Raw genomic sequence first — 72,089 nt, 5'->3', positions numbered from 1 at the left:
CGGGAGATCCAAGATGATTTTATGCACTTCCTTGCGTGTGTGCGGGCTTCGCAGTTCTGTCAGCAGCGTGGGATGCCGCAAGGCAGTCTGGGGGTTGTAGTCCTCTCTACCCCTCCAAGCAAGGCAATGGGCGTGGATTCTATAATTCTTCCCTCTGTTATGCTTTGTATATGCCATGAGCCAAAGTTCATGTGCTACTAATGCTATTGCCTCCCTGCTGACATTTCATCCTCCTCCTGTACAAAATGTCGCACTCAAACACGCAGATATTCATTCCTTATAATAAACATACAATATCCCAACTAGTATTATTAAAAAGACAAATAGACTAGATATGCAAAAAGCATTATGAGAACAGAAATAAGGAGACTCAATAAGTTTTTCAAATATGCTCATGGCATCATGTATTTGATAGAAGTAGTTAGGGAATTTACAGTGGTAGCAGCACTGTAGGTAGACAAATAACAACACAACCCAAATTGTACCTGGTGCTCAAGGTGTGCAAGTGATATACAGGGTGGCGACGCAAGAGACAATTGTGATCAGCATAGTGCTGGAATATATACAGTGAGAAAAGGGAAAACAATGTGGCTCAAACTGAATCGTTAAGCTTGAGTTCTGAGTTAAGTTGACTGTAGTTAGGATCAACCACTTTGTGGGCTGCGCCTCTTATTGCGCTGAGCAGTCGACGAAGTTTCAATCCTCATTATTTGGGATCATCTTCAGGACTGGGTTGTAAGGGGCAATGGTGCTGTACAAGGAAGGAGAAAGAAGGTGAGGGGTGGAGGAAGGAGAGGGAAAACGCTCGCGCTCAGGAGAAAGGACGGGGGCCAAGGTCACGTGGCGGACCGGGGAAAAAAGAGAGCGGCTCTAATGTATGCAGGTCAGATGATGGTTAGTGTGGAACCTGTCAAGGGGTCTGTTAAGTAGCCAATGGGGTTCATGGCGTCCATACAGCTGGTATGGTGTAGTGACAGATAGAGGGCAATTACATACAATACGTCACACGATGAGTGTGGAGCCTGTCAGGGGTTATGTTAAGTAACCAGACAGATGGTAAGGTGTTCTAGAGAAAGTCAATGCTACCATCTAAACCTTCAATACCTTTGAATTGAGCAAAAAAGTTACTAAAATTCAAAAGGTCATCAAATACTACAAGGTTGAACATACCTATCCATACCTCTGTGACGATTTCTATAACACCACATACATCCCACCCAGAGCAAGGAATTGTGGTAGATACCGTAACAACCAGAGAATCACCTTCTCGGACTCTTCAAATACATCAGTTGAGGACACCGATCCCGGTGAATGGGCAAGTACATCACGAACCACAAAATGACCACAACCATTACTACCACAAGGTTTTTTAGGACGAGGCCATGGACGCGGCCAATAACAAACACGACCAATAAGAAATCGCCAATACCAACCGCAATTTGCGGACGAGAGACAAATGCAAAACAGATTCTATCAATGGAGCCCACAGCAATAAGCATTGGAGACTGCAATTCCATCTACCCCACCAAACCGACTTCACCTGCTCTTGATGCCAAATCAATACCTATCTTCAACCTCTCTGATCACACCTTGACCCATGATGAAACACTAATCTTATCACATGGACTCAGTTTTGTCCCCATGGAACGAACCAACTTCCTGGAACTGCAATCTAGTTTAATAAGGTTCTTCCGTCGAATATGACTCAAACAATTCTTTATCAATGAACCAGAACCAATTGAACTAGATACACAACGATTCCAGTTAGCTTCCACCTTCAATCCTCCTTCGGCTACCATGCCCCCAGAAATCTTGGCCTTCAAACGTTTGGTCATGCAGGACATTGCAGACCTCAAAAGACAATTCCAAAGCATACCCTACAATATCCCTCGTGTAGGGCAACAAGCTTTGCTAACTCTAAAAAAGAATCCCGACATCATAATAAAACCTGCTGACAAGAGTGGTGGCAAAGTGGTCATGGGAATCGACAAATATGACCAGGTGATCAAACGCCAGCTTAACAACTCTAACCATTACCGCCCCCTTACCAAAGACCCTCTTCAGGACATTAGGAATAAGATACAATATGTCACTGGACAAGCCAAAGCCATCAACATCATATCACAAAAGGAATATAATTTCCTCAACAATTCACTCCCTCGGACACCAGAATTGTACATACTCCCGAAGATCCACAAGGACAACATCAATCCCGCCAGGCAGCCCCATAGTTTCCGGTTATGAGTCCATTCTGGAACCTCTTGGGAAATATATCGATGCCATCATCAAGGAGTTTGTTTCCATTACAGAGACATTCATCCGGGATACCATGGATCTGATCAACACCATCGAGGACAGACCATTTAACACAGAGACAGACCTGATGGTTGGACTGGACATAGAATCATTATACACTAACATTCCACATCACAAAGGCCTTGAGGTGATCAAATCCCTTCTTTTAACCAGACCTAGACCCACCCTCATGCCCGCAGACTCCATCATGGATCTTCTACGGATCACTCTTGAGAATAACTACTTTCTGTACTGGGATACATTCGACCTACAAGTCAAAGGGCTCTCGATGGGCGCTTGTTTTGCCCCGAATTTCGCCATTCTTTTTGTACATAATATGGAGAAAACACACATCCTTAACACCAACAACCCCTTCTTGAACAACATCAATCTCTGGCATTGCTATATCGACGACATTCTTCTCCTCTGGAATGGAACAAGAGAAACTCTGAAACCCTTCATTAATTGGCTAAATCAATCTCAAAACCATCTAAAACTCACCAGCGACTGCAAAAGCAACGATCTCCCCTTCCTGGATGTAACCATACACGCAGAAGATGGAAATTTAGACACATGCCTATTTCGCAAACCTATGGAGAGAAACACCCTCCTACAATACTCTAGCTACCACCCACAAGGATTGAGAGACGGCCTTCCCTATGGCCAATTTTTACGGATCAGAAGAAATTTTACATGGCGCAAAGATTATTTTTGAGAATCCGATATTATCATCAACAAACTAATCACCAGAGGATATTCGAAATGCCTAGTCTCGAGAGCTCGCAAAAGGGCTTGATATTGCCACAGAGAACATCTCCTGACTTCCCAGCCTAAAAACACCATGAAAAGAATTCCGTTTGTATCCAAGTTCAGCCCATGCAGTAATCAAGTATCCATGATCATAAAGAAAAAACTGGACAATACTACGCCCTTTCAAGCCTTTCAAGGAACAACCACTCTTCTCATACCAATGGGGATTCAACCTAGCTTCACACTTGGTGCACACCATCACATGGCCGGAGAAATCAATGGATAAACACACCATCACTGCTTCCTGGGATCTCCCGTCAGTGATTGGACATTACAAATGCCAAAACAGCAGTGTTTGTGACCTCACTACAAACACCAAAGAATTTAATTTCAACAACAGAACATACAAACTGAGAAACCACGCGAACTGTAGATTACAAAACGTTATCTACGCAATCCAATGTCCCTGCAATTGGATCTATGTAGGTCAAACTACCCAGATGGTCAAGAACAGAATTCTCCAGCACAAGAGCTGCATCAATTGCAAAGTCGTCACTGCCCCACTAGTCTCACACTACCTGGAGAAGAACCATCAAGACACAGACATCAGCTGGCAGGTGATAAAACAACCCACACTACCAACAAGAGGCGGAGACATCAAAACCCTCCTAAACAAATGCAAGTGTAAATGGATTACATTATGTGACTCAGTGAATCGGAGCCTCAACACCATAGATAAAGAACAGCACCATTTCCATCTAACCTGATTAAGATCTCTTAGACATTTTCCACCTTAGATGATTGTTTCCCCTCCTGACTACCATATATGCACGACGACTCTAACTGTGCCTTTCCTAACTATACATGTCTGCATCTTTCTCCCTTTATATACATGCCTCTTGACTACGTTTCCATCTATTCTATTGCATTGACGTACCGTACATGCCTGTTACTGTCCGTATGTCGGTGTGTATATATACATGCCTTTTGTCCCTCCAGTCTTCTTGATTTGCTTAAAACCTCATTCCTCTTAGATACAGACTCGACATGCCCAAACGGTTCTTTACTATACACACATGTCTGGGGTTTTCTGTTATCCACGGTAATCTGTTTTTTATGCTCTCTGTACAATTGAATTTACATGCCCTTTCACATGTTTATGACCTTGATCACTATGTGGTAATGCCATCATAAATGCCCTTGGCTCTTGTTTCTAATCTACTAGTGATAATGATACATCATATTGTCCTGATGTACTTCACACAATCATATATAATTGCCGTTTGGATTTGGATGCCACTTGTCACTCTATTGATTGTGAATTACCGACACTATGTTTTACTTCCTTCATTTTCCGAACACCTTGGGCTGCCTCCCTTACATCAATAATACCGATGTCTCGCTAGGTTGGATGGCCTTTTTTCATTTTGCCTCATACACGTTGTGGTCCTTCGCTCATCATACAGCAGATATCGACGCTGTGCCATGCCATGCTCATTGCCCCACCCTTCCCTGTATCCTATCCTATCTGACATTCCTGGCATACGAAGCCCGTCCCCTTCCGCCACACACGTGATGCGGTTACTCCCCTTCCGGAAGTTTTTTACTTCCTGATTCCTAGTTGTTGCCTTGACTACGCACGTACCTGATTGTACCCGTCCTCGCTGCTTCATTCAGCTAGAGGTAAGCATTTGTCCCCCTCTCCCTACGCTGATACCATGCCAGCTTTTCCATCACCGTATGTGACCCCTTTTTCCATCAATCCAGATTTATTCTCCTGACTCCGATCACTCCCTGAATCGGTCAAGCATTCGCAGCCTAGGGATCAATGGCCACGGCCCCTACGACTCCGCATCCAGGTCCGTTTCTGCCGAGTTGCGTTCATGCCCCGCTCCCATCCTGTTACCTACTGTCACCAACCACCCAGTTTTTCTCCCCTTGCAGGCCAGCACAGATCGCCCTGATGGTGTCGTTCTCCCCTCGAACACTACGGACCGATTCAAGTATCCTAGAGGTACTCCTTCCCTACACACAGTCCTTGTCCAGCATTCTCCTCCGCCCATCCCCCCTATTTTTGTGTTCTTTCCGCGTGCCTCGCCCTGCACACACATAGCGCCCTCCCTCCCCAGTGCCCCTGACCATACCCAAGCAAACTTCCAATTTCCTCTGCACACCACCCCCCCTCCTCGGCCACATAGATTACTTTCATACGCTCTCCGACTCGCTTAGCCATTCTCACCTCCAAAGCTTTTGCCTCCACATGACTTATAATCAGTCTTAAGCGCTCCAATTTTCCAATTGTCTGCAGTTGCCCATTATCCGTCTCTACACTTTACCATCTGTCTGGCTACTTAACAGAACCCTTTACAGGCTCCACACTCTCCTTCTGACGTACGTGGACTTATGCTCAGTCTTTAGCGCTCCAATTTTCCAATTGTCTGTAATTGCATCTGTCACTACATCATTCCAGCTGTATGGACGCCATGCGCCCCATGAGTTTCTTAACACCTTACAATCTGTTTGGTTACTTAACATAACCCCTGACAGGCTCCATACTCACCGTCTGACGTACGTGGACTTATGCCCAGCCTTTAGCGCTCCAATTTTCCAATTGTATGTAATTGCCCTTTTTCTGTCATTACATCATACCAGCTGTATGGATGACATGCGCCATGGGCTACTTAACAGACCCCCTGACAGGCTCCACACTAACCACCATCTGACCTGCATACATCAGAGCCACTCCCTTTTTTCCTCGGTCAGCCACGTGACCTTGGCCCCGTCCCTTCTCCTGAGCGCGAGCGCTTTCCCTCTCCTTCCTCCACCCCTCACCTTCTTTCTTCTTCCTTGTACAGCACCGTTGCCCCTTACAACCCAGTCCTGAAGATGATCCCAAATAATGAGGATCGAAACATTGTCGACAATGTGGTTCATCCTAACTACAGTCAACTCAACTCAGAACTCAAGCTCTACGATTCAGTTGAAGCCACATTGTTTTCCATTTTATCACTGTATATATTCCAGCACCATTCACTATGCGCCGTTTATGCTGATCACAATTGTCCCTTGCGTCGCCACCCTGTATATTACTTGCACACCTTGAGCACCAAGTACAATTTGGGTTGTGTTGTTAATTGTCTACCTACAGTGCTGCTTCAACTGTAAAGTCCCTAACTACTTCTATCTAATCCATGATGCCATGAGCACATTTTAAAAACGTATTGAGTCTCCTTATTTCTGTTCTCATAATGCTTTTTGCATATCTAGTCTATTTGTCTTTTTAATAATACCAGTTGGGATATTGTATGTTTATTCTGATTATCTACCCCAACCCCAACGCGGTTGACGGGGCTTTGCTCCTGCAGTATTTTACACAATATTCTTTCCTTAGCACAACTTGAGCCATATTGTTGGGATCCAGCAGTATCCCTAATTTCTTCTAATCATATCAACCCAGTAAATATGCATCATCTTTGGCTACATACACCACACCGCTTGTGATACCGGTTTGAAACTTGAATTCTTCTTCAAATTCTCCTACAATGTCTATAGACTTGCCTCCATAACCAACTGTATGAATTCTAGAATTCCTCAATTTTATTCCATCAAATCTCCTTTCCAAACCTTTTCACTTAACATCGTGAATGGGGATCCAGAATCCACTGTCAGCTTTACTTTCACACCATTGATGTTCAGAATGAAGAAGGGTCTTTTTAACATGTTCACAGGAACCCCCCCACACAATCTCATTATTTTCATCCATGACCACATTAATACCTCTCCTTTATCACTTGTGTAAACCTCATCCTCACAAAAAATGCTAGCTCCCACAACAATTTTACTTTGTTGCACTCTGCCAGAGGATCTACAAACCCTGGCAAAATGCCCCTTCCACATGTACTTAGCACAGAACCACTCCTTGGCAGGGCACACTTTAGCATTGCCCAAATAAGATGTACTGCTACATCTAATACTCTGTAAGAGTTTGACTGATAGTTTTTTGTAGGCCTTGCCAGATGTTTTACCCATCTCTTCCTTGACTTTCCCTTTCTTGTATTTAATCTTCACAGCTGAAACATCCTGAGGTTAGACTTCACATTAGACACAGTCATTTGATCCCTAAACAATATCATACTTTCTATCCTAGCTGCTATCGACTGCCTTTTCTAATGTTAGATTGAGTTTCAAAAACCAGGTTTCTCAAACCTTTTCATTGTTAGTTTTCTCAACCTGTTGATCCCTGATCATTTCTTCCTCAAAATTCATGTATTCACATGGGACCACCAGGATTCTCAGAACTCTACCATAACTAGCAGTCAATTCTCCTGAGATTTGATCCTTTCTGTAAAATGTATGGCTCTCCATGATGACATTTTTCTGTGCTTTAAATCTTACATTTAGGGATTTTATGGCAGTTCATATTCATCAGTGACACCATAAACCTCGCCCTCAACATCAATAGTCATGACTACCACATTGGGAATATGTTTTAATATCTTCCAACCTAAACATTGACAAAGGATGGAAAATTTATTTTTATTGGTGAATGAGTCACCTTTGAAACAATGAAAGTACTCCTCAAAGTTTTCCTTCCATTGTTCCCAATCCAACTCAGGGGACGCTGGGCTGAGAGAAAAACCACATTGGGAATATGTTTTAATATCTTCCAACCTAAACATTGACAAAGGATGGAAATTTTATTTTTATTGGTGAATGAGTCACCTTTGAAACAATGAAAGTACTCCTCAAAGTTTTCCTTCCATTGTTCCCAATCCAACTCAGGGGACGCTGGGCTGAGAGAAAAACCTGGAGGAGCAACTATGAAATGAAATGAAATGATAGAAAGATAACTCTCAATACCCTGGCAGTGCTGTCAAGAAGTATTCATTGTCAAAATTACACAAATAAGTAGTAAAATATAACTCAAAGCAGTACAGTGCGAATTTTCTTAAAAAACAGAGAAAACAACATGTGTCTTTACTGTGAATACAGACTTTGTTGACATAGCTTGCACACAAATGAACATCACAGATGAAGTCTGTTACTGTAGGTGCACTTAAAAATGTGCAATGAACCTTATGAGTATGGGATGCCTGTCACGGTAGAGGCAGTCTTTATATATACAGACAATGAAGAAACTAGAGCGAAAGGACTTGTGGTGAGCGTTGAATTTGAAGACTCAATTCACATTGTAAGTGTGCGTGTCACTGACACGTAAACAGAATCTGGTGAGATACATAAGTGTGCACATCACTAAATGCACATTAAAAGAGAAGTACTCCCCAGATGGCTGCAACAGATGAGACATTCAGAATTATTTCATTCTGTATCGATGTTGACTTCAGTGAATGCATGGCAAGTGAAAACTGAGCTGACTGCGTTCCTCCAGCGGACGTCACAGCAAGGACCCCCCCCCCACCCCTTTGTGGCTCAGATGCAGCGCCAATGCTAACATAAAATTATGGTGCACGGGGAGATGAATGCTTTAACGTTGATACAAATAACATGATTTAGAAAAGGGGGTGGTGATGAACAGAGTGTCTGAGTTAAACAGACCACTCTTACCCAGTCCAAAGATCAGGGCTTGATCCATCACCGTTATTTATCTCACTGCCCCATCCCAGCTCAGAACCTGGCTATATGCAAATCAGTCTGTCCCTGGCCCAGTGCATCATGGGAACAGGGCAGACTAAACTACCAAGCCAATTCTTCACCAGAAAGGAAACAAGCTACCGGGGACCGGTTTCTGGCATTTCAGCCTTCTTCGGCCCGGCTCGCTTGAATCCTGATGGAGCAGTGAGAAAGGGACTCATGTCTGAGTATACCCTGCCACACCTATAGTGGCCAAAAACGATTTAGAAAAGGGGGTGGTGATGAACAGAGTGTCTGAGTTAAACAGACCACTCTTACCCAGTCCAAAGATCAGGGCTTGATCCATCACCGTTATTTATCTCACTGCCCCATCCCAGCTCAGAACCTGGCTATATGCAAATCAGTCTGTCCCTGGCCCAGTGCATCATGGGAACAGGGCAGACTAAACTACCAAGCCAATTCTTCACCAGAAAGGAAACAAGCTACCGGGGACCGGTTTCTGGCATTTCAGCCTTCTTCGGCCCGGCTTGCTTGAATCCTGATGGAGCAGTGAGAAAGGGACTCATGTCTGAGTATACCCTGCCACACCTATAGTGGCCAAAAACGATTTAGAAAAGGGGGTGGTGATGAACAGAGTGTCTGAGTTAAACAGACCACTCTTACCCAGTCCAAAGATCAGGGCTTGATCCATCACCGTTATTTATCTCACTGCCCCATCCCAGCTCAGAACCTGGCTATATGCAAATCAGTCTGTCCCTGGCCCAGTGCATCATGGGAACAGGGCAGACTAAACTACCAAGCCAATTCTTCACCAGAAAGGAAACAAGCTACCGGGGACCGGTTTCTGGCATTTCAGCCTTCTTCGGCCCGGCTTGCTTGAATCCTGATGGAGCAGTGAGAAAGGGACTCATGTCTGAGTATACCCTGCCACACCTATAGTGGCCAAAAACGATTTAGAAAAGGGGGTGGTGATGAACAGAGTGTCTGAGTTAAACAGACCACTCTTACCCAGTCCAAAGATCAGGGCTTGATCCATCACCGTTATTTATCTCACTGCCCCATCCCAGCTCAGAACCTGGCTATATGCAAATCAGTCTGTCCCTGGCCCAGTGCATCATGGGAACAGGGCAGACTAAACTACCAAGCCAATTCTTCACCAGAAAGGAAACAAGCTACCGGGGACCGGTTTCTGGCATTTCAGCCTTCTTCGGCCCGGCTTGCTTGAATCCTGATGGAGCAGTGAGAAAGGGACTCATGTCTGAGTATACCCTGCCACACCTATAGTGGCCAAAAACGATTTAGAAAAGGGGGTGGTGATGAACAGAGTGTCTGAGTTAAACAGACCACTCTTACCCAGTCCAAAGATCAGGGTGTTGGATATAGCCCTGATCTCTTGACTGGGTGAGAGCTTTCTGCTTAATTCAGAGACTCTGTCCCTCACCACCCCTTGTTGTAAATATTTTTGTCCACCCTAAGCGTGGAAGGGTATTCTCAGATGTGAGACCCTTGCTCATTGCACCATCAGGATTCAAGCAAACCGGGCCGAAGACGGCTGTAATGCCAGAAACCGGTCCCCGGGAGCTTGTTTCCTTCCCAGTGTAAGAATTGGCTTTTGTAGTTTGGTTTGCCCTGTTCCCATCATGCACTGGGACAGGAACAGACTAATTTGCATACAGCCAGGTTCTGAAACTGGGATGGTGCAGTGAGCTAAAAAACGGTGTTGGATCTAGCCCTGATCTCTTGACTGGATGAGAGCTTTCTGCTTAATTCAGCGACTCTGTCCCTCACCACCCCTTGTTGTAAATATTTTTGTCCACCCTAAGCGTGGAAGGGTATTCTCAGATGTGAGACCCTTGCTCATTGCACCATCAGGATTCAAGCAAATCGGGCCGAAGACGGCTGTAATGCCAGAAACCGGTCCCCGGGAGCTTGTTTCCTTCCCAGTGTAAGAATTGGCTTTTGTAGTTTGGTTTGCCCTGTTACCATCATGCACTGGGACAGGAACAGACTAATTTGCATACAGCCAGGTTCTGAAACTGGGATGGTGCAGTGAGCTAAAAAACGGTGTTGGATCTAGCCCTGATCTCTTGACTGGGTGAGAGCTTTCTGCTTAATTCAGAGACTCTGTCCCTCACCACCCCTTGTTGTAAATATTTTTGTCCACCCTAAGCGTGGAAGGGTATTCTCAGATGTGAGACCCTTGCTCATTGCACCATCAGGATTCAAGCAAACCGGGCCGAAGACGGCTGTAATGCCAGAAACCGGTCCCCGGGAGCTTGTTTCCTTCCCAGTGTAAGAATTGGCTTTTGTAGTTTGGTTTGCCCTGTTCCCATCATGCACTGGGACAGGAACAGACTAATTTGCATACAGCCAGGTTCTGAAACTGGGATGGTGCAGTGAGCTAAAAAAACGGTGTTGGATCTAGCCCTGATCTCTTGACTGGGTGAGAGCTTTCTGCTTAATTCAGAGACTCTGTCCCTCACCTCCCCTTGTTGTAAATATTTTTGTCCACCCTAAGCGTGGAAGGGTATTCTCAGATGTGAGACCCTTGCTCATTGCACCATCAGGATTCAAGCAAACCGGGCCGAAGACGGCTGTAATGCCAGAAACCGGTCCCCGGGAGCTTGTTTCCTTCCCAGTGTAAGAATTGGCTTTTGTAGTTTGGTTTGCCCTGTTCCCATCATGCACTGGGACAGGAACAGACTAATTTGCATACAGCCAGGTTCTGAAACTGGGATGGTGCAGTGAGCTAAAAAACGGTGTTGGATCTAGCCCTAATCTCTTGACTGGGTGAGAGCTTTCTGCTTAATTCAGAGACTCTGTCCCTCACCACCCCTTGTTGTAAATATTTTTGTCCACCCTAAGCGTGGAAGGGTATTCTCAGATGTGAGACCCTTGCTCATTGCACCATCAGGATTCAAGCAAACCGGGCCGAAGACGGCTGTAATGCCAGAAACCGGTCCCCGGGAGCTTGTTTCCTTCCCAGTGTAAGAATTGGCTTTTGTAGTTTGGTTTGCCCTGTTCCCATCATGCACTGGGACAGGAACAGACTAATTTGCATACAGCCAGGTTCTGAAACTGGGATGGTGCAGTGAGCTAAAAAACGGTGTTGGATCTAGCCCTGATCTCTTGACTGGGTGAGAGCTTTCTGCTTAATTCAGAGACTCTGTCCCTCACCACCCCTTGTTGTAAATATTTTTGTCCACCCTAAGCGTGGAAGGGTATTCTCAGATGTGAGACCCTTGCTCATTGCACCATCAGGATTCAAGCAAACCGGGCCGAAGACGGCTGTACTGCCAGAAACCGGTCCCCGGGAGCTTGTTTCCTTCCCAGTGTAAGAATTGGCTTTTGTAGTTTGGTTTGCCCTGTTCCCATCATGCACTGGGACAGGAACAGACTAATTTGCATACAGCCAGGTTCTGAAACTGGGATGGTGCAGTGAGCTAAAAAACGGTGTTGGATCTAGCCCTGATCTCTTGACTGGGTGAGAGCTTTCTGCTTAATTCAGAGACTCTGTCCCTCACCACCCCTTGTTGTAAATATTTTTGTCCACCCTAAGCGTGGAAGGGTATTCTCAGATGTGAGACCCTTGCTCATTGCACCATCAGGATTCAAGCAAACCGGGCCGAAGACGGCTGTAATGCCAGAAACCGGTCCCCGGGAGCTTGTTTCCTTCCCAGTGTAAGAATTGGCTTTTGTAGTTTGGTTTGCCCTGTTCCCATCATGCACTGGGACAGGAACAGACTAATTTGCATACAGCCAGGTTCTGAAACTGGGATGGTGCAGTGAGCTAAAAAACGGTGTTGGATCTAGCCCTGATCTCTTGACTAGGTGAGAGCTTTCTGCTTAATTCAGAGACTATGTCCCTCACCACCCCTTGTTGTAAATATTTTTGTCCACCCTAAGCGTGGAAGGGTATTCTCAGATGTGAGACCCTTGCTCATTGCACCATCAGGATTCAAGCAAACCGGGCCGAAGACGGCTGTAATGCCAGAAACCGGTCCCCGGGAGCTTGTTTCCTTCCCAGTGTAAGAATTGGCTTTTGTAGTTTGGTTTGCCCTGTTCCCATCATGCACTGGGACAGGAACAGACTAATTTGCATACAGCCAGGTTCTGAAACTGGGATGGTGCAGTGAGCTAAAAAACGGTGTTGGATCTAGCCCTGATCTCTTGACTGGGTGAGAGCTTTCTGCTTAATTCAGAGACTCTGTCCCTCACCACCCCTTGTTGTAAATATTTTTGTCCACCCTAAGCGTGGAAGGGTATTCTCAGTTGTGAGACCCTTGCTCATTGCACCATCAGGATTCAAGCAAACCGGGCCGAAGACGGCTGTAATGCCAGAAACCGGTCCCCGGGAGCTTGTTTCCTTCCCAGTGTAAGAATTGGCTTTTGTAGTTTGGTTTGCCCTGTTCCCATCATGCACTGGGACAGGAACAGACTAATTTGCATACAGCCAGGTTCTGAAACTGGGATGGTGCAGTGAGCTAAAAAACGGTGTTGGATCTAGCCCTGATCTCTTGACTGGGTGAGAGCTTTCTGCTTAATTCAGAGACTCTGTCCCTCACCACCCCTTGTTGTAAATATTTTTGTCCACCCTAAGCGTGGAAGGGTATTCGCGGATGTGAGACCCTTGCTCATTGCACCATCAGGATTCAAGCAAACCGGGCCGAAGACGGCTGTAATGCCAGAAACCGGTGCCCGGGAGCTTGTTTCCTTCCCAGTGTAAGAATTGGCTTTTGTAGTTTGGTTTGCCCTGTTCCCATCATGCACTGGGACAGGAACAGACTAATTTGCATACAGCCAGGTTCTGAAACTGGGATGGTGCAGTGAGCTAAAAAACGGTGTTGGATCTAGCCCTGATCTCTTGACTGGGTGAGAGCTTTCTGCTTAATTCAGAGACTCTGTCCCTCACCACCCCTTGTTGTAAATATTTTTGTCCACCCTAAGCGTGGAAGGGTATTCTCAGATGTGAGACCCTTGCTCATTGCACCATCAGGATTCAAGCAAACCGGGCCGAAGACGGCTGTAATGCCAGAAACCGGTCCCAGGGAGCTTGTTTCCTTCCCAGTGTAAGAATTGGCTTTTGTAGTTTGGTTTGCCCTGTTCCCATCATGCACTGGGACAGGAACAGACTAATTTGCATACAGCCAGGTTCTGAAACTGGGATGGTGCAGTGAGCTAAAAAACGGTGTTGGATCTAGCCCTGATCTCTTGACTGGGTGAGAGCTTTCTGCTTAATTCAGAGACTCTGTCCCTCACCACCCCTTGTTGTAAATATGATACAAATAACATGGCAGTACCTTAACCCCTTGGGCGCGGCCGCAATTCTGCGCCTGTGCGGCCGTTTTTAAGAGTGGGCGGGTTCATGACGCCCCCTAGCCGTCATCAGCACACGAGCACCGTGATGCATGACGGCTGGGGGCCGTCATCAGCGTGGAAGGGGTTAATATAGCGCAGTATGCTATATATTTTACACAATTGCGTCATGGAAATGCTGGCAAAATTGATGGCCCCGCAACGGCTCTCGCAGAAAGAAACTGACATGAGATGAAATCTTGATGAGTGATTACCTGTCATTCTGCTGAGGGACTTCAACTCATTGCTACTACAGAGAAGCAGGTCCGGCAGCAAACAATCTTTATTTTAGACAAATGTGACAGCAGAACAAATGCACTGCTTTAACCTGCAATGCCCCTCTGCCAACTGTCCAGCCCTTCTGTTCAAAATTCATTCAAAATGGATAATAACACATTTCACATACTAGAATGTAAAAGCTCAAAACCTTCCTGTGATTCTTCAACAAGTTCGCAGTACAGGACAGTTTCTTGATAATTGATTGGTATTATTCCCAATATTATTATTATCATACTAGAGCACACAAATAATCCATATCCCCATTACGCTATTGCTTGTAGGCTAAACCAGCCCACCTTTTCTTATGAAGCTTGTTCCTCTGTACCTCCATGTCCTTCTTTAGGTAAGTGTTATCTCCTGGCTTACCACTCCAGATATTCAATTGCCTTTTGCCACCTTAGTTTTGAGGTCTCGCAGACCTAGCGTTTACTGTCATTGATACGCTTTGAAAAAGGGTCTTGAAGCCCTGCCCCGTCTTTCCCATTGGCTGGTGTCCTTATTTATGCTAAACGCTGGCCTCCGATTGAAAATGAGGCATTTTTGTTACCGCTATGTCTCCTTTTTAAACAGCCCATCGGACTAGATGTTTCACATGCAACAATATACATTCTCCTTTAACTAGTTGCCTTTGGCAAGGGCGGACGCTTGTTTTATATTTGCATCGCGCTTTCACTTAAAGTGAAATTGCGCTGCAAATATAAACAAGCGGCTATTTGCCTTATGGCGACAGTTTGTTTAGACTTGAGCACTACTTTGTTGTTCCTTCTCGCCCCCTTGTTCTCCTAATCCCCGAGCATGTGTGAGTGTGTGGATACGTGCATATGTGTGTGCGAGCGTGCCGGTGTGTCACCGAGGCTGCAGGTGTGGACGGATGGCAGATTTCACACATGCCTGGGAGCCCAGGATGTTTTCCTTTTCTGCTGCCTCCTCCGCTTCTGAAACTGGGCTTCAATTATTGAACAACTTTAATCTGGTTTTGACCCTTGGCACAGTCTACCAACCCGAACTCAGTTGGCGGGGGTGTTGGCAAAAATACTTGCATGCGGTGAAATATTTCCCTCCTTGCCCTTTTAGGAACATTTATTTACAGTTTTGAAAGCTTTTATTAAAAGATGCGAGAATGCTTGAAGCATTATATTGTCTCCCTCAATTACTGGATGAGCACTTTTTTTTTTCATTTGCGCACTTATTCACCGAATAAAGGACTTGAGCTGAGCAGTCCAGATCCCTGTGAAGCCAATATATTTTATGAGGTGTGTGTTTCTGCGCATCTGGCTGCAGCGTCTCAGTGATGAGATTGTTATCATGCAGTATTGATACTTCGTAGCTTCTGCGGTCGGAAGCGGTTCACACAGTGTATCAGTTTCTAATGGAGCTTTGTCTTCAGATAAAACTTTAAACTGCCCATCCTAATCACCCCTCTTCCCCCTCCCACTCATCTGTACATCACCTCTGATTTGCAGAGTTTGCACCTGCATTGGCATGCTGAAGGCTGCGTAATGGTGACAATTGAGCAATGGTGCTGACCAAAAAACCCCTCCCAAAGGGAACCTTTGTCTTTCCCTGATCCCTGATCCTCTCCACGATGAAATTTCCCTCGGGATGATATGGGGAGGAGTACCACAATGCTACACCCAAGCTTCCCATGGCTTCTTTTTAAGCCTGTGAGCTAAATGCAGGGCCACGGTCAGAATGGAATGTGCCACTTGCGTATATCCCTTTGAAGAATCGCAAATCCTTTATAACAGCTCAAGTGTCATCTGAGCGCTGAGGCCACACACCACAGTAATCTAAATTATAAATCCACTGCCACCAAGATGTACTTGTAAGCCCTGTTAATTGTAGGGTTCCGCTATAGTCTAGGTAGACCCATGCGAGCGGTCTGTCTGATATTAGCAGTGGTGTTTGAGGTGGGCGTGCTACAGTGGAACCTTTCATCTGCTTACAGATAGCATACTTAAGGACAAAACCCTTGGTCTGTTTAGCAAGACCTGGCCACCAATGACGCTGCTTTAGTAGTGAAACAGTAGCAGCGATACCTGCGTGTGCTGATCCTAGAACTTAATGTGCAGCTAGATATAATCCTAATCTGTGATCTTTGTTTGGTATTACTCTATCACCCACTTTTAGAATTTGAGCATAAGGAATGTTTTGCGAAATAAAAGCAGTGTCGGAGATTCATAGCAGGTGCCCCCAAAAGCAATTGGATGCTGATCTTTAGGTGAGCAAGTGAACGAGCGCGGGACGACAGTCTCAGCAATAGAGGCAGCAGAGAATCGCTGAGAACCGCTGAAAACCGGAGAACCGGAGAACCACAGCAACCCGGACCCACGGGTCCAACGGAGAACAGCGGAACAGCGGAGCAGCGGAACGGAGGCAGCCCGGACCTGGGACATCAGGTATCGGGGTTTCGTGGTGATTAACCCGCAGCACACAGCCCTTAGCCAGCGAGCCTGTGCTGGTGTCTCGTTGGGGGCCGCGGGCCACACAGAACTGAGAACTGAGCGAGTCTGTGTTTGGCTGACGGGTGCTGACGGGTGCTGCAGAGGGAGAGGGAGTGCGAGAGCTGGGCCATAGCTTTGCATCACGAACCAGGAGGCGTGGAGACGGTTTGGCGTGCGCCGACCGGTACTGTGCTCACCTCCGCGGGAGTGGGTAGAGCCTTACAGCCAACCTGGAGATCGGGCCAGGGGGGGACACTAAAGTCTTCTTGTCTCTCCCGTCTGCTTGCTTGCCCGTCCGCCTTCCTGCCTGCCTGCCGCCATCTGCACTCGCCTCCACTAGCCACATTTACTAGCTACACGCAAGGACGGGAGAAAGCAGGAGAAAGCAGGTGTAGCCCGAGGTGCGGTGGCGGTGGCAGAAGTTAACAAAGGTGCCTGATCGCGCTAGCCCCTTTACATCCCCCTCTCAGAGCAGTGAGAGAGGGGGCTGGTTCTGGGGGGCTCACCAGCATTAACAATAGTAACAGCAGAAGACCGCAGACAGGCGCCTCAAGAACTACCTAAGAGCTACCTATGAGGACGGTCGCGATTCCTGCCCCCTTCAACTCAAGAGAGATCTTTTCACTACAACAGTCATATTGAACAACGCCTCCCTCCTATCCCCGCTCCCTCCCTGACGGCAGCTGTCCTTTACCAAGAGGCAGATAGGCTTGGGAGGGTTAGGTTTAACGTGAGGGTTAGGCTTTGGGTAGAAGCCTGAGGGTGTGAATACTACACATTTAGCCGCTATAGTTTCTCTACGTCTCATCTGAATTGGGAACACAGCCTGCGACAGATTTGCCGCATGTGAGATCGAGTCAGAAGCCTGAGAACCCTGGAGCCAGCAGATTACACTCAGCTTGTAAGAGGTGTGAGCGCGGTAGACCGCGCTGCGATAACAACGCCTCCTCAACCCAAGTGAGGAATCGAATACCAAAACAACCGGGGATGCGTTCTGGGAAGATAAGATCAACAGGCCCCCAGACAAAGAAGGTGCGCAAGAACAAAACACTGAAGGTCCAAAACATAAAAGTGCAGGCAAACGGATCAAACCAAACCTTAATCTCACCAATTGCTAGGATGTTTGAAAGATCAACTAAAATACCGCAGAAATTCGACTTTTTAGCTGACCCGGCCGGGGTATTAATGTCAATGGAGTCTGACACATCCAAAAACCAATTACAAACCCCAATTGAACCGCTAAACATGCTCAATCATAAGGAAAATATCGGAGAGATAGATGAAATATCCGAATCAACCGAGGAAAAAAATCCAAAAAACGAAAAGAACCAGAAGGTCTCTTTATGTGAAAACTTTGACCTAAGTAGGGTTCAAGCACATCACATCCCATTGCAGCAAAAAAATGTAGAGATAACAAATAAGGGCAAAAGAGGGATTGAAGAGTCAGCTGAAATCAACCCTCTGCAACAACAAATTATGGAACCAATAAACCCATTACCATTAGAAGTTAAAGATGACATAACAAAAAAGAGAAAATTGGATGAAGTAAGCTATAATGACCTTGTCACTACGAAACCACATGTACCAGAATGTATTTCATTAAAAAAATTCACAAATAATACCATAAATAAAGAACGGGAAATGCCAATTCCTTTCCCACTAGAGGTCAAAGTGGACATAACGAAAAAGAGGAAATTGCAAGAATCAACTAATATGGACCCAGGAGCTACATGGGATATCTTCTACCAAACTTCCACTTTAACACTAGAAGCACTGACATATCAGTCAAATAAAATGGACACTCAGATTGAAATACTGGGAGTAATGGCTAATGCGGTTACCGGAATAGACCGTAAACTGACAGAACTAAACCGCTTAATAACTAAAGCCCAAAAACATGCAGAAATGAACAAATCCGTATGCACTTGTGAACCAATTATAAATAAACTTTCCACTATACCTGAAGTAGTAAACACCATATTAGAGGATGTGAAAGATTTAGTTCACAAAAAATCTAAAAATAAAAAAGATGAAATATGTCAGGCTCAGCAGTCAAATTACGATCACTTTAATCCCTCAGAAAAAAAGCAATGGGTGCAGGTGGAAACCATTCAACCAAAACAAATGGAAAATACAACAGGTCAAAATGCGATTATTGAACTGTCACCAACTATCGCGCAAGAAACTCAGGGGAAAATAATTACTGAAATAGAAAAGGAAACGGATAACAGCCAAGGATATAAAACTTCAAAGAGACAAAGGAAAAAACTTCGTAAAGCTAGAAACAAGATAAAAAACGATAATGTGGTAAAAATATATCCACCTTCAAAGAAAACACTAGAAACAAAACTGGAAGAATTATCACAAGAACAAATAGATTTAGAAAAAACTGAGGCGGATGTGACCCAGTCTGAAAAAGTGGAAAAGAACAAAAAATATTATGACATCTTTAACAAATCATCACAAAAGGATATGGAAAATAAGTCACATGTCCTCTACGAAACTACAGTTGAAGACGGTATAGATCAAAAACAGCTGTCACAAAGACATACTAAGGAAAATAAAAAACAGCATCAAGAGGAGCAAAAAAAGGCGCTGGATGGTAAAGTAATACGCACTCAAAAAGGAAATGGATGTATCTCCTGGGGCCAGCTAAGTGATATACAAAGTAACCCGAATGAAACAAAGACTGGATTTTCTGAAGTAGAGTCTACCTTACTGTTAAATGGGGAAAAAAATCAATTAGATTTAGGAATACAGAGGACAATTTCTCAAGAAAAAAACATCTCTCTGAACGAACCTACAAACTCCCTGCAACAAAATAAAAACATAGTCCCTAATCAAAAACAGTCAGGTGTAATCAAGACTAACCTACAACGATCAAATAAAATGACGGCCACTGGAGACTTCCAACGTAACAATGAAGAACTAACAATTACAAAGACGGCGCAAGGCAAATTAATTACCTGTAAAACTCACCAAAATGAAACTGAAAATAAAACGGTTTCACTACTCTCGAAGACATTGTCACAAATAATACTGACGCCACTATACGATTCCAGAGGCTCCAACGACATCCTGAATAGAGGTAATATCCTCCAACTAATGAAATCAATACCTTCATTAGAAAAAGTAACAACAAAAGACATTGAATCTGTGGGCTTTGCACAAAACCTGGAGGGCACTCAACCACTCACAGTCTTAACGTTAAACACAGCCTGTTTAGTGGATCAAATCATGCTAGAGCAAGACATTTTTCAAAGTTGGGGGATAAAAATTAGTCAACCTCTCCCCAAACCGTATCCAACGCCGTTAAATAAGGAAGAACTCCTAAGAAAAGCTCCCAAAGAACCAAAGAAGAATCCGGTATATTCCATATTAAAAAACCCCCAGGGTGGCTCACACGAGGCTAAAGAAGAGATTTCGGAAGAGCAAAAAATTGTAGAATCTAAGCAAATAAACGAAAACTGGATAAGGAATGCACTACACGACCACTGACAAGAAAATAAACGGAAACTTTTTGAGGTAAGGGGCTACCCTCGACGCCCGATTTCTATATGTTCCTGGAACATTAATGGATTAGGAAAAAAAATCAAAAACGCGGAAGTAGAATCCTTGTCTACTCACTATCAAATCATATGTTTACAGGAGACATGGGAAACGGACGCTTTCTTTCTACAAAATTACAAAGGATACTACGTACCAGCCATTAGATATTCCAAATTTGGACGTCCTTGTGGGGGTCTGGCAATATTCATTGGGGCTGACTTGCAAACTTTGCATAAACAGCTGGATACAAATAACGCAAATATACAAGCAGTTAAGGTAACATTTGCAACCGGTGAGCAAAAAAGCAGGAATACATTAATAATACTTAACATATATATCCCACCAAACCAGTCATCTCGCAAGAACATAAGCGTCGCAATAGTAACATTTCTACTGGAACAAATAGTACTTGACCCGTCTGTGAATATTCTAGCTACAGGGGACTTTAATATAAACTTGCTGATTCAAATGACACGGGACGATTTTATCTACTCTCAAAATTATGAATGGTCAATCCCTGAACAAGTTTTAGACCTCAGCATAAATACCAAACAAAACCCAATCGGAAAAAACCTACTGATGGACCTGGAAGCCATGGGTCTCCGAGCACTAAATGGCAGGTTCCCAACCGATCAGCCCGCTGGATGGTCATTCCGCAACCATGAATCAAAATCAAGAATAGACTTTACATTACTTTCAATAGACATTTTTGATAAAATTGGTTCCTATAGATTAAAACAAGTTATCGAGAGTGACCACAGCCAGCAAATATTGGAAATTTATTTGGAACTTCCAAAAAGCCATACCTATTTAACTACACAAGGTCAGATCTGTACAATTAACCATAGGAAACTCATTTGGAAACCGGATAAAAAATATGTGGTGGAAAAAAAAGCCCAAAAATTGGTACAAGAATGCTTTAAGGATCATCCGAACGAGTCTATACTTATGCATTGGGAACAGTTCACCCAGAAAGTAGTTGAATTGGATGAAAGTACTCCGACCTGCAGGAAATCCAACCAAAGGAGGAAAACAAATAGAGATACTAATATTAATCTTCCGTATACCATTAAAAAAGTTAGGCGAACTCGCAACACACTGAGGAAACAGCTAACTAGGTTACCAGCTAACGAGGAAGTTAGAAACCAACTTAAAAGTGAGAACAGTACTTTGAGGAAATTACTGTGGTCTGAAAAAAACCTAAGGCAGCAGGTCTTGTGGGCAAAACTCTATCACGCAAGTAACCAAGCGAATTCCAGAGAATTTTGGAAAATAATTAATGCCATAAACAGACCTAACAATCATGTGATAGCGTCACCAATATCAGAGGAGGACTGGGTAAAATTCCTAAAAAAGACCTTATATGTCGAAGAAGATCTCTGCTCTCAGGATGTCAATCATACAGGGATCACTGAGAGGGAACAGGAAATTGATCTGGAGAAAAACTTCACAGAGTGCGAGGTAGCCAATTTAATAAAGAGACAAAAAGACGGAGCACCGGGACCAAACGGTATTCCATTTGCAGTCTATAAAGAGGACCCTGCCCTATGGGCTACCTATCTGACAATGGTATTTAACGAAGTTATCCAATCAGGGCACATACCGGTATCCTGGAGAGGGTCACTAATATCACCAATCTACAAAAAGGGTAATTGGCAACAACCTGAGAACTATCGTTTGATCACTCTCCAGGACACGGATGCCAAGCTATTTGCGGGCCTCTTATTATTATCTCTCTCTAATTGGGTCAAAGAAAAGCTAATATTACCCCCAAATTAAACCGGGTTCATTAAAGGCTTAGGAACCTCTACTAACATTTTAATCCTATCAGTTTTAACGGATAAAGCACTTTTAGCTAAACAGTCCATCTATTTTTGTTTTGTTGATTTTAGATCGGCCTTCGATCTTGTTAATAGGTCCCTACTATGGAGAAAACTTGTTGATTATGGTATCCCGGGCTCATTACTGACCCTCATCAAACTACTGTACTCTGAAACCTGGGTCAGGGTGCGGCTCGGTGACGGCCGATCACTATCTAAAAAAATACCGGTGACACGTGGTCTCAAGCAGGGTTGTGTCCTTGCACCATTACTTTTTAACTTATTCATAGCCGACCTCTCTGAATCATTGAATGAAGTTAACTCACATCCACCGAGGCTAGCGGGAAAACAAATGTCGAATTTGCTATATGCAGACGACGTGGTGTTGATGAGCCACACAAAAGTAGGACTGCAAAGACTGATTGACCGATCACTCAAGTATGCAAAGGATAACCAAATGGTAATAAATGAGTCAAAAACAAAAATAATGGTAGTCACACGGAGCAGAAGACAAAAAAATAAATGGATGCTGGGACAAACCCAATTAGAACAAGTTGATAGCTATCGGTATCTTGGTGTCCTATTTAACGAGAGCGGAAGTTTTCTCCCCCAAAAGAAGGATATCTCTAGGAAAACAAATAGCTTGGTTGCCGCATTCAGAACCATACAAAAGAAAGTAACAGCCTTGACATATGGTCCTTTATTAAAAATCATATCTGCCAAACTACTACCAACTCTAACATATGGTGCCGAAGTCCTAAATGGGAAGGATGCGGAGCTAATTAACAATGCAGTGGCAAAAACATATAAAATTCTTTTCAACCTACCATGTAACGCTTCACAGGCACAAATAAGGCTGGAGTTTGGGATAAATAATCAGCTGTATGCCCGGCAAGGCCAAATTTTAAAAGTATGGAACCGGGTAAAAAATGACCAGGTTAATCAATTGTCACAAACATTATGGAAAGAAGTAAGAGACAATAGGAAACTTCAAGCCTGGGCATACTTAAACAAAGCAAAAGAAGATTTTGGATTAACATCAATTTGGGAAAATACTATCACCCAGGAAAGTTTTAAAAAAACAATTAATAAGCTGGTCATTCATTTATCACTGCTAAAAGACAAAGAACTACTTGTAAAAAGAAAACACTCCTGGCCAATTGTAAACGATTATAAGAAAAAACAAGTCCAGAAGTATCTAGAAACTCCTTGGTCTGTCCAAAGTAAGCGAACATTTATTAGTGTGCGCTTTGGTCTATGGCCAGGTTTGTGTCATCTTCCACCGTGGAAGTTAAATGAAGGAAATATGATCTGTAGATTGTGTAAAGGAGGCCAAGAAGATATGTTGCATCTTTTATGTTTGTGTCCTGCTATAGAAGTAGAAAGGAAAGTAATCCTCAGGCGGTTATTCAATGCTAGAGGTGTAAGAACTTGTAGACAAGCTCTAATGGCGTGCTTAAGCACGAACGATCTACTAATGAACTCCGCTTTTGTAAAATTTTTATCTGTGATTACAAAAGGCCTTAAGGCAAATCTTATTTAGAGTTTAGCTTTTTAGAAGATTAGTAAAATTATCTGTTTATGCTCTTAAACTTTTTATTGTTGAAGCTATTTTTTTTTTTTGTTTGTTTGTTTTGTTTCTTTTTTCTTTTAAAGTGTACTTTTTTGTAAGATTTTAATTAATCAAACAAATAAACTTAAACTTGAATGTTTTGCGAATCTAACTTGTAAGAGTACTTGAGTGGAATACCTTTTGGCAAGGCTGTTGCATGTGGCGTTTACAGCTATCTTTCTATTCTTGTGCTAGAATGAGTGATTGCAGCAATGGCAGCAGTTCGTACTGTCACCTTACGGCTTCATCAGCCAATGACTTCCCTTAAACGTGCACTCCATCACGCTGATGACTTAATGTGTGAATTACATGAGCCCGTGTAAGCATTGTTTCCGCTTTGCCACCTGTTCCCAAAGCAGCTTGTGGTTTATTGTGCAGCCTTTGGAATCTCTAAACCGATTCTGGCCCCAATAGTGAAGATATTCCTTGTATGACTGAACATTTGTCTTTACCGCACTGCAGGAATCCAGGTAGAAGCTCTGGGCGTGAGGGGAACGGCGGTGGGGCAGCAAATCAGAATTTTCAGCGCTGTTAGGGGAACGGCTGTCAAAACTACATGCCCCAGGTGCCCCAGCAGAACACCGGTGCACCGGTGACGCCACAGCTAGCCCCCGGAGGCGCTACTTAACAGCAGAGCGCTGAGCGCTCTGGGGGCCCAACAGCAGCATTTGTCTTTACCGCACTGCAGGAATCCAGGCAGAAGCTCCGGCCATGAGGGGAACAGCGGCGGGGCAACGAAGCAGACTTTTCAGCACCGTGAGGGGAACGGCTGTCAAAACGACACGCCCCAGGGGCCCCAGCAGAACACCGGCGCACCGGTGACGCTACAGCTAACGCCCGGAGGCTCTACTTAACAGCAGAACACCTCCCGTCCTGCGGGACACGCGCAGGCGGCGCCAGGCTAAGCCGGGGCGAAGGGCGGGCCGTCTCTGGCCGTCAGGGGCCAGAGGAGGATGGGCTGGGCCCCTTCCCTAAGCTGTGGACTACGGTGAGTGAGTATACCTTAGAAAACAATGGGAAAACGCATAGCCCCTATTATTACCCCGGTCCCCAAGACTACTACTATTATCACATCCTCATTTGAAAATTTGTTGGAAAATGCGGTGAATATGATTAATTTGAAGATTGAAAATGCAGAGAGAAGACTCTTCATGGCCCAAATAACATCATATCAAGTCCCTCCTGATGGTTTAGAGGAAGTTGGCTTTGTGGCTCTGCTTCCATTATCACCAGCTATAACAATAAATATTTCTGTTCACCACGGGAACGTACCTGAGGACCCTTTGATTAATGATGATGTAACAGAGATTTAGGACTCCCAACAGGGACCTCAAGTAGTAGACAGTGTTACATCGGCAGTTATAACGACAAAGAATGTGGGGGAGAAAAGGAAGAGAGGCCTTGTGAAATTGCCCATAAGTAAGAGGAAACAGCCCCCCGCAATAAATCTCAACCAACCCCAATGAGTTTGTGGACAAGAGGTACAACTGGTTCTAGTGGGGTGCCAGCTTGTCCTACTGTGCAACCAAATAATAATACTGTCGATCTGACTGAGGTAGAAGTTGTTCAGCCCTCTGTTTGTACACAAACCGAGACAGCACTGGAAAAAGGCATACAAGGAAGGTGTGATGGAAACCTAATTGAAACCATACTGGATTCCACCTTTAATCGCTTGAAAAGTCTAATGGACAAATAATTTATTGTTATTTTAAAACGTCTCGATAGATTGGAAAGCCTAGTGAAGAAGGAGGATGCCAAGAGAAAAGGGACTACTATCATTGATCAAGCTAGGGGTGATAGGCTCCTAAAGGACTTGGAAGCAATTAACAAAGGAATCACAGGGGCGAGTGGTACTTGTTCATTGCTTGATATCAATAATGTTTGCGAAAAATGTAATGGGAAAACTAATAGCTTACCAGTCTAGTACTGGGGCCAGTATGCCAGCATCGCAAGAAGTGCCTGAAGTAAATAGGCCCCCTAGTGACCTTCTACCCCAGATAGTAGCTCCGGCTGCAGTTTCTGCGCCGGCCCAGACAAAATCTGTTTTAGATTTAAGCAACAGGCTTATTACTGTCTCACAGGTCAAAAACATGCAAAGGATGTCCTCCATCTACCCCCAGAGGCATGCCCTTATGCAATAATTCTAACTGGTGTACCCCCCCCCCCCCTTAGAGATGATGAAAATGAGTCTTGGGACCAGCTTAAAAATAAATGCATTGATTGGTTGTGCAAGTATAAGGGGGTGGGGTGGGAGATTACCAACGATATTTTGATGGCACGTAGGATAGGATGTGTAGGATCCTCTACTAAAAACATCATGGGAGACTGTATAGTCGTGAATCTGAGGTACCCTTCACTGGTGAAATGGTTACTAAAAGTTCCGTCTGATCAGTTTAATGGTCCCACAAATACAGATTCACAGTTTTATCTGACCTGGAGGGGCAGGATTGACTACCAAACAGACCTTTGAATATAATAGAAGGGCAAGTGGGATTATTGTTGAATTGTTCGCCTATTGCCGAAACTAAGTTGATAGATACCCCCAATGAAATTTGCTTGGTAAAATCATTAGCAACTTGTCTCGTGATTTCTGATCCACGACCTCTAGATCAAAATTTAAATATAATTAGCTGGAACATCGCAGGCTTAAAAGCTAAATTGAATATAATGGGGTGGATTGATTTGGTTAGTCAATTTGACATCCTAATGTTCCAAGAAACTTGGTGCACTAGAGACCTGCTGCTTGATGGGTTTGCCTGCAATAACAACATTGTACCTAGTCCTGAATCTGGCCGACCAAGCGGGGGATTATCTATATGGATAAAGATTACTGCGGACAGCAATATAAAACCCATAGAGACGAATGATGGGAATTTCCAGGCTCTGATTTATATGCAGGGAATTACGTTGTGTTTAATACATTTTTATAATAATGATTTTACATCACTGCCCAATAAGAATGTTATCAATTTATTTGATTTTATTGACTATCTGGTAGATGAGGAAAGGTATGGAAAATTATATGGAATTTGTCTGGGGGGGATTTTAATGCCCATTTGAACAAGAGAACAGATAAATCTGCTGTTATATCAGCCCGGATAATCTCGTGTAGAAGAGGGGAGGAACTGTCTAGCTATTTATCCACCCGCGATATGGTTAATGTAATGGATAAAGTAGGATGTGAATCAGATAAATGTGTTTTGCCTACCTATAGAGGTTGCAGCTGTTCTACTACCATAGATTATGTTTTTATTTCTTCCTCCCTTGAGAATTTCTTAGTCAAGGCTGAAGTATTAGGCACAAGTTACAGCGATCATAATCCAATTTTAACAACTATTAGATTTCTCAATAAATTTAAAAAACGAGAGGAAATAGGGGCGAAAACCTGGAGGCATCTACAGACAAACTGAAAGTGATTTGGAAGGGCATAGATAACAAAGCCATACTTGCCCGTACTATAAAATCCTATCCGTCGTTAGTGGAAACGTGTTTGTCTAATACATGCTCAGGAATAGAGACAGTCCAGGCATTTTCTGAGTTATGTGCTGGAATCAAATATGAGATCTCTAAACCTGTCATGAGTCAGGGCAAGAACCCTAGATGGTTTGATGGTACTTGTTCCCGGGCCAATAAGGCTCTTCGCGATGCATTAGACTGCGAACCAAGGAACATGACATTACTCAGAATATTGAGGGAACACTATAAGAGAGCAACCAAATTACGTGCAGAGGAGGTATTAAAGGAACGGTGGGACTCCCTTGCCTGCGCAGCCGCTCTCAAAGACGTAACTGGGTTTTGGAAAGAGGTTAAATCAATGCGGGCTATGGGACTGAACATTACTCCCCTAAACTGTGACATATCTAGTAAGGCCTGGGAGGAACACTTTTCAAGAATATATACAGCCCATATAACAAGCACTGACAGTTACCCCCCAGTTACCAATGTGACAATATCATTAGCTGAGGTAGAGGATGCCATACATCAAAGCGCAGGGAATAAAGCCCCAGGCTCAGATGGTTTGTCAATTGATCTCATTAAATCTGAACCAGATTTTTGGTCCCCTCTTTTATTCAATGTTTTTAACAATTTGACCAACACACCAATTCCAAAAACCTGCTCAACGAGTATAATTGTGCCCATTTTTAAGAAAGGAGACAGATCCAATCCTAGTTGTTATCGCCCAATATCCTTGATTGATAATACTTTAAAGATCTTGGGCAGGGTTGTTTTTAATAAGATCAGAAATTGGGCAGAGGACAAGCAAATTTTAAACTGTTGCCAGTTGGGTTTTAGGAGTAGTGTTGGAACTGTTGAACAGTGCCTAAATTTAAGTCTTACATTTGGGAAAATGTACTGTTGCTAAAAAAGTACCTTTATATTTGGGTTTTATGGACTTAACTTCAGTGTTTGATTTTGTTAATCGTTCATGTTTATGGGAGATTCTTTTAAATTATGGGTTGGACACTACTTGGTGTATTTGTACAGAGAACTGAAAGCACGGGTGAGGATCAACAATAAAGGAGAGGTTTCTAGGGACATCCTAATTGGCAGAGGAGTGAAACAAGGGTACGTGTTAGCACCCTTGCTTTTTATTCTTTATATTAATGAATTAAATAACTCCCTGTCTGAATTAACACGAAAATTAATGGTCAATTTTACCCCGTATTTTTATATGCGGATGATGCGGTCCTAATGGGCGGCACACCAAAAGCACTACGCATTTTAATCTTAGGTTTTGTATCCTTCATGGCGGATTTGGGACTTTGCACTAATTTAAAAAAAATCTTATAGAATGTTTTGCTGGCCAAAAAAGCACCATGTTAAGCACATAATGTCTGGAGGTGATCTTTTATAAAGCACTAGCACTTCTCCTTATCTGGGTTTAGTTTTTTCTAAATCAGGATCATGGCGTTCGCAAATAGCTCAAGGTAGAAACAAACTTTGCAAGGCAAATAATTCCATCATTAGCCTGCGACAGCCCAAGAAGGCTGAAGTGGTGATGCCATTATTACAGATCTATAAAACCCAATGCCTTCCTACGGCGACTTATGGACCCGAAGTATGGGGGCATGTAAATTGTAATGGAATCCAAATGGAGGAAAATAGATTCTGTAGAAAGATCCTAGGGGCTCAAATTTCATCACCTACCTACATATGCCATAAAGAACTAAATTTACATTATGTGGAGGATTTTATTAAATCGCGACCTGCTTTATTTTGGCTAAAGATATGGTGAAAACCAGCTGCGATTTTAACCCAAGAGATTATAACAGATTGCCTTAAATGTGATGGAGGCAAAGGTATACCCTGGTTTAGAGCAGTGCAGAATAGGTTAGCCAGCTATCAGCTAGAATATACCTTTCATCTTCCTTTAACTGCAGACGGTATAAACTTAAAGGCAGTGAGAGGGGCACTATATGATTTATATCGTGAAGAAAGAGGAAAAAACTAGTTTTGTAAATCGTCAATTATTAGATATATATTCCTATCCTGAGGTCATTAAGTAACAACTATTATATGCCACAGGACTATCTTAGGAAATATATTGGAAGATAGAATAGGAGTTTGCTCTTTCGCCTCAGGGATAACAGCATAAAATACTCAATTTGTTTCCCGATTGGTTTTAATAGTAACCTGGAGGATACATGCTGCCCACGTGGCATTGGTTGCAAACAAAAATTGTTACATTTTCTGTTCTCCTGTAAATTTTATGTAAGATACACAAAAAAATATTTAATCCCCTATTTTAAGGTAAATGCGATTTCTGATTATACCTTAGCATACCAGGAAATATTGCAGCTCGGTTGTGATGACATGATTTTTTGAGTGAGTTCATTTCTGCGAGCAGTGGTACGTTCACGAGCTTCCATGAATGCACCTTGAACCATGTAATACACTTGTATTCGCTCCTCTATATGGATTTAGCATACATGTGATAGCTTATTTTGCACTTGTGTTTACATTTGCCTATTTGCACTTAGTCCACAGTTTACAAATTTGTGATCTTTGCATAATGATGCTGCTAGATTTTCTATACTTATTGAAGGTTTAAATTTGCGTTTATTTGCACTTTATTGCTACGCCTTGCACATTGGTTTTATGCTATTTATTGACTGTAAGCTTATTGTCCTATCCTGTTTTTAATTCTTCTTGTATTTTTATTGCTTTTGATGAATGCATGTTATATGCAATGCATGTTATATGTATATTGGCAGTGATGATTTGTACTTTTATGGATATTTTATATCCAAATAAAGACCATTGACTTGACTGAACCTAATAAAACAAATCTAACACACTGAATGTGGGGAATTCCTGATCCGTATTATGTAGTGCCAGTATCAGGGCCTTTAATTCTGCCAGCTGTATGTTTTATCAGGTCGGAACTTTTGGTCATGCATGCGCCCTTTAACGAGTATTGCACTTTAGTACCTATGTCCGACCACTACTACATCCTCTTCTTTATCAACAGGAAGGTGTCGGTAAAGGAGGTCCAGCCATGAAAACGAAGCAATCGAAAAGGACCCTCCGATATATAAACACTGAAGAATTAGCAGACTTGAAGGATGTACAAATCCTCACAGATTTTTGTAATTCCTCTATCTCTATTGTCATGGATGCTATAGCCCATTTACAGCATAAAAATGCTTCCCACAAAATTTCCAAACCGTGGTTCAACTCCAACCAAAACTCGGAATGACGTAAGCTGAGGGTGGTTGAAAGATCATGGAGATCCATACACTCCACCGAACATTGAAACCTTTTTCAGAGCTATCAGGAATTCCTACAACAAAAAAGTCAAGACTGCAAAAACCAACTTCTTCAGATCTTAACGCAATCAAGCTAACAACCACCCTAAGAAAATATTTGAACTCATTAAACAATAATCGGTAAAGGCACCCAACCACCATGACCTTGGTGACGGCTCTCCTACATGTGACGCCTTCTTCTCCCAGAAACCAACAGCATCAATTTAGACATTGAATATAAGAGGGCTGTTCCCCCAGTATATAAAACTACGGCCCCACCTACCCACCAAGATCCACTCATCTCCCATAGTTTAAGCCTCAAAAACAATGCATCCTGGCACACCTTTACTCACCTCAGTGAAAGTGACATTTACAACACTCTCCTTGCAATCAATCCGTCTAACCACTTCAGTGAACCTCTTCCACCTTCCATCTTCAAGGAAATAAAAGCCTCCTTCCTCCCCTTATGGTACAAGATTGTCAATATTTCACTAGCGCAAGGCGCGATACCCGACTGTCTAAAAGAAACCTAACGCAGACAGTTCCAATCTGAACAACATCCATGCTATTTCCAATATCCCCACTCTGGGAAAACATCCTGAAAAATGCAAGCTAATTCAACTTTGCTCACACATAGGAAAATTCCAACAGTTGGATCATCATCAATCTGGCTTCAGGAGAGGGCTCAGCACCGAATCAGCACTCATGCACATCATGGATGACATCTTAAAATTCCTAGACCATAATTAATCCTACTTATTGATCCTCCTCGACTTATCTTCTGCCTTTGACGCTATGAACAATATCAAACTACTACCTACTCTGGAACACAAGATGGGCTTTTCTGTCCCGGAATTGAAGTGGTTCACTTCCTTCCTTCAAAACAGATCCTAAAGAATAAAGATGAATCAATCCCTTTACCATCCCTGTACAGTAACTATGGGGGTTCCACAAGGGTCCGCCCTATCACCCATACTGTTCAATTTATTCTTGGAACCGTTAGCAAATGCCTTGAACTCTACAAACATTCTTTTTCATATGTATGCAGAGAACACCCAAGTCTATTTGAAAATCACCTCTATAGAAGACATTATCTCTCACTCAACTCAATCCTGATAAATACTCAAAACGGGCTCACAGACAACTACCTCATGTTGAAGACATCCAAAACCAAATTCCTTATCATCGCTCCCCCTAAACACATTCCCAAGACTGACCTATGGATGAAACACCTCACAGACTTCAACTGTTCCCCCCACATCATTGTGTCAGCTAAATCACTCGGAATCACACTAGACTTTCACTTGAATATGAAGAATCATATCAGCAATGGAACTAATGGAGCTAATCATCAGTTGGGTATACTAAGAAATCTCAAACCATTCATTCCACAGAATGACTTCAAACGGGTGGTACTGAGTCTGGCCCCTCTAAGGACTTCCCTTAATGCCGCAGCTAGACTGATTACTGGGACAAAAAGAAAAGAACACATTTCCCCAGCCCTAAAATTCCTACACTGTTCACCATACGAGGCCAGAATTCACCTAAAAATTGCCTACATGATGCACAAAGCCCTTCACTTCAAGACCCCCATCTATCTGGCTCAAAAACTAGAGCTATCAGGGGCTGCAGAGCATCTCGATGTGCAAGTACAATGCTCCTGAAACCACAGCTCTTCCATAAAAAGAGACCGAGTAACAGAGCCTTCTCTGGCAGTGCCCCAAAGATTTGGAACTCTCTTCCTCCGGAAATCCTTACAATCTCCTCTACCGCTTCCTTCAAAAAGGAAGTAAAAAAAAACTAATGCTCAAGTTCCTGCCTGAATAGGCCTTGACTACTTGACTCCATTACTGCCTTCGGCCTCTGTTCGGTCTTCTTGATTAACTTTGGACATGATTATATACCTGGGAATAACATTGTTAGCATGCTTTTTACATACATATGTTTGAATATTCCTCACCCATTGCTGTATCTGCCCTACCCTTATGGGAAGAGTTCTGACACCCACAGGAATCTTGCACGCGTCTTGTATAATTTTGTAATGAACAAATGTTTTGCTTCCCAATACTGTATACCGTATATTCCCAATATTCTATCTATTACCCATTATTGTAAAGCGCTCTGATACCCGTAAGGGTCATGTTCACCCTATACAAAACATTATAAATAAAATAAAATAAGAAATGGCTGGCAGAGAAGATCAGTCAGTGTAAATAATCCATGCATTCTGATTGAGTGGCAGGATTTCATTTGGGAGAGCTATTCTTGTTCGTATTTTGCATAATTGCTTGTGTTTCAGTGTAGGAACACATCTGTAATCTGCATCTGTTGCAGTGAGAGAATTATCCCAATGTATCCATAGTGGATGCAGTGCTTTTGCTTTTGGAACCCTTGCTTTGGTAAGAGCCTCTAGAGTCTAAGGTTGATACTGGAGTCACAACAATTATGCGTTTTCCCTGTGCTAGTTCGCTTTCTCTCACTACAGTTTTCCGTATATGCAAAACACATTGCAGTGTTTGTGTACACATGTGATTTATATGCTATGGGTACTGTTTCGCCTTCATTGAAGGTGATCTATGTGTACCCTGATTGTGTCGGAACCTCAAAGCGAGACTCTTCAGAATCGGAATGATGCACAAAGGGGTCCGCCTCTTGTTATCCCCAACTCTGAGAATAATATTACACAGAGCATAAGGGTGAGCAGGCGAGGGAAAGGGAAAAATGGAAATGGAACAGCAACAAATTTGAACCTGTAGAAAACTAGAAAATACACATTAACATTGCCTTTTATAACTACTCTCTTATGTATCTCGCTATAAACAATTCATACCTTGGGAACAATGGAGGCCAACTACCTCAAACTTCAAATTATACGCCAAGACTTTTAATAACCTTTTGCCTGCTGATGCCTGTAGAAACAAAGCTCAAAGCATCAACTCCTTCCTTTTCTTGAAAACACACAATCAGTGCCACATTCAGTGTTGAGAAGTGATAAATGTCAGCCATACATACCTCATACAACAAACAAGGGAAAAAGGGAAACAAAAGAACGGGGGAGCCTATAAAGAATTTGCCAAAATACATAGAGTCACTACTTCCTAAATGAAAGTCACCAAAAGGAACTTCTTCTAGAAATTAAGTTATTACTCAGTTTACTTCCACTGTCAAATAACAAATAATCTTTGTGTTCACCTTTAAACGTTAATCCAATTTCGAGGTTTTTCCCAAAAATACACCTATGAAAAAAAATCAAAGTTTGCGGAAAAGGAGAATTCATTCTTTGAAAACAGAAAGAGATTAAAGGACGAAGTGTAACTCAGAAGTCTTCCTACCTGGAAGTAGCTTTACTCCACCTTTTCTTTCACCAGAACAACACCAAAAGATCGGGCTATCACAAAAGTTTGATATAAATGCCTCTAATGTCCCAATTCCATACACGGAAAGAAATTGGTCTTTCCAAAGCGGACAAGACCGTATTCGACCCCGCACTCCCAGTGTGGGAAAATGAGGCCAAAAACTGTTCGAGGCAGAAAAACTTTTCGGCAGGAGTCCTTCAAAGCTCCGGTCTCCGAATGTGGAAGTTCATGCTTTGTCGATGCGGGCAATGCCACTAGTTCCCCCATACTCTGGTGATGGAGGAAACAAAAGGCAAGGCAACTTTCTACGTCAAACGCTGCCTCCGAGGGATAACTCTCCGTCCGAAAGGAGAAATCTTCAAGACTTGATCTGGCGATGCGGAACAGAGGAATTCGTAAATTAATAGAATTATTCTTACGTGCATCGTCATCTTTTATCCCATGATCCACTGATCATCTGGGATTTCTGGGATATGTAGTCTTTCATTACTTATTGAGGTGAGGAAGGCACTGTTCTCTGCGACCCCTAACAGATTGACCCACGACTACACGGATCACCAAATTCGTGGTATTTACACGTGTGTATAAGTGTTTGGAAGTTATTATGTCTGCTTGTACGGAACAGAGAATTTTTGTGTGTTCCTGTTTTCAATGTTGGACTGAGAAATCAGGTCTGATTAGTTCGTAGAATGGTTTAACTCTTTCAGTGTAATCCAAAATATATGTTCTGCCAAAATGTAGGAATTCTAAAATGGATTGTAAACCTTTCAGAGTCTTTGGAGGTTGGAGCAGCACACGTGTTTCAAAGAGATTACCTGCCAGGATTTTCACTTCACTTGATAGCTCATATCCCAAAAACAGGACATTGAGGTAGGCAATTTTTGTTTTTTAAAGTTACATATGTAGCCCACATTGGCAAACCCCATAATTGTGTTGTTCGCCCTGTTCCAGTGTTCCAATAACTCATCGTCCATCAGATGAATATCATCTACCTAGGACAATGCCCCATCATCACAATTTTGAATTACTTCTGTTACTCTTACTGAGAACAACCTGGGGCTATTATTATATCCATGGGGCAGTCTACAGAATTGACGTTAAGTGCCTAGAGCTGAGAATACTGTCAAATATCTGCTTTCAGGCGCTATATTTTGGCAGAAGAAGCCATTAGAGATATCTAGAGTTGCTTTGAATTGTTGCTTTGAATTTGGCACTGGGTGCATTTTGTACTGCAAATGTTTGTGTGCATGTGAATGCCTGTAGTCTAAAACTAGACCATATGAATTGTCGAGTTTCAATTGTCGGGTGTCATAACTGGAATCAAAGGCCATTTAGAGCTACTGCGTGCAACTTGCCTGATTTTAAAAACGACGAATTTTAAATCGTTGAATTTCCATACTGTTTGCACTCAGCATACTTGGCACTCACTAGCCACTATTTTCGCACTGTTCTGACGATCCCAGCCGATTTTAGGGCTGTAGATCGAGGGATAGCGATTACATTATTTACGGCGGCCATCTTGAGTGAGGGGGCGAGAGCGGTGAGAGCGCTCTAGTGTCCTGTATTTAAGGAAACAGTCGTTCTCCGCGCTAGCGGTCGCGTTTGCGGTCACGCCTCCTCAGCGCCGGAGTCACGCCAGAGTCAGCCCGTCTGCGCCCGTCCGCGCCTCGGACGTGCTTCAGGGCGATGGCACCACCATTCAGCTCGGATTCCGATCCCGTACAGGTACCTCCCACAGTTAATGTAGCAATAACTCCCTTAGAATCCCCATATATCAAATATACGTCAGCCCACTTGAAGGCTCTACAACCGGCAATAAAACCCTCCTGCAGGTTGTTAAAATCCGGGTGGGAGAAGGATTCCTGTCAAACATGCCATCTCCACATTGACCCTGTAGGGACTAAATCCACGCTGAATGATTCCATCAAGAACCATCCACAATCAAAATCATTTTCCTTTATCAGTCTCAATAGTCGCTCTTTATCAAAGCATAAAACAGAAATTTTTAACCTGCTCTTAGATGAAGCACCCGACGCATTGTTTATAACAGAAACATGGCTCAAAGAGAGCTCAGGTCCTGACATAGCTATGGCACTTCCGGACTCTTACGCTAATACTAGACTTGATAGGGATAAGAAACCTGGCGGAGGAATTGCTATAATTTTTTTTTAAAAATGTAACTGTGAATTTAAATCTCTTTCATGTGGTGTTTGTGAAGCAGCGACCTTTAAACTTACACTAGCCCCCAATTTCACCCTATCCGGAATCCTTGTATATCGGCCCCCGGAGGCGGCAGCATCCAAATGGGTAACAAATATGTCTGAACTCATCGGACCGTTAGTCATGAGAACTGCCAATTTCACAATCCTAGGCGATGTAAACCTGCATTTAGAGGATGAGGAATGCTCTTTGGCCAAAGATTTTATAAATGACTTAGCAGCTATCAATCTAACCTTAAAGAACTTTGGGCCTACACACCGTGCCGGACACCTGCTAGATCCTATTTTCTCTAATCTCAACAACATTGTGACGCACTCTGCTCAGCCTTTGCCCTGGTCAGCTCACTACCTGGTTAAATTTGATCTTCAGGTTGATATCAAATAATGACAACACACTCTTACCCACTCAGTTCATAAGAAAATGGAAACAACTTGACATTGATAGTCTTAATGCCCTCCTGGAAAAACATCATCCTTGCACTAAGACTACTGTCCAACAGCTCTCCTCTACAGGACAAAACTGGCTTCTTTCAGCCATTGATTCCATTCTGCCTAAAACAAAGCTAAAACAAAACACCCACCGCTCTCCTGCACCATGGTTTAATGATATTTTACAAAACGAAAAAACTAGATGTAAAAATCTGGAACGTCAATGGAGGAGGTGTTATTCACCTGCAGACAAGGAAAAATATAAAATTCAGTTAACAACATACCAAAAGCTGTGTAGCAAAGCCAAAGCAGAATTCATCTGCATGAAAATCACAAATGCCTTAGACCACTCCAAAACACTTTTCAAGTTAGTAAAAGAGTTGGCTGGCTCCAATACGTCCCAACTTCCACCTGAGCTTAACAAAACGCAATGTAACCTGTTAGCCAACTTCTTCATCAACAAAGTTGATAAAATCCACCAAGATATTAACTACGCTTCTAATGAACATGATTTCACCCCTGAAGCTACCTCATCACCTAGTCTAGGTAATGCCATGGGTATTACTGACTGTCCTACTCTGGCTGATGTACCTTCTGCCACACTTGATAGTTGGCCTCTGCTGAACCCTGATATGGTTCAAGGGCTGCTTAAAACTATCAAATCGGGCTCCCCTAGAGACCCACTGCCATGCTCAGTCTTAAAGCAACTTAACAGTAACGTTCTAACTATTGTTACTGATCTTCTTAATGCTTCGTTACTGGAACAATCCGTACCCAGTGAATGGAAGCATGCAATGATTCATCCGCTTTTGAAGAAAGCTGGCGCAGACCCCAACTTGCCAGCAAACGTCCGCCCAATATCATTGCTGCCCACCTTTGCAAAAATATTAGAGAAGCATGTACATCGTTGCCTTACTGATTTTATCACCATTCATGACTTGTTACCATCCCACCAGTCGGGATTTCGTGCAGGTTTTTCCACAGAGTCTACCTTGCTGGGAGTGACTGAAAACATCCGTCGCATGGTGGACAAGGGCGAAACAGTGGCACTTGTGCTACTTGACCTCAGCGCGGCATTCGACACCGTGTCACACGCGGTCCTCGCCCAGACACTCCACTCCCTAGGCATCCACGGGGCAGCTCTCAATTGGATCAGATCACTATTGGAAAACCGCACGTTTCAGGTATTTTCACAAACTGCCTGCTCTGATACCATGACTTTTAAACACGGAGTACCTCAGGGCTCCATTCTTAGCCCGCTGCTTTTTAATGTATATATGAGTCCCCTGTCCAAGATAGTGGAGGACACTGGGCTTTTAATGTTTTCTTACGCTGATGACTCTCAGCTGCTTTTTTCCCTATCAGCGGCAGACTCTGACAATTCTTCTTCCCTACAACTCGGACTTAGTAAAATCGCTGAATGGATGCAAAAAAACTTCCTAAAACTAAACGGCGAGAAAACCGAGTTAATCGTGTTGGGCAAAAATAAAGAACTCTGGGGACCCCAACACTGGCCAACTGAAATGGGCACCCCCCCACTCCTGTCACTCATGCTCGCAACCTGGGAGTCATTATTGACGACTCACTCAGTCTACACCAGCAAGCAGTAAAGACCTCGTCCACCTGCTTCGCCATACTGAAATGGCTAAAAAAGATCTGTTGGATGCTGCCTGAAAACACCAAGAAAACAGTTGTCAACGCCCTAATCACATCCAGATTAGATTATGGCAACGTTCTGTACCTGGGGGCAAATAAAGCTACTGTCCGCAGGTTACAGTCAGTACAAAATGCAGCAGCCAGACTACTCTGGAAAATTCCCATCTCTACTCCAACTACCAAATACATCAGAAAGTTACACTGCCTAAAAATTGAAAATCGAGTCAAATTTAAATCCCTATGCTTCATGCACAGAATTTCCACCAATACCGCTCCAAAATACCTGCAAAACCTGGTGCGCCCCTATCGTCCCTCCAGATCTCTTCGGTCTTCCACGGAAAATCATTTTGAAATCCCAAAGATCAAGTTGTCACGCATTGGTGGCAAGTCCTTTTCACTCCTAGGACCAACACTTTGGAATTCAATGCCACATACACTGCGGTCTGAGCAGAGCTACATCAAATTCAGAAAAGCCCTAAAAACATGGCTGTTTAACATCTAGTTTCTGTAACCGCATAGACATTGGGATCTGCTGCACCGGGAAACCTTTTGTTGGGTAGCTGTGCGCCATATAAATGTAAACAAATAAATAAATAAATACATTTATGGAAGAGGTGCAGTTTTCTATCACACCTTGGTACTCAAGTTGATCTAAGATCTCCTTGACTTGTCTCTTTGCGTCATGTTTTATTGGGTACTGCCTCAGTGGAGCAGGAGTAGATTTTAATGGGATTTCATGGTGAAGTGACACAGCATCCAATCCCTACATGATTGCGGTAAAGTGCGGGAGCTAGCACTAATGCCTGCTTCTGCGAGTGTAAATATTTAAGTGGTTCTGGAACAAGGTCAGTGAAAGCCGGTAAAATGAAATCTCCCTGCCCTTAGGGCACTACATAATGAACTTAGGCTGCCAATCTCTTTTAGCTGAAATATGTCAGATTCTTCTAAAAGAGACCTTTCACTTTCCTGGGTATGTTACCTTCCAGCTGGAGCATAATTTCGTATAAACGATACAGGACACTTAACCTTGTATCCAGTGTCTTCACCATGCTATGTTCATTCAACGCTGCTGTCACCAGAAATTCCATCAAGTTCTGGCAAGCTATTGTTGCTTCTGCTGCGCTGTCTTACAGCGTCAGAGCCTATTCCCCATTCAGAAGCAGGGTCCTCAGTAGCTTGGGCATTTCCTATTTTAAGGCCAGCGACCTTATATTTTTTTCATTGAGGTTTAGTTTTGGATTTATCTTCTTGCTTGATAATGTAGTCTGAAGTGCTCTGTGTCTCTTTTTTCAGCTTGACTCGCTCTTCTGATCTGTGTTTTTACCGTCCTTCCCTCTCCGAGATTTTTTATGAACTCTGAAAGGAACATGAGGAATGCGTATCAGTATCTTGATACCTGTCAGGTTTTTTAATATTATCACGGTTTCTAAGGTTGTATCTTTTTTCAGAGAGATCCTGTTGAGAAGATCCACCCAGTGGTTGTGATGCATTCTGCTTATTATTATTGTAATCCAATTTCTTTTTAGAAGAATTGGGTGCTAGCTTAGAGTTATCCTTTTAAGAATTACGTGCCAGTTGTATTTTCCCAGGTCTGGCTCCCAAGTAATCTCTACCCAGAGAAGCATAGGTTTCTTCGATAATCTTTGGTAGTTCTCTCTCCTGTTGTGCAGGAGTAAATTCCCTCAAGCACTGGTGGATAGCCACTGCTGTTGCCTCCCCTTTAATGTTACCTAACATAATTGCTGATACCTGGGTCAAATTCCCCATCAGTTTGATCCCCAAGTCCAGGGCATGTTCTGCCCCAAATCCATTCTGTGTTTGTTTCAATACATTAGGTAAAACTGCTATTGAGGGAGTACCATGAGTTCTGGTACAAACAGCAGCGAAAACTGTAGCCCAAGTGGTACAGTCCTCTATTGGGGGCAGTCATACCCATTGGCAAGAAAAATGTTAGTATTCTGTGTTTTACCTGTGGGCTCATATTTGGGAAATACTGCTTCAAGCTGTGCTATCCAGAACGGAACTTGCTCCTGCTTGGTGCCCATTCTTCCTTTAATTACGCTCAGCATTTGTGGGTTGTCGTAATCAATTGAGGTTGACCAACTTGAGCAATCCCCATAGGTACAATTTTAAGTGTTCACATTACAAACTGTTTAAGGTTTCTGTATAGTTTTACTACATCTCTGTAAAGTGTTCGTAATTTTTCTGCTGACATTGTATCAATGTCTGGATGCGGTGTTTAAGCAGCTAGGACCAACCAGGTCACTCTTTCTCTGCTGAGATAACCGAGTCTCACATTTGTTGTGGTATGTGGGAGGGCGCCTTTAAACCAATTAATATGCACTTGGTATGTTAGCGGGACTTCTATGTCCACATATGGAAAGTATTCTTCAGGTGCGTTGTCTTCAATGTAAGTATGAAAAAACTGTGTGTATGCATCTACAGGCGGGACTTTGACCCAAGAAAAGAATACTTCTGTTCTGAATGCTTCGTGTCCCTCTATCACAAAGGTAACACCACCACCTATTCCCGGGAGGACATATTGTAATAATTTCATAGTGATTGCATGTCTGCAATTTTCTGTAATATTAAGAGCAACTTTCCGATTTTCTTCTCTTGTGCCCACACCGCTGTCTCCATTAATAAACATTGTGGGAGGAAGTAGTAAGAAAAAGAGAAACGTTTTTGCACAGTGTGGAGAACTATAATCCTTCAAGCTTGAAAAACCTACACCCAATACATAGGGTCTACCTACTCAGGCGGACTTCCCTTCCCACTCCAGATGTCTCTGGTTAAATGTGAGTAGGGGTCTCTGAGAAAGCACAACTGAACTATGCAGATTTGACCCCTAAATAAGAACCAAACCAACGTTGGCGCCACCATGTTGTGTAGTTCCTAAAAATACATAGGATCTGCACATTTGTTGGACAACATAAATGGATTGGTATCTAGGAACTGATGGATTGGTATCTAGACTTATTCCGGACAACCCCACAGGGGGCCACTCTAAGCCCCCCATCACAACGAAGAAGCAAATAGTTTCTGGCAACTATTGAAGACAACCCTTGACCGTTCAGGGATTATGGAAACAGTACAGTACTTTTCGCTCAGTCAATCGTTCTCACTTAGTCTCAGGGAGGTACACAGAATATTTGTTGGGAAAGTTTTCAATAAATATTTATTGAATCATCATCATTCTAATATAAAGCATGTTAGCTATTTCAGTCAATAGATTAAAACAAATGTAAGAGATTACGAGCAAACAGTAGATACATTTCTACCATAGTGCTAAACAATGATTATATGCAGGCATATATAAAAACAGTACATTTAGCATACTCCTACTATACCCACCCTATCGAAGTGTACCTCAATGTACCGAGCATGTATGTGGGCAAGAATCCCCTAGGAAAGAGCCAACCCCATTACCTGATGGGAGAGAATGAAGTACCCTGTCTTGGTCACGAGTTAGACACTCCAAAATGAATGTCAGATTGCTGCGTTTTGAAGCCTCAGTGTGCAGGGACTTCCATGTCAGTGTCAGTGTAGAAGTATCTACTCTAGTTACCTATTGAATTTGCAGTTCTTTTTTAACAAAACGGTAGAATCGGGGTTCTACTAATTTGAGTACAATTATGTACATGAGCCTAAATCAATTATTGTAATTAATTATTGTAATTATGCAAAGTAGCCCTGTCGCACAAGGATTAGGACATTTGTACAGAGTATTTTATTTGTGTTATGTATGTCATGTGCAGAGGATTAAGATGTCAGACTAAGAATCCTCATGTATAATAAATGAAGTTAGTTTCAAGGAAACCAGTCGACAATTATTCAGCACATACCTGGGTAAAAGGTCATTGCTATAACCGTTATGCAGAGCATAGTAGGACACATGTAGGTAAAAGGTCGTTTTGCTACTTAGTCCTAGGTTAGGCAACATTGTTAAATATTGAGTATTCTAAAAAAGACCGTTAGGTCATTCAGAACTTGGCAGTTAGAATTTGGACAACCATTTGTTTGATAAGAGTCGTTCCGCGGCACTTACTGTTTGTTTTTGATGCGTTGGATTGGTAAGGTAGTTTAGTAACGCTTACTGTGGCTTTGGATTAGTATGATTAGCCAATATTTGTATTTGTATGTATGTAATATGAAATTGCGATTTGAACAGCACATTGTACAAGAGTACCTTAAGTGCTACTTTGATTATAATACTGCATATTTTGCACTATTTTGGCATGCCTGTGTCAAGCACACATCGGAGAATGTGTTGCTTTTTGGAGGTACCATAGTGAGATGTGAAGTGAATTAGCCAGCTCACCTGAGGGAATACCTAAATAGGTTTAGGTATAAAAACATATTTCTTCCTTGGTGATTCTGTATCCCCAGGGAATTAAAATATGACAATAATACAAACAAGGATCCTTTTCTGCACAGTTTTATAAATGGAGAAATGCGGAGCGATTTTTTGGTGTTCTGCCAGACAAAGCTAGTGAATTGAGTGTATTTTGGCTTCTTGGAAATAAAACAGTTTGTTGGGCTGTTTTTTTTTGCAGTCTTTTGGAATACTATTGAGAAGCGCTTCTTGTAAATATGACTTACAACTAGTATTTACAAATGGTTTGGTTTAAGTACAGTCTGTGGGCTGTCCTTTGTTTCTGTCCTAAGTGTTGATCTATGGGTTAAATATGTGTTTAAATGCCTATGTGGTTTGTGATTTCACATTAGTGATACTTCTGTAAGTAAATAGCGATTGCGCTATTTGTGAAATAATGGCTCTTAAGCGCGCTGTATCATGTGTTTTGAGTGTATGACCCCTTCTGTATATGTCTGGAATGAGCTCAATGTGTTTGTTTGTGTTTTTTTGCTGTCAGTCTGTTATGCAAAATGTCATTTAATTATTATTAAATAAAATTTAAATAAAAATCCAGAAATGAATCAAATTATATGCTAAATAACTACATCTTACTATTAGATTGATAAGAGTAAGTAACTAAGCACATGTACAAACTGCCAACGCTTAAAAGATAAAATTGGAATTCACATTGAATAAGAACAAAATAGGCCTAAAAAATCCCCCAAATTGTGTTTTTTTGCAATAAATACATAATTACAAAATGTTACTACATTTTCCTTAGATACATTGTGTTAGATATAAACAGGCAAACACATCATCTGAGTAAACTGGATGTTGTTGAACTAAAACACATATTACAGAACATGCATTGAAATGCCTCAGTTTTATATAGACAGTCACTGTGCTTCCATTTCAACACTAAAAAAAGTTTTACACCAGCTGTGTTTTAAATGCTGCTTAGCAGCAGCTGTTGTTTTGATTGTAGGCCACGGAGAGGAATGACTGTTGATTCAGCTAGGATTTTCTCAGTGCAAGCATGGTGTAAAAACCTGCATTTCAGACGGCTGTTTTACAAAAAGTTACAAAAATCAAGTTCATTATTTTGGATAACAGGAAAACATTTAAAGTAGGGATTTCCTTTCTTAAGGCCTTTTTACATAAGCACATTCTTGGTTCTGCTGTTAAATAATTGTCTTTTAAAAAGTGGTGCAAAACTTTTCATGTTTCAAGTTAGGCTTCTGTGCTTAGTCTTATGAATAAATGTGTCTAAATAAGATAGGCAAGAAATGCAGCTTGCTTTTCATATGTGGACTTATCAAAAATGATTGGTTTTATTAAACAAATAATAATATGAAAACAGAATTAAAAAAATAAGTGTTTTTAAATTAATTTTTGTAATATTTATAAAGCTTAATACTCATACTGTGACCTCCTAGCATTAAAATTTAATTAATTATTTTGTACCGCACAATGAGGAAATTTGCATATGAAATATAACTGCGCAGGCGTAAAAAACTCATTTTTAGAAGGGCATATATGATTATTTTTAATTTCCAACTCCTGGGCTATGTAGAGAACATTCTGAGGATGACTATTATACAAAACAATTATAGGATATTGATTTTTAAGTCCCCCAAATATCGACATCGAAATTGGTTAAAATTCACTATTTTGAAAAGAAATTCTGCATTCAGAGCAGCTTTTAACTTGCCTTATGCCTCAGTAAATGCATACATTTAGGTATAATACAAACAGCTAACTTCTATATTGTTAGACAAGTTTACTGCACACTGCTTATAATTGAAAATATGTATAAAAATGAGCAGAAGTTATTTTCTTAACTCTAAACTGACAAACAGGGGAATGGTGCTGTATTCGCACACAGAATAGGACCGCTGGGAAGAGTTAAAAGTCAGTTCTATATTTAGAAGCCTAGCATGGCTCCCAGAGTAAGGTCTGCTTTGACATTTTGACATCTGAAACTTTTTGAAAGACAAGATGGAAGCGTAGGGAAAGAAGGAGGAGTTGTGTTTATTTTTTGTTGGCAAAAGCAAGTTTTTATGCACTCATATGACTATACCACAATACAATTGTATATGTGAGCTTTGCCATTTCTACACAGCACTAATGCTTAAAAGCTGAGGCAATTAAATGTATTTGACTTCATGTGCCCTCATGTTTTACTTGTACATTTGCTAAAAGGGATTGAGGTGTGGGTATTCATGTGTTTTTTTTAGTTGTCTCAAAAGTGCTATGTACCTCCTATAACTTTGTTTATGGCCAGTTGCTACAAATAGGGGTTGATAGTGTTGACTGTTTCAGGTTTCCTACTGTCAAAATGGAGGGAAGGAGGCTAGCTCCTCTACAAATTAAGGATAGGTAATATGTATGTTGCTCTTTCTTTTTCTCAATTTTTTTTAGCCTGTCTAAGCTGTCTGTGAAATAGCAATGAGACATTTAACTGGCTATTCATTAATACTGTTTTAAACATTGTTAGCATCTATAAAATGAATAAATATATATGTTATGTTACTGCCCATCCTGTTTGATGAAATTATGACAGGATCAGTAGTCTAGATTGTTGTTCCCTTATTTTGATCTTTAAGGGGAACTAGATGGGGTAGTTTTGTTCTACAAGTCTTAAGGTGATAACCCCATTATTGTATGTTATTCCATGCTACATTGTTTTGCAAGGACATCGCTAGTTTTTTATTAGCTAGTCTGTGTAAAATAACTGACAGTCCTTATTAGAGCTGATGTTGCATAGTTTGGATCATGAAAAGTAGAATGCAGGGAAGATGCCCATGTGATCCTTAGCAAACAAATGATTTGAAAGAAATGTTGTGTTATAGATTAGAACCCCTGTTAAATTAGCAATTTTAGATTTTTCCTGTTCACTCCTATAACATGAGAGCATGGTCCTAAGCATACAATGTAGGTGCTTTTATTAAGAATAATCATTTTAGTATTGTCTGCAGTCCTGTACAAGTAGTTTAAAAGTGTAGAGCATTTCCTTTTTTTGAGGATTTTCAGATTAGTACACAGGAATACACCAATGTAAGGATTTAGGGTATGTCTGTGTTGTTTTTCTCTTTTCCTCTGAGTTTAGTAAATGAATACAGACTCCCTTGGCTGCTTGGGATTGGGTGATGTATTACTCTTGTCAGTTCATCAAAGAGTTCCTTATGTACTTTCCAATAGGTCCAGGCTGTTTTTTATTTACTCTCTCATAGATAGATGAAAGTGGTTCTTGGGTGCCTTGCTAATATATGGGGCATCCCAAACCTAGTAAATATTCTGAGACTATCCTCTCTGTTGAAAGACATCAGATTCAGCCTGGGGGGGTACCGTCAGTACCAGTCCAGCTTGAAGCCAGAGTGAAGGTAACCAGCACAGGCATTGCTGGCAACTAGGATCTCAGTGAAGGCGGAGGCCCTGGGATGAAGTGTGTACCCCTCCCACTGTCTTGGGCGAAAGACGCGGTCACAAATCAGAAAGGAGAAATTGTGGATTAAGTTTTAATGCATAGCTGAGAGTCACAGACCGACCAGAATGGCGAGGAGGCTTTGCTTGAGGTGACCCCTTTTGAAACAAGGGTTGCTTCAGAGATCCTAACATAAGGCCTCTGAATCCTGGTCCAAAAGTGAATACAAGTTTGCTTCTATGTTTGTTGGTCAAGAGATACCTGGGTACACTGGATGCAATGTGTGGCCCCAACGAATGAGCAGTGCACCAGCAGAGCAATACAGGAGTTAGTGAAGGACTTGAGTTCAGGGTACAGGTGCTGTGTCTCTGGTGCCTGTTAGATTGAAGAGAAGAAAAAAGGTGCACTGCCTGAGACACTGGACAGGATCTCTAAGAGCATGTGCCCTGTGGGTGACTGCTCTATCCTGAAAGAAGAGACTTTTTCCTTGAAACTGGGCTGTGATTCTTGAGTTGCGAGTTGTGCAGCTCCACCATGGAAACAACAAGAGCCTGTCTGTGAGGCTGAAACGGACACAGGGAGAAGACTCCCCTCTGGCTTGGTTGTACAGCGGCTTCAATTTCTCCAATGAACTTCTTCTTTTTCTTGTTAATAATGTACCCCTTTGGATGTCCCATTTTTTTTTTAGGAGTAGCCCTTTGTGGCTCTTCGTCCTAATTCTTCTGGCCCTGTGTGGTCCTCTTGGTCCCAAATATAATTGATTTTCTAGCCCTCATAAAAGGAAAATGTAAATGTCAATTAGAAAATGTTTTTTATTAGAGATATCCTGTCAGCTATTCTGAAACTGAAATGAATAGTCACTGAAATGCATAGGAGTCCTGAAAATGTTTACTACATGATTTTAGGATTTGCTTTTGCTTAGGACTATTAACATGATAATTCTGTTTGTAATAGTGGTCATTACTCTCTCCTACTGTCTGTATGTTAATTATGACCTAATGCTTCGTTCCCTTTGTATTCGTGCTTATACTTTATATATACCCGCTTAATGAAATGTTTAGAATGGAAAATACCCACCTAGCAATGAATTAGGAAATTGATAAAATTATGAAACTTAATGTGCAAATATTTTCTGTGTTCCTACTGGATCATAGAAATGACTTTAGCTCATGCTCAAAGGACCATCTGTTACATATTGCAGGGATTTGTTAGCATGAGCTGAGTCATTTTGTATTTCTGGCATCCATTTTGTTTGCCATGTGCTGCCACGTGCTCGCCATGTGCTCTGTCCTCCCTCAGTTTTGACTGCTCTTGCAATCTGCATAGAAATTAGCTACATTTTGCATCTTCCACCTTTGCACATGCTCAGTTGAGCTTGCAGCTGTCCTTGCAACTGTTCCTAGTCTGTAAATATCAGGATGTGTTCACCAGAATTAGCAACTGTTAGCTCTTCCCACTTTGTTGAGCAAGCAGATCTTGTATGCCCATATTAGTCATTTTGAATGCTTACCTGTGCCAGGACTGCCCCTTGGTCTTATGCTGACTATGTAACCCTAAGCATATATAAGGCCCCTGTTTTCGGTACTCCTCAGACTGTCTCATTCATTTGCTAAGGCTTCTGTGTGACGTAGTCTCCCTCATTTGAGGTTAATAAAGATGGTACTTTTATATTTCAGCTTCTGTGCCAATTTCTTCTTTGTTGGTTGAAAAAGACCAACAGCCAGATTCATGATGGTACCATTCTGCGATTAGCAAATTACGAAAAATAGAGATTCCGTTTTTGAAAATCGCAGAATGGCATTCATGTAGAAATGTGATGCAAAAAAGCGAATCGCAATCGATCGCAATTGCCGATTGCGATCTAGCCACAATCGCATATTAATCGCAAAATCGGCTATGTTCAATGTAGAAATTGCGACCTCGCTATTAGCGAAATCGCATTTTGCGATCTCGTTAACTGCGAAATCGCACAAACGGGAAGTCGCATTTTGAGCCCACTGATGACATCACAACCAGGAAGTAGGCTTACCACACCCACAAACAGAACACAGAGCCAGGGAGTGGTAGCAGGATACTGAAGAGCACCAAATCTTACACTGTGCTGCACCCCAGCAGGAAAAAAGTTCACCAAGATGTCCCAAGATGCAGCAGTGAGCAGTGGGCAGGAGAGAAAGCACAAAATCAAGTTTTCTGAACTTGAACTGGAGCATCTAATTGAGGGGGTCTCCAAGGATCATGCCCGGCTCTTCGGAAAAGACTCCCGGAGGGTGCCAGAGGCAGATAAGCGCAGGATTTGGCAGCGCATCCGCGCTAAGGTCAATTCGGTTGGGGTGACCCAACGGTCAATTGATGACCTTAAAAAGCGCTGGTCTGACCAGAGAGGTCGTTCTAAGGAGCGTATCACGAAGAGGCTTGGGGAGCGACTGGCCACCAGTGGAGGGGAACCTGTAGCCACACCGAACACCCCATTGGCGGACCTGATAGAGGACATCATTGCACCAGAAACCTTCGTGGGGGTCATGCAGCTGGACTCATCTCGACCCAGCCAACAATCTGAAGGTAAGTGCCATGCGACTGCAACCCTGTCCCTCAACAATGCCCATGACTCCTGAGCTAGCAATATGACATCCCCAACAATGCAGCCCATGCACACCAGAAATGCCCCATTGCATTGTGGTAGTTGTAGTGAAATCATGTACCTCCAGACAGCTCAACACAACCAGAGCAGTAAAGTAAGTCCAAAAGCCAGTCAGGGAAAGCAAGCCCGACAAAAGGACAAAAACGCCTAACCTGTAGACCGGCGGCTGCTGGAAAAACAGGTATAAATGGCGACATGTTTGAAGAGATGGAGACAATAAATCATTAAAATAGAAGCTAAAATAAATTTGTTATTTTTGTACATATTTTCAGATACTTACTAAAAGACAGAGCCCTGAAGTGAACCTATGAACTCAAGTCAACTGGTTCGAAACGCGTAGGCATATAAAATACAACATCAATTGATCTATAGACCAATGCATTTAGGTATGGTTTATATTTTTTGAATAATTTTTGATTTTCCACATTTATATGTATTGAATTAAGAATGATACTGAGCGTCACTTTGTCAAATTTAGACAAGGATCTGTGTACATTAACCAAAATAAGTAAATATTGTACAGTGTGTATATATATGTGAATAATGTTTTGTATTTATGTATAAATGTCCAAAATGTTTCGTGTTCCTTTTCACGCATAAAAATCTTTTTTTGAAAATTGAAAAAATAGAAATTAAAAGGGTAAGAAACACCCAACAGACCCAAGAGTAATATTGGTTTGTTTTTCTTCCTTTAATAGAAGGATTGAAAAAAGTGTGTGGTTGGTACTTGCTCGTTTTTCTTAGATGTAAAAATTGAATCATTTTAGAATTGTCGAAAAGTGTTGAGCTATGCAGTGCAATTTCTGTCTGGTCTACCAGCAGGGCTGGATCATGACCTTTTGATTTGATACTCTAAAAAATTGAGTTACTGGTGTAGGGATGTGAAAACTGAATTCCTTGTCAGTAAATTAGCCTTTGCTTAACCCTCTGGTAGCTTGGCACAAAGCAGTCAGGCTCACTTAGAGGCAAAGTGTAAAGTATTTATGCAGCATACAACAGTCATAAAGTTAAATCACAACACAAGAAAAATCCTAAACAAAGTTAGAAAAATGCAGTAAATTGTAATAAATAAAATGATACAATGACAAAAATTCAATCAATAGAACCGGGGATATGCAACTTGAAAGTTTAAGGTAATTTTTCTACAAGCAAAAGGAGCCACTCGCAGTCATGTGGGCATGCTAGACAGGGGGAAGGTGACAAGTTCAGACAAGCTACAATGGAACGTGGGCTGGATACAGGAAGCCAGGTTAGCCCAGCTGAAAAAGTTACTTTCTTAAACTCCATTGTAAAGAGTTATGTTTGTGGTGGAGGAGGCTGCAAGGAGCAGTGAGTGTTGAATTGGTTGTTGCTCTAGTGCAAAGAAAGGGTCAGGTGGTGCAGGTTGTTATCACTGTAACATGAAAAGCTGGTCGGCTTCCGTTGATGGGGATTCACATTGGTGCTCACCTGGGGTTGTCGCTGCTGTAGTGTTAAGGTATGTTATTTTAATATATTATGCGCATGAATCACCCCAGAGGGGTATCTTAGCGTGAGATCAAGACAGCAGGTGAAAGGGTGCTACTTGTAAAATAGGTGAGTCTTGAGTCATTTCCTGAATTGGAGGTGATCCACACTGATACGCATTTGCAGTGGCAGCTTATTACAATAGCAAGGGGCGAGGAACGAAAACAACCAGCCACCTGATCGGGACGTTCTGAACCTGGGGACCATAAGCAGAGCTTTGCGCAAGAATTTAGGAGTTTGGGGGAATAGCGAGTAAGCTTTGATGATAGATAGGTGGACCCTTTACCAAGTAGAGCTTTGTGAGTTAAACAGCAGATCTTAAAGATAATTCAGTTTCTGACTTATAGCAAATGTAAAGTCTGTAAAATAGGGGCGGATGCCTTTCAAGAAGGGAGGTTGCAAGTGAGACATGCAGCGGTGTTCTATACCACCTGAAGTTTAGATAGCACCTTCTCATTGGCAGAGGCCAGGAATGCATTGCCATAGTCCAGGCAGCTGATAACCAATGCCTGGAATAAAGTTTTTCTTATCGTGAGTGGTAGTAGAGGAAAGGCTGTACTCAGCAAACGCATCATGTAAAAGCATGAGCTAGTGGTGGTCGAGATTTGTTCTTTCATAGTGAGGGATTGTTCTTCCAAATTTTTTACTACTAGTTTGGGTGAGGGGACCATACTTCATTCTTGGGGCCACCAGTCCGGTGATCAGAGTTGTTGGGCCTTCACAAACAGAATAATTTCCATTTTTGTAGTATTTAACTGGAGTCTATTTTTGGACACCCAGGTAGCGATAGCTTCCATCCCGGCAGAAAATAATTCTTTAGTTTTAGCCAGATCTCAAGGGAGATTAGTAGCAGGGTGTCGTCCCGGTATGATATAATATCAAAGTCAAAGTCTCTGACAATTTTGGCGAGGGGTGCAGCGTAAATGTTGAACGGCATGGGGCTGAGGGAGGAGCCCTGTGGTACTTCTCTAGCCAGTCTCTTGGTACAAGACTTATAAGGACCCAAAATGACCGGGTTCAGTGACAGAATTTCGACAACTAAAATATCCCCATACCGCAATGTTGAGTAATAAATATCGATTTCAAAATGGTAAGTACAAAAATATCAGAAAAAAATATCGATGTCATAACTATAGTTGTACAACATATCATTTATATATATGCATATATATATATATCTATTTATAAAATACATTAATAAATATTAAATATATGAAAGAATACTATAAATGTAAAATATGAATTAGATGTCATACACATTTAAAAAATATAACAATTAGACTTATTTAAAAAGTTAAACACACATAAATAATAATTTATATTTATATATTTACTTAATAACATTATTAAAATAATCTTTTTAATGTATTTTATAATTTTACAATTATAAAAAAATGTAACAATTAAATATATATACAAAAAAGAAGGAGAGAACTCTGTGTAGTTCTCAAGTTTAGGTGGAAAGGAGCTCCTGTTAGAGTACTCTCAACACCAGTGACACTCTAGATATGCTCACCTCAAATGTCTGTGTTTCTATCAAAGTCTTTAGGCATAGGATTAGCACAGTGCCACCCACGCCAAGATAGAAAAGAACAAAGGGGCATATTACCAACAACTAGCGATAATTTTTGTCTCTAACTTGTTTAGAGACAAAAATTATCGCCGCACATCGGCGATTTTTATCGCAGATAAACCTTGCTATTAACAAGGTTTATCGCAAATGCGATAAAAAACGGCCGAAATGCATGAATATCGCTGAAAAGTCAGCGATATTCATGCATTATCGAGCAAATGCTCTTAGCCATGTTATCCACCTCCCATTGGATAACATGGCTAAGAACTGCTCAGGGCAGGTGTTAGCTTTTGGAGATATTCGCGCTTAGCGCGAATATCTCCAAAAGTTGGTAATAGGAGATAGCGATGTTAGGGACTGTTTCCAGTCGCTAACATCTTGGCATGCCCACTTTGCATGTCATTAGTGATAAATATCACTGACATGCAAAGCAAGGCCCAAGATGGTCGCTATCTCCTATTAGCTGTCACTAACTGGTGTTAGCGACAGCTTGGTAATAGGGAGATAATTTTATCTCCGTTTTCTTGGCTTTTAAAGCCAAAAAAGCGGAGATAAACCCCCTTGATAATATGCCCCAAAGTCTTTTGCCATTTCTACAGCAAATTCTTTAAGCATAGGACAAGCACAGTGTGTCCTTGCCGAGCTGTAAAATGACAAAAGCCATTTTTCACTCCAGGCATAGTATTACAGCTTTGAATTGGTAAAATACCAACACAAACCAACCTGAAATGAGTAAAAGCAACCCCTGAAACAGTGTTTTGCTCTAATTAGAGCTCTTCAGCGAGGTATAGCTTTATATATATATATATATACATATATATATATATATCGAAATCCACAATCCTGCAGCACGGGGACTCAAACGAACACCAGCACAAAAGCAGGTACAGACCACAGCGAAGTGTGAGAAAAGTGTGCTTTATTCCAAAATGGGCAGCAGCATGACGCGTTTCGTCCGGCAAAACCGGACTTGATCACATAATCTACCGAGAGACACAGGTGGTTTAAATACTCTATGCATCACGAATAGCTCCACCTATTAACAATCATAGACATTGAAAACATACTTCATTCAAAAAGTCAACCTAGTCTGCTTTCACTGAAATGCTGTCTTATAGATATATGTTTTAAATTTTGACAACATGGTTTCAGTGGAAAGAAAAAATGCGTTATAGCAACATTTATCTTCAATACAGTTATAGAGGGCAAGTGCCCTAAATCAACAAGATGAAAGTATGTAAAAGTAGTAAAATTCTGTAGCGGTGGACAATTATTCTATGCAGTATTTAAAAACCACCCACACAAAGTAAGTAAGTGCTAATAAATAAAGTGATAAGCATATTCTTAAATGTTAACGAGCAATATTACTAAGAATGTAAACAGTAATAACAGCAGATAAAGTGAAAAGTGCTTAAAAAAGTGCAATAGTGATAGAAATCGACTGGTAGTTCTCAATATGTTTGACAGCTTAAGGATAAACAGAAAGGATCAACTATCAGGTCCTGGTCGAACAAACTCATAATTCTGAAACCATAATGGAATTCATTCATCTTAGTGTATCAAGATTCAACAATGATTGGTTATATAGTCCTCAAAGCATTCCAAAAATTTAGGTAAAACCATAAAAACAGTAAAACCAGAATTTCATAAATAATGCTGAAACAAGGTATTAGAAAGCTAAGATCTAAAAGCTAATTAAATGACCATTGCATATATGAGGAGAGATTGAGTTATAGACCTTCACAATAACCATGAATATGAATAAACAGATACAAATATTTTTTTTCACTAAAATTAACAGGTTACAAAAAGTATATATACCAATAACATTAAATCCATAAAAAACATTCTATTATAAAATATACCTTTAAACTATTTAAAAATCTTTAAACTTAAATTTCCCACTCTAGTCAATGCAATTAGAGGGAAAGTGTTTGGATAGCAGAGGGATACGAAATACTATTCCCACTCCAATGAGTGCAACAGTAGGGGAAATATTGTATAGCAGTAGGGCAAAAATTACTATTCCCACTTCAGTGAATGCAAAAGTAGAGAAAGTGTTAGGTAGTGGGGGGATAAAATGCACTATTCCCGCTGCCGTCAGTGCAACAGTAGGGAAAGTGTTGGATAGTGGAGGGGTAAAAATTACTGTTCCCACTCCAATGAGTGCAACAATAGGAAGAGTGTTGGATAGCAGAGGCTTAAAATTACTATTCCCCCTCCAGTTACTGCAACAGGAGGGAAAGCGTAGGACAGGGGAGAGGTAAAATGTACTATTCCCACATGAGTCAGTGAGTCAGTAGGGAAAGTGTTGGATAACTGAGGGGCAAAAATTACTGTTCTAACTCCAGTGAGTAAAACAGTAGGGAAAGTGGTGGATAACAGAGGAATACAATTTAGTATTCCCACTCCAGAGAATGCATCAATAAGGAAAGTGTTAGATTGTGGAAGGGTAACATTTACTATTCTCACTCCAGTCAGTTAAAAATTAAAAACAAACAAAATATCATCAACAAAAAAATATATATTTAAAAAAAGTAAGTATAATATGTTCAAAATACAAATAAAACATATTATAATGTTAAATACATATCACAAATACCTACAAATATTATATTGAATAAAATAAACAAATAATTTTCAAACAAATAAATATTTTTATTTAGAAATTATTTATTAACAAAAACATTATTATTACATAAATTTAGTGTATTTACTTCCTACCCCTTACCACCACACAACTCGATAATAAAACAAAATCTATTTACATAATGAACATAATTAATTATCAGTTAAACAAATATTATTAAATAATAAACAAATTAAAAACCCATAAAACTTTCCAACCTTTACACCTACAATCCCCACAACTCACACCTAATTAAATTGTCAAAAAATGATTTACACAATTAAATATTATTTTAAATGTAACAACTAATTATAACGTAAGAAAAAACTAATTCTTTTGGCATCCGTCACCCCTATAAACCCATAACCCCCACTCAACAAACTCAATAAACAATTAGCCCACTTCATTATCAATTAATTAATTTACATTAATTATCAAATATTTATTAATTAATCAAAAATAAATGAGTTCTCACCCTTTACCCTATAAACCCCACAACCCACATCGGAAATTAATGATACAATTACCATAATTAATTGTCAATTAATTAATTACCAAATAATTGTTGATTTATTAAAAATAAATTACGTCCCACACTTTACCCTATATACCCCACAACCCGCACCTACAATTACTTACACAATTACCATAATAAATTATCAATCAATTAATTCATATCAATTAACAACTAATTAATAATTAATTAAATATAAACTACTTTCACCCTATTCCCCTATAAATCGACGACCTGCTACGGAACTAAATTTTTTTAAATGTAATTAAAATAAAATTAATAACTACTAAAGTTTTAACACGTATGTTAAATAACAAGAACAATACTTATATAAAAAAATACAACATTTACATTTAAAATAAATACTAAAATACATTATACTAAATAAAAAATCGATATTTTAACAACTACATTTTTGCAAACGATATTAATGACTTCTAAATTTTTTTAATTGATATTTCTTACCTTAAAGTCGATATTCTTGAACACGATATTGTTGCTGTTGATATATCTGTGTCACCATATGTAACACTCAATATTAGTGTAAGTCGACATTTCCAACTCAATATTTTGACTGAATACCAAATGGCCGGTTGGGTCCTGTTTGAAAGGAAATCAGCCAGCAATTATAGAGCTGTTCCATGGATATAAATCTCTTGTAGCTTGCCAAGTAGCCTGGGATGGGATAATGTATAAAATGCTGCGGACAAGTCCAGCAGCACCGGCATTGAAGGTATGTTAGCATGGAGAGAGCATTTGATGTGGACAGTGACCACTACCAAAGCCGTCTCTGTGCTGTGTAGTGGTAAAACCTGACTGAGAAGTGCATATCTCATGTTGTTGTTTGTCGTTGGTACGATATTCCTCAACCAAATTCAGATCGGTCTGCAGCGGCTGTTAACAGTAGTATTGCTATATTGTAGAGAGAACAATCTAAAACTGAAATAAGCAAAAACAAAGGCAATGATTATTTTGCGACAATCAAAAAGGAATGGTGTATGGAACATCGAAGATAAACCCATTGAGATTGTGACCACCTATAAGTATTTAGGTATGTTGATTGATCACAAAGGACAGACCACTGCCCACATTACTGCAATGCAAAATGCAGCTCAATCTTTGGAAGGCATTTTTTGCAAAGCAAAGAAAACCAGGAGCTGCCCTGTTTTTTACTCCCCTAATCCGATTAATGGGGGCAAAATTTCTATGATCAGTAGCACATGGAGCAATAGCCTTCAAAGACAAGATGACTACATGACTGGATAAAGCACAGTCGGCCTGCTTCCGTAAAGTTTGTTTCTTGCGGACTGCGACTGCTCATGCTCAAATTCAGAGAGAATTCAATTTCCCTTCCCAAAAATGGATCCTGAAGGTGTGATTTATTGATTTTCTTGTCTAAAGGCTAAACAAGCTCAGGAAAACACCCTGAAATGACATATCTAGACAATGATAAACACCCAAGGGTCCACAAGGTATGAATATCTAGCTTATTGTGTTGAGGCATTGGATGCAAAGGAAATATGGTCAGCTCCAGTATCCACATCAGCGGCTGCAAGATTTTTTAACAAAACAGGGGAAATTACTGTCTGCCAACAGTGATATACAAACACTAAAAAAGTTAAAGCATGGAAGCTGGGCCTCGACCCTCTATGCCAATGTGTCCTTGCCATATTACCTGACCTCTCCTTTAAAACCAATGCTAAAGCGACAACTAATGAGGTTGCGGTTCGGTCTGATCCCACTATTGGCATACAAATATGGGCATGGGTATAAAGAGTCTGTCGCTACCAAGTGCCAAGCCTGCAGAGCAGCAGAGGAATCACTAATTCACACATTGTGCATTTGCAAGAAATTGCATCCATTGAGAATAGACTGGCTCCGTCCAATTTGGCATATTTTAAATATACAAACATGTCACGCTGCTTTAGTTGAGTGCATGAAAGGTGAATCAGTGCAGCTGGCAGCCTAGTTCACGAAATATTTGATGGCTATAAGGGCTTCTCTGGACTCCGCCATCATATAGAATTTCAACTTGTAAAGCTGGGATACCTTATGAACTCCTGTAAGGTTTTTATGTTTATAGTAACCAAAATGGGGTTTCCATGTTCTCAATCTTTGCATAATTGATTGCAACAGCTTGCATTTTTATCCTGTTCAATAAGGGACCAACATTTTTATATTGTACATTTATATGTGGTTTCATTGCAATGGTTTTCAATTAATTGTGCAATAAAATTATCTATCTATCTACATATCTATCCATCTATCTATCTATCCAGTACAGCATGTCGGCTTGGCAGTTGCAGTAAGGCCTCCGGAGCTTGTTGTGTCCATCTAACTCAAACAGGAGCTCAGCCAACTGACCCTTAGAGTCATTCAGGTAGCCTTGTCAGAGAGCAGGGAACTCCTCATGCAGCAGGACAGCCCTTTAGGGGCCAAGCCTGTCCTCAAAAAGCAGGGCAGTCCTTTGGTAGCAGCAGCGAAGTCCTCTAGGGAGCAAGGCAGACCTAAGCAGCAGGGTATTCCTCTGCGGAACAAGGAAGTCCTTCTTCTGCAAGGTCCTCAGATCCAGGAGTGTACTGAAGGGATGGTCTGGGTGTTCAATATGTATACTTGCTACCAGCCTTTGAAGTGGGGGGACATCCTGAGCTACCTCTACATCTGGTTATGTAAAGTTCTTCCCTTCCAATGTCAGGGCTTCATGAAGTCTGGGGTGACAAAAGACAGGTGTCAGTTCTTTTGTGTTGGCAGGCGGCAAGCTCCTTTAAAATGTAAGTGGGACAAGGAACACCTCTGCCTCCAGCAATACTGGCAGAATGGTCCATCCTGCCTACATCCAGTCGCCTCTGTCTCATTCACTGGCAGGAATACACAAACCCCACAGCAGAGTCATTTACAGTCATGTGACCTAGGACACTGGTAGAGGCTCAAAATGGTTAAGGCAAGAAAATGACAACTTTCTAAAAATTGTATTTTCAGAATTGTGACTTAGAATTCAATGTTTCCATTAAAGAGTATTTTAAACTGAAATTCATTTGAGTCCACACATAATATTTCTAACTGCTATTAATCAAAAGTTAGCACTTATTAAAAGTTTCACTTACATATCATTTTGGAAGGACAGATATCAACTTAGTCTCTTTCAGCATAATGACATTCCTGGGCCCAACTCTCCTATCTGCAAAGGTACGAAAACACTACCCACACCCAGGCAGATGTCTCTGTTGTAGGAACAGTTTTCATATTTCATTGTCAGGGAGGAACTGGCAGTTTAGCTATCCCAGGCTAATGCTAATTACCCTAACAAGCTCAGGCAAAAAAATAACAACTTTTGAAAAGTTACATTTCTAACATATTAATAAAAATCCGACTTCACCAATGATTGAATATTCTAGCCATTTCCTGTCAAATGTTACATATTAAAGTTTATACTCTGTACTCATATGTTTTCCAGGATGCAGCACTGCCAGTAAAAATAGCTTTTGGGCTTAGTCACTGGAGGAACATGCCAACTTTCATTTAGCATGTTTAACTTCTAACTATTTAGGCTACTTACCTTGCGGGAAAGAAGGTGTAATATGTGTATTAATATGTATTTTTAATTACCAGCAGGGTTTCCTATCTATCAGAAAAGTTTATTTTGACAGGTTTGAAGGCAGGTTTTATGGCTGCTATAGTCAGGTTACACATAGTAGTCCTGAAGCCATGTTTACTGGCCAACTCTGTGGATAACAAAATAGATGCTGGGGTCCTCAGATGGCATTTAACTTCCAGGTCCAGAGAGAATTTTCTACATATTTTCAAGTTTATTATTCTAGTGTTTAGTCTTTTTAAAACCATTACACTGTATATTAAATATAAAAACATGTGAGAAACATTCATCAAACCGTTTGTGCACTTATATTACAAAGCTTCTGTTTAAAGAAAAAGAAATATAGATGTATGACAAAATTCATAGTGTCATCACATTAAAATCCATAATATGCTTCACATATCTCTCATGAGACTGAACATTGGCAAACAAGGTTTCTTACAGTTGGAGTAGGATACAAAGTGATTCCTTATTGCTTTCAGAGTTTTTGTTTAAGCTGGGATTATTAAATCCCGTCAAGATGATTGTTCAAGGTTAATTTTACATTTTCGACATAATATACTAGGGACTTTAAAGGACGTTACATATGTCAATCAGGTAAACTAATGTAACCATGTATATAGAGGGGACATAGGCACTTTAATCCTGTTTAGGAGGGCTAAGGTGGACAGAGTATAAGTCCAGCAAAACTGATGAGGGCTAAAAAGATGGGCAAACACTGGAGGGAAATCAGTTACTAAAATTAGTCAATTGAATTGTTATTTTGTATTTATTCTGTGCTTTTATGATCTTTTTAAACTGATCAAATAAAGAAATGAATCAATAGTTAGTGTGTTTCCTTAATTTTAAGTGATCAGGTTCGGATCCTAAAAGTATAGGTAAGGAGTTCCACAATTTATTTCCAAGTCATCTATCATCTCATTTAGAACACCTGACATTGGAAAGGTCAAACAGTAGTCCAGAAGCTAAATGACAACAAATTCAAAAAGGGAGACTTTTTAAACTATTTCTCAGGACTTCTGGGCAATGATCACGGATAATATTGTGACTGGCTCAAAATGTGAAGATGGGGCTCTTGTTCACTAGGGTCCAGTGTAATACTCTTGATCAAAATGCTTCAATCCAAAGAGTGCATGAGTTGCTGCATTTTGGGAGTTTCAAAGCTTGATGATAGTATTTTAAGGTAAACACCAATACATAATTTTATAGATGTTTGATTGGGACTGGATAAAGGAATTAACTGTTGCCACTCTTTGGAGGGGGATCAAGAAGGGAAATATTATTTTGAATATTACCAAGTGATAGAAGCAGACCTTAGACACCGCTGAAACCTGGGGAGTGAAGGAATGGTCCAATATACCAGCTTGCTTAAGTCTTTGTCGAATGACTCTTTGCCTGCATGAAGCCATCTTGCCACAAACTACAATCTCCCTCTCAAGCCAGACAGCCATTCCTCATCTCCTGTTTTCATCATACTGCTAAAGAATGACCAGTAATATGGGCACATATCTTAAATCTTTTCATGGAAGACGTCAACAATAAATGGCTTATCTTCACTAGAATATTCAATCTACTTCACCAGGTATTTGGGATGATGAACTTAATTTTTATGTCCATGTTTGATTGGTAGTACCTCCATCAGTTTTGGACAATAGCAATATTATCCTTTGATACACAAAATGCACAACATAGCCATTTATGACTTTCTTGTCAATTCTAAGTGGGACTATTCCAATGCCTTGATAGGTGACTTTCTGTCATATTAAATAGCCAATTTACAGTGGGTTAAAAACCCAGCTATAAAAATAGCCCTGAATCGATGCAAATTTGACAGTGTTTATTGATTAAATGTATGACATTGTTTTTCAGTTGAAAGATGGGTCATCTTCAAGACACCATGTGTGATATGTAAATATATTGAAGTAACACATCCAATGTTCCTCCAAAAGAATATTCTCCACTCTCATTCTTAAATCAGGCCTTCATGGCCTGCTTACATTCCAGCAGCTTCATCTCCAATGGAAATGAGATTCTCAGTCTTAGGTAAAAACAACTGGAAGTGTTACATATGGACAATATTCTTCATGAATCCAAAACGTTACTCTATTTGCATGTCACCGATGTGATAATTTTAAGAATGTGCATATGTAGGTGTACTTTATATAGTTTATATTGTTTACCTTAAACTTTAAAAACATATTACTATTATGATAAATATCAAAGAAAACTCAACATTGATAAAGTGTATTAAAGCTGTCTAAAATAAGATATTTTCCAAAATATTTAATCACCCTTTTGAGAAGGTCCATGTACCACACGGATGTCACTGATCTAGTTTATAGTCCAACAATAAAGACTGTTATTGACAGTGCCCTGGCACCTATGGACAAATATGTTTGTTGCTACTCCATATAACTAGCTAAATAAAAAAGTAAAGCACACAGTTTGTTGGCATCTGAATATATGTTTGAGGAAAATATAACAAGTGGAGCGGTAATACGCCTAAAAGTAAGGAATTACCACAAGATTTTTTTGCGGAAACCCAGAACACCTTTTCCCATTTCTAGAGATACTAGAGGTACTGCATCGGCATTTACAAATTAAGAAAAAATCTAAAAATAAATAAGAGCTAAACTATGATCTTGCAGGAACTGAATTAAACAGTCATTAGATTAACAAATAATTGAAGTTTCTAGCTTTCAAGAGCGCATATGTTCTTTCGACACGCATCTTATTGGAAATGCTGCTGATGGTCTCAGCATCTAAAGCTATAAACGTAATGCAACTATCAATTGGCAAGGGGAGCAGGCTTGGCTCTATAGAATGCATGCACAGAGATACAGACGGCTGAACCAATTCAACTACACACAACCATAGACATTGATTTCTGACGGTCACGCCTGCTCAGATAAGAAACAAAAAGCCATGCATTCATGTGAACCAATACAGATACATACACATATGAATGTCCATACAGACCTACCACAAGACACACAGGCATTAGGCCGAAAGACATACAGGTGCGTATGCATATAGGAGAACAACTATACTTCACGATGTAAGTCTGGGTGTATTCTGTGATCTCACGCTGGACTTCAAGAGTCACGCATGAATGGCATTATGGCAGCATAGTATACCATAAGTCAGAAAATCTTTTGCTTTTTAGTAGGCTTGTGTGTAATATTAGTATTCTTTCCCCAAACTTTAATTAAAATTGATACAAATTACATTGTGTAAAATGTTTTGCCTGGTATCTCTCATGACTTTTCTAGGTGAGGTTACACCTTGCATAGAGCAGATACCCAAGGTACCGTAGGAGACTCTGATCGACCAGACAACTTTAGTCAAAAATCACATGAAGTTTTACATTATGCGAAACAGCAACAACTTCACGTATTTAAGAAATTCGGGAATTGATTATGCCCATGTAGTTAAAATACACCAAGTCCAAATGACCATTTTTGGAAACATAACCTCAGACCTCTTACAAGTGAACATGTTTTATTGAATGTATTATCATTAAAATCTCGTCTCACAGGGAAACAACTCTCTTAGGGTGAGATTAGAGATATTTCAGACAATTACCATGATACAGAGTTGCAAACAAATTCTTGAAGTTGTATTTCTAATATATTAATTTCTGTCGTAGGCATTCTTTACTTGTGTATACTAATGTCTGCACAGTCCTTCTGTCTACAATGAAGCTTCTCTAATAAGTTCAGGAAATACCCAGGTTCAGAATGAAAGATATCACAACAAAGGACACAAAGCAGAGCTATCAAAGTGCCTCACATCACATCCTCATTCTGACTCTTTTATGATTCTTTACAAGATACTGTGAGGCTTTGCATGAATCGCTCTTTTGCCATACAATTATTTTTTGTCGAGTTAGCAGTTTCACTTATTTCATTTCATGATAGATCTATCAACAGGCCTTTATTGCCTTTTTACTCATTCCGTTAAACTGTTCAGGAGCTTGGTATATGGCTATGTGTATCAATTTACTAGGAGCCAATCAGAGGGTCAAGTGACGTATTTTTTTATGAGCCACCCAGGTCAAAGTTAATACTAATACATTTCCTGTGCTGTCCCTACGGGTGTCAAAATGCAAGTGATTCCACTTTTGGCACCCCATGGAAATGTGCAAAGACGACTATGCAGTAAGTATCTACTTATTTATGCAATCCCTGTCCTCTATGCTTGGATGGTTTTATTGCTTATAGAATGTCGGAACAGACATATGACAATACATGTCCTGTTTAAGTGTAGCATGTGTTGTGAATGACCTGGTCCATTACAGCCAATTACATTTTTATTTTAAATAAAACTGATTTCTTTTTTGGAGCTGTAACTTGCAACTTCTACATTTATACTGTAAAGCTTTGTTTGCTTTTATTGTTTGTATATAAAATGTCACTGCGCACGATTGTAAGCACAGGTGGCGTCAATTAAATATTTTTTACCCACTAAATCATGGCATCTTATCGTATGGACCTCTTTCTTTAACAATGTGTCTCAGAAAGGGTCACTTGTTTTCTGTTATTCCTGTATTCCTCAATTTACACATTCCTTGGCAGTACCTGTTGTGGCTTGATTTCCCTCTAAGAACCTGCCTGTTGACAAGTAGAAGCCACAGTTTTGCCAAGCCTGTGACATTTCAGTAAACACATAGTAAAAATAGAAAGCAAATAAATCTCCGGTGACCTTTGCAATGTGAGGCCCGGAACGTGGGGAACAGAAATCATCTATATTACTTCAAGTGTCGTGCACATTGCAAACCTGTTATGATGTTCAATCGTCTTCCACTCATTGTGCACTGCCTGGCGCGTGCAGCTCTCCGGGGCTCTGGCGGTGACACCCTAAGAGCTGCACAATTCAGCTGAAGGAGAAGCACCGGCACCCGTTTGTGCCATTGGATGTCCCGTGCTGCAGCTTCCGTCAGACTGAGACCAACTTCAGAAATCCATCCTGATGTAAAATTAGTTTTAGCACCTATGGCAGCACTTTATTGAAATGATTGAATACAGTGCATTTCTCGGCTGAATATTTAATACCCCAAGGAAGAACTCGATTGCTCGACCCTGGCTTTTCTCCTTAACTTTTGCCTCCTGAGAATTAGCAGCATCTAGCACGGGGACACACTGTTTTTTGTGTAGCCAGGCGCTTTAAAAATGGTTTATTATTATTATTATTATTAAAATATGCATGTATTTTCTCTCCTTCCACACATCGGGGCATATTACGAACAAGGAGCGATATTTATCTCTAAATAGGCTTAGCGACGATTTTTTATCGCTGAGCATCGCCGGAATTTATAGCTGAGATAATGTGCTATTAGCAATGTTTATCTGCAAAGAGATTCATTTTCCGGCGATAGCGGCGAAATGCGAGAATATCGCTGAGAATACAGCGATATTCACGCATTAGCGACGAAATGCTCTTAGCCATGTTATCCACCTCCCATTGGATAACATGGCTAAGAACTGGTCTGAGCAGGCGTTAGTTTTTGGAGATATTCGCGCTTAGCGCGATTATTTCCAACGCTACGCCTGTGTTGGTAATAGGCGATAGCGAGGCCAGTAACAGGTTAGGAACGCCCACTTTGAATGTCATTAGCGATAAATATCGCTGACATGCAAAGGGGGCCCCATACCGCTCGCTGTCGCCTACAAGCTGTCGTTAACTGCTGTTAGCGACAGCTTGCTAATAGGGCGAAAGAATTATCACCGCTTAGCGGCTGAAAACGGCCGCTAAAGCGGCGAAAATTCCCTATCTCCACCCTTGAAAATATGCCCCATCCTTCGCTCATTTTCTTCAGATTTTCTCAGGCTCATGTCTGGAAGTGATATTTTCACCGTTTGCAATGTTGATACGTAATATTTCTAAAGGGAGAGTTATGTAAAAATTCTATTTCATCTTCAAAAATACCTGTATGACCTCTTGTGCTTGACATTAATTATATGTTCTATTCTTGGTGGCATAGGAAAAAAGAGAAGCATCATTATTTTCTGTCTGCTGCATTTAAAAATAAATAGAAAACTGAAATGCCCCTAATTGATTGTGCATGTCACTGAGATGAGAACACATTCACAATAAAGATTCGTGCTTCGCAAATCAGATGTGACCATGTTTTGAAGGCAACAGATGCAAACAACTTCAGGCCTTAAGCAGTCCAAGGTGCATGCTACTTTACCCTAGATGCCATCAAACTTCTGTTTGCCCAAACACTTGGAACTACCCAACCATACTTCTATCGTTTTACTAATTGCTTAAATCTACATCCAATCAACCTGCAGAATGCTTATCCTAATATGTTTTTTTCTTAATTACCATTTGTTTTTCATGTCTATACATTTCTTATGTTTACATATAATATTTTTGTATGCATTTGTTTTCTGACAGGCCAAATGCTAGTTAATACCAAATAGTATTTGGATCCGTGTTTGCCCCTTTGACGGTGGGGTTTGGGTTTACACATACATATCACTGATTCTCTATTAGTATCCAAGCCTAGAGCCCCTTCAAGTCACCAGCTCCTCGCAAAAGTCCAAGCACAAAAGTCCAAAAGCCTACCAGCTGTTGACCACAACTTCACAAATGAGATGCCCTTCCAAAGACATGCTCCACAAATAAAGGGGAAAAAGGACGATCAATCAACTGCATCATCCAGCTCCACCAAATGTTCCAGTAGGCACATCCCTCTCCATAAGTTCCAATGGGTTCACCTCCTTTCCTTTGACTTCCATACCTTTATTGGTGTGGTCTTCAACACAGCTACCCACAATACCATAACGGCACAATCCTAACCACCTTGCCCAGCATTAAAACATTTTCTCATCCACAGACTCTCTACAGAGAAGCTTAAAATACCCTCGAATTAGCATCCACCCATACATGTCCAAGCAAGCAAGCCCACAACTTTGACTGCTAGTACCCATAACTTCACATATGTTATGTTCCCTTGAGGCATGTACCACTAAACAAATACTAAAGAATGACTTCCAACATCGGAAAACACTGTTCTCTTGATCAGTTCTTCCTTATAGCCACACTCTTCCAAACTCCAACAATAGGTTTCAGCCATAAACTGCCTGATTTGTCCTCTAGTTAGTTACTAACATTACCATACATACGAGATTCTTACCACCCACCCTGCCCATCAACACCATCAACAAGAGGTTTGCAATTAAATACCGATCTCTAATACCCTAAAAGCAAGAATAACAACAACATACTAGAAGCAGACACTACTAACATGCTGATTTTCACCACTACAAGCCAATCGTTCATGTTGCAAATTAATAACTAAGTCTGGGTGGTGCACTCCACTCCACTGGTTGAGTTTGCAGAGTTTTCCACACTCCACGTTTTTGCAGAGCTCGCGGAGTTCTGAAAAACTCTGCTACACATAGCGTGGCGGAATTTCTTTCCCCGCTCACGTTCATCAACGTCAAGTTGGTGAGTGCAAGCGAGGAAAATCCACCTCCCGGCGAGATTTTACCTTGTTCGCGATCGTCAACGTCAAGTTGGCAAGTGCGAGTGTTGTAAATCAACTTCCCAGTAAGATTTCTCAACGCAGGCAGTTAGATTTCTCATTGCAAGTGATTGTGAATGCTCGCGTTGAGAAATCGTGCGTTCACATTGAGAAAGCTGCCGCACGACTAAAAATATACTCGAGCGGCAGAAAGGAAGCAGCACCTCCCTATACTGTACATGGTGTTGTTCGCGACAATTGCACAGTGCAGACAAGCACCTGGCACTGAAAATCACTGTGAACGCATTAATCTAATGCACTCGGCTGCTTGTGGCAGAGTTTTTTCTGCACTTTGGGAGTTTTGCGTAGCAGAACTCCGTGAACTCCGCCCAGGCTTAGTAATAACCTGATATCTAGTCCCAAGGAGATGACCTCTCTGTCCTTCTGCCAACAGAACAGAGATAGCCCTCCTTCTTCTTTCAAAAGGAAGTATTTACTAGATCTAGCCCCTGAATCCTCCTAAACTAACTCAAAAATAGGTTCAGTCCCCATCATGTATCCTCTAAAAAGCCTTCAGAGGGCTCGCTATCCATATTTGGTGGTCACACCCGCAATACATAACAAAACTGGAGGGTCCATATAGATTCCCTAAAGAACTTAATTGTAAAACAAAAAAAACACTGAGCTAAAATGACTTCCTTTGGCTTCAAGAACACAAAGACCTAGAAAAATTGCTTCAATCCAGAAAATACATAACCAGTTTTTAAAAGTTTGCAGTAGAAGACAAAACTCACCAGGTAGATTCTGACAGCCTGAAGAGAACAACTAAAAACTATGAAAATGTATTCCACCCTCTGGTCTAAACAAGGCAACAGTTGGGTAATATTACATTAAGTCAATTTCATGGAGGGTCTGCACCATCACACGTTAAGGATTAAGCAAAAACTTATTTTGTAATTTAACAAACTGATTTATGACAACAGCTGTATCCTCTTTGTAATTTAACAATCCTGATAAAATGGTCAGATCACCTGCAGATTTAAATCACTCTAAATTTTGTGAAAGCAATAACCAACGGTCAAACCACATCAAATAACTTATTTAATCAAAACACAAACATAGGCACTGTCTCTCAGGACAACCTAGTAACCTCTTGTCTAAAAAATCCTGTCATGACCTTAGATGTGAATTACTTTATAAATGTTTATCATGCCTATTGAATGAATAGTATCAATTAGTCTACAACACTAACCCCCAAAACAGTTCAATACCTCTCTGATACCATTAATAAAAAAAATTGAAAGTTTTGCAATTGACAGAAAAGAGCTGTTGACAACAGTGTACTTAAGAGCAAATGTATTCTTCAAAAATTATAAAACTGCACACATTCTGGACTAGAGCAGTTAACCCCTTCGACGCTCATGACGAGCTGAGCTCGTCATGAGGCACAGTAGAGCTGTGCTTATGACGAGCTGAGCTCGTCATAACAGCTGTGGAACGCCCACGCTGGGCTAATTTCCCTCCTGTTCGGGGCATTCCATTGAGTGGGGGGAGGCATGGCGAGCTGATGAGCACAGCTCCACTGTGCAGCATGACAAGCTGAGCTCGTCATGAGCACTGCAGCGCCGAGCCTGGCCCCCTTGCCCCCGCACCGCGGGGGAATTAGCCCCGCGTGAAAGGGGATAATGTCATCGACTTGAAACACACATAGTAGGAGCAAGCAAATATGTGAAGAAATGATTTGAGCATATAAGGCACACATCATACCCTCTATGTCCCAGCTATCAGAATAAATCAATTGCAGGAAACACGTTTGCCTTACACCTAAGTCAAACGCAAGAGGATATTATTTTAACCTTCTTTCCCTCTGAAACATCCATATAATTGTACAAGCAGTAATTCCATCCAGCTTTCAGGAAGCTCATATGCCAGCAGGTTTGGTCAAACTGCATTCCTGAACCAAGGTCCTGCTTGGGTCATAATAGTGAAAGTCAAAACAATGCCTTGGATTGTTCTGGCTGATATTAAGGTTGATCAGATTACCTTCTAGAAATCACCACATCGCATTCAGAAGTGCATAACAGCCATAGCCCATAACAAGCCCCAATCTCCGGTCAGCATAACTCAAATTTGGATGATCTACGATTTTCTAACTTTTTCTTGGAAAACATCCTCTCAGGTCACCACGAGCTAAGCTTCAGACTTCAGAACAAGACAGAAATGGCCACTATGCAGTGATAGTCAATGCTCTCCAACTTAATTTTTTGGACTTCATGGGTTTGTTGAACACTGCATCTCAGGTGTTTCACATCCATGCTCTGGAACATTTAATGAGAATAAAGACAGATTTGTTACCTGGCTCAGATCCTTCATCAACAGTTGGTCAACATTGCAAAATCCAAACATTTTTGAGTACATATGCTTTTCTGTATCTCTGAAGGATCTATTTGTGCTCTTCTGTGCTTACAGAGAACCCTCAAAGGAGCTGACTAATCACATTGTGTAAGAAAACTCAAGTGGCCAACCTAAGTCAATGGTTGCTGTAGACCGGGACCGATGTACAAATTGAGGCAAACTAAGATAGCGCCTGCGTCTGATACACCAAATGGATTGGTCCTGGTGAAAGTCTGGAACTCAAAAGGTTGAAAATGTTTCTAATTCTCACTTCAGAAAAGGACTTTGTCACTGTCAGAACCCGTTTCAGAGGGCATCAGTGCAATCAGGGGTTCCTGGGCCCAACCATGGTGTTTGAGGCCTTTTACTCCTGATGTCCTGCAGCCTGACATGCTATGGATCCTGAGCAACTGGGCCAAGTACCCCTTCTACATAGAACTCTCAGTGGTAGCTGTGGACAAGCGGGAAAATGCTCCTTTGGAAGGGTGAGCGGAGAGGAGTGTGGATACAGGTTAGTAAACAAGACTCATAACTCAAATAACACACAGGAGTATCAATAAGTCAATCGCCAGTCATTCATTCATAATCTTTATTTGATCTCTTTTTATAACTGATCATAAAAGCATAATTTCATCAAATACATTTTACTATAAAAAGACAGAACATACTTTTAATAGCTATTCAAATTATTGCATGTTTCAACCCTTGGGGCCTGCACTAGGTGATAAAGTTTGAACCATATAAAAGACTGATACGATCTTCATAGAATATTTACCTTTTTTAATTAACCTGTCCGTTCTTCCTCTTTCTCACACATGTCCATGAAAAACATGCTACAGAAAAGCAGACAAAGGGTTCAGAAAGCACCTTTAAAAGAAACAGTACCACACTGCATTGCACGAAATTATGCGCCTTAAAATTGGGAAAATAAATGCTTTCCTCTCAGTTTCATAAAACGTACAAAAAAAAACTAAGTATAGGTCCGATTGGGGTGAGTGCTTATCACAGGAGCAAACTGGCAAATCTGAATGTTTGAATTTCCTCACTCGTAAGGCCAACATCAGGGGGATGTAGTTCAGGCGAAAGCGCAACAATATGAATCTATGGTGTGAATAGGTATTTGTCACTCTTCTGTTGTTTAATAAAAATGTGAATAGGTAATACACAAGAGGTATGAAAACCCCTCCCCAGGTCTAGATGGAATAAGTTCATATGCATGTAGCACCTTTTGTTGCTGATTCTTTTCCCTTCGAAGAAAGTTGGCCCGTTGTAAGAACAGATCAGTCATTTTCTGCTTAGAGATCTTCCTAAAAAGTGAGGGATCCCTGAACAGCCCTCCGTCCCCAAGTGCGGTCAGCTCAGCTTCCACATATCTGAGCCATCCAATCCTATTGTAATGGTCCAACTTCAGGCAGCTACCAATTATGCGTTGAGTTAAGTTGATGGTGGACCTACACCAAATCGAAAGCCACAATAAAATTGGAGCCCATCTATTAGAATCTAGTAGATTTGGTAGCCCCAATCCAAGATTTAAAATATAGTTCGAGTGTGAGAGGGGTAGTGACACCCGGTTTTTCAAAAAGGTTTATTTCATGCTTTCCACACTCCTGCTCCATATTTTACCATTGCCTTGAGTCTTGCGTGATACATATTTTTTATTGTTTCAAGGGGACTGGTTCCCAGCTTCCTTGCAAATCCCTTAATTACTTGTAGACTCCGTTCCATACCTAGGGCCCTTCTGCCACCAGATTTTTCCTGGAGTGGTTCTTATCAAATAAGACCCCCAGGTATGGAAAGGAGTCCACCACTTCGATTTTTTTTAAGCCAGCTGGAAATGGGGGGGGGGGTTGCACCTCTTTTGGCTCATGCTATGATGACAAAAGATTTTGTCTCATTGACCCTAAGATCTAGTGAAGCCATAAAAGCAGCATATGAGGTGATGAGAGATTGCAAGGCGGCCCCTGTGCTACCAATTAAAACCGCATCGTCAGTGTACGCCAATATCGGAAGGGGGATGTTATCAAATGCGGGCACGTCCAACAGTGAGCCAGTCAGGGCAGCCTCTACCCTGTTTGTGTAGATGGAAATAAGAAACGGGGTGAAGACACATCCCTGCCTGATTCCCCTCTCGATCTTAAATGAATGTGTTAATTCCCCATTAGCATCATACCGAACACAAGCAGTGGAATTAGCATACAACTGGGGAATAAAGCGGATAATCAAGAGGTCAACCCCCATCCCATCCAGAATGGGCCATAACTTCTGGTGGGACACACAGTCGAAGGCCACTGAGAGGTCCATAAAGGCCATGTATATCCTCCCCACTTTCACTTTAGTATAATTGTCGATGCATAGTTGATAAATTGAGGCATCGGTCCACTGTCCCCTTTGCCTTCTGTATCCCATACTGGGCGTGCAAGAGTATATTATTCTCTTCAGCCCACTCCTCCAATCTAGATAATAAGAGACTGCCCATCAGCTTTGCAGTGGTATCCAGAAGAGAAATAGGTTGATAGTTCCTAGGGATGCCCCTTACCCTTTCTTATAGATAAGGACAATTCCGCTTTGGTTCCAGGATGGGGGAGGACCCTCTATTGCTATACTATTTAAAACATTCGTTTATAAGGGGCCCCACATATCATAATTCTGCTGGAAAAGATCAATTGGGATCCCGTCGGGGTCAGGGGCCTTCCCAGGTGCACAAGACTCCAGCCCTCTTCTGGCTTCCTCTAGCAAGAATGTCAATGTGCGCTGTGGCGATCGAGATTGGTTCGGTGAGTCAGCCTGCTTCACTAATAGGGGGATGGTATTAGAGATCAAAGTCAATAGTCCCTTTTTTTTTGCTCTACCCGATTTACATGATACTGCTGGAGTATGGAGTGTACAAAATCCAGGGAAGAACACCGGCCCCTTGACCCATGTTTCCTAGAAACAAATCATCTCCAGGGAATTCCAAAGATTCAACCATTCCTCATTTCCTACCTTTGAGGCAATTCCTGCCACATTCCAAGAGGCTAAAATGATCTTATTGCCTTCTACTAGAGGAGATGGGTGTTATTTGTGCCATCAATGGTGGTTCAATTAATATTGATAGTCACACATTTTGCGATGATGGTCAATTGCATAGTTATAGGTCAGAGAGGGGAGCAAATCTCTTTTGAAGCCTTATTCTTTGGAATCTATTTGAGCCCTTCACATGTCTCATTGTAGGTTGGCCCTGCCTTAGCCTCATGCCCTCCCTTACATTTATAACCTGCTTATAGAAGTGCTCCAATGGTAGGGGATTGATCTGGGTGCATCTAGGGAGAGACCTATAGAGATGATCCAGGAGCATATAACCCACCTGTGGGGTATTAAAGTTTATCACTATGCAATCCCCCACAAAGGCCTTTACTGAACTGCCCACCCAACCCACTCGTAGGGCCATAATAATTTTACTAGCCAAGTCATGGTTGCTCCATCCCGAGTTCTCAAGATTAGGTGAGAGCCAGTGGAGGGATTTATCCATGAACTGTGAAGTTGATTCAAGCTGATTAACCCGGAGTGATGGTACGTTGGCCAGAACCAATGTCAGAGGTGAGGCTTCCCAGTGGAAGATGGAAACTGGTAACAAATAGTCAGTTGAGGGCAAGGGCAGGTATTTTATGTTCCCATATCCTGAATGAGTTCTCTTAATTCCTCCCTCCATGGGGGTATCTGTTGTAGTGGTAAGGGTTGCACCTCCCTTTGTGCATTTAAGTGTTCACTCATTATGAGGGACGGCCTACTCGGCCGGATTTCATGAATATTTATATGTACTGATGGTACTTTTGACCGAATTTGGGGTTCAGTCGAAAGAATTGTAGGTGCCTCTGGCAATACACACATTTGTTGCGCTCTACAC

The sequence above is a fragment of the Lissotriton vulgaris genome, chromosome 1_1, assembly GCF_964263255.1.
Source record: "Lissotriton vulgaris chromosome 1_1, aLisVul1.2, whole genome shotgun sequence".
Lineage (NCBI taxonomy): Eukaryota > Metazoa > Chordata > Amphibia > Caudata > Salamandridae > Lissotriton > Lissotriton vulgaris.
This window is presented reverse-complemented; position numbering follows the sequence as displayed.